Raw genomic sequence first — 57,829 nt, forward strand, 5'->3', positions numbered from 1 at the left:
GCTGACGACCGCTGTATCAGACAGCACACGGACGTCACAGGCTGTAGTGAGTGATTCGTATAAGGCATAGCACCAGAATCAGCCCCCGACACATGAGTGCACGTAATTGGCATAACCTTAGCTACAAGACAGTTTGGAAATGTCCTTTGGAGTTTTCCAAACTCTTCAAATCAATGTTGGAGAGAAATGGAAGTTGATAAAACTAGTATGTGAATCCAATACATTCTGTTGATCATTTTTAAGAAGCAGCTATAGCTTTTATAGTAAAATCAAACAAACATAATACAAGAAAGAAAAATTACTGAATATCATTGCAAAAATCCTAAACAAAAATACTAGTCAATGAAATCCAGTAATACATTAAAAAAAACATTGTACTACATTCAAGTTGGGTTTATCTCAGGAATATATGATGTGTTTAATATTTAAAATGCCATAAAATCATTTGTAAGTTGACATTTATTCATGATAAAAATTCTCAGCAACGTGGGAATAGACAGGAACTTCCTTAATCTGAAGAAGCACATGAAGAAAAAAGCAAACGTCCTCTGCAGTGGTGGCTGCATTCACTGTAACATGAGCAGGACCAGGTGCCTCCAGCACCACTTCCCTTCAGTGCAATGCTAGAAGGCAGGAGTATAGACGGTGGATAGAAAGAAACAAGCTGTCTTTATTTCGCAGATGGTACGATTCTTTACGTAGGAAAGTCAAGTGAGTCTACAAATAAAACAATAGAATTTAACAAGATCACTGAATACAACCTCAATGTGTCAAAATTAAGATCTACTTGGAAAAGTAATTCCATATAAAAAGACTTTATAAAAGTGACCGATAATGTAATATGCCAATTACTAAATCTTACAAAAACCCTGAATAGGGAAAATTATTTATTTTTGTTGAAAGATGAAAGAAAATTTAAATATATAAGATATATGCTGTTCTTGAATGGAAAGATCCAATATCCTAAAGATGTCACAGTTCCCCAACTCATATAATTCTGATAAAAATCCTAACAGGGCTTTTTATAGGACTTGACTTCCTTAAAATTATATAGAATAACAGAGAGCCAAAAATAGTTAGGACCTTTTTAAAAAACACCAAGATGGGAGTGTAAGGAGAAGTCTGACTGTACTTTTTGATGTTTCACTGCTGAGACCTTTCAACCTCACCCCTTCTTGTGCCCCACATCTGGATGAGAAGATAAGAAACCCTGGATGCTCTCTCCTTTTGATGTTTCTGGATCTTCAAACCATGCATGTCCCTTCCCAAACACCCTAGCCCCAGCTCCTCACCACAGTAAAATCCAGGCCAGCCTCCTTTCCCTGCTTTCTCACCATTTTGAACCTGCTTGGGAGGCCTGACCTGCTCTCCCCCAAAGCCCAGGAGTGTGAGGTTGCTGCGAGCTATAGGCTGACGCCAGGGCACTCTGGCCAGGTGACAGAGGAGACTCTGTCTGAAAGAGGGAGGGAGGGAGGGAGGGAGGGAGGAAGGGAGGGAGGGAGGGAGGAAGGGAGGAAGGAAGGAAGGAAGGGAGGGAGGGAGGAAGGGAGGGAGGGAGGGAGGGAGGGAGGGAGGGAGGAAGGGAGGGAGGGAGGGAGGGAGGGAGGGAGGGAGGGAGGGAGGGAGGGAGGAAGGGAGGGAGGGAGGGAGGAAGGGAGGAAGGAAGGGAGGGAGGGAGGAAGGGAGGGAGGGAGGGAGGAAGGAAGGAAGGAAGGGAGGGAGGGAGGAAGGGAGGAAGGAAGGAAGGAAGGGAGGGAGGGAGGAAGGAAGGAAGGAAGGGAGGGAGGGAGGAAGGGAGGGAGGGAGGGAGGGAGGGAGGAAGGAAGGAAGGAAGGGAGGGAGGAAGGAAGGGAGGGAGGGAGGAAGGAAGGGAGGGAGGGAGGGAGGAAGGGAGGGAGGGAGGGAGGGAGGGAGGGAGGAAGGGAGGGAGGGAGGAGTGGGGAAGAAAACCATGGTTCCTGGCAGTATGCAACATTATGGCCCTGGGTAAGGCGGGGAGACAGGGACCAGGTTACACAGAGCTTTGTAAGTCAAGGTATGGAGTTTGGATTTCATTCCCAGAATAATGGAAAGCCACTGGGGAGTTTTAAGCAGGGAAGAAACATGACCTGATTTTATCCTTTCAAAGAAAACAGTTATGGACTGAACTGTGTCCTCTCATTCATTGTTGAAGCCCTCGCCTCCTGTGTGACTGTGTTTGGAGACAGGGTCTTCAGGGAGGTAATTAAGGTTAAGTGAGGTCATAATGGTGGGACCCTAACCCAATAGGACCGTGTCCTTTGCCATGGGATAGCACAGCAAGAAGGCCCTCACCAGACGCTGACACCATGCGCCTGGACTTGCCAGACTCTAGAACTATGGATACGGATCTCTTTTCTTTATAAATCACCTAGTCTGCGGTATTCTGTTATGGCCACCAGAGCAGGCTGCTACACTATCTGCTACTAAGTATGAAAGGAAGGGGAAATCAGTAGAGGGGGCGAGGGCAGTGCAAAGCTTGGCAGCCCCTTGGCAGGGCATGAGTGGAGGAGACGGAGGGAAGCAGGCAAGTGGGGCCGTGCTCTGCAGAAGGGCTCACGGGACATGCTGCTGGACTGGGCCGGAGGGGAAAGAAGGAAAGGAAGCAAACTCTAGATGTACACGTAGACACACAAATCAGGCCCCATTTCCATTTTTAGTTTGGACTTCAAGAAAAAACTCACTTGGCTAAAAAATAGAAATAAGCTAAAAGAAGAATCAGAAGCTATTTTCAGACAGAAAGCAGTGTGTTTGGATAGATAGTAGTTTCCATTTTATAGTATTTTTTTTTTTTTACAATATAATAGGGCCTTACAATCTCAGAGTGCATTGAGGCAACAGCACCTCAAAGAGACATAAGCAACTTCCTAACTCCTCCAAGTAAGGCATCGTCTGTGTTTTCTCCACAGTAACCAATGACTTATTCCCTGAGTGAGAAAGATGCACACTATGACACAGGTCTTATTGCTCTTAGATCACTTGGGCACACATGAGAATCATTGACATTTTACTGAGCTTTAAAAATCTCTGTGAAACCACTATTTTGGTGCCCAATTCAGCCCTAATTTTACCTTTGCATTTCAGAGAAGCCCAGCCCTTCTAAGAATGAGATTTCCAGGCCACAGCAGCAGCGCCACCTGCTTCAGCAGCAGGAGAAAAATAAGTAATGAGTTTTTATACAATTTTTTCTTATTACCAAATGCTGCTTTTGTTTGGGTCGTATTTAATAGCTTGTGTGATGTAGACACTATGCAACTGACTCTGCAGCTGCCGTCTTAGCCGACCAGCCTTTTCTGCACAGAACAATAGTGTTGCTCTTGTGGGTTTAATTCTCTTTCTCAGGCCTGGGAGGGATGAAACTGACACAGATGAGTCTCCAGGCTGGGGAAGGGATGTCCCAGGATACTCATAAATGAAGAAAACCGCCATTCTTTCACTACATGCCTGATTTGGCTCTAAATTTATTCACGTACTCATTCACCATTGTAAAATCACCCAATCAAAATTGGAAAAAATCGCTCCAATTATTATAACAGACATCATACTTGTGGCCTATTGACCAACATGCAGACAGAATCTCTGCCATAATGGCAAGCTATCAAAAGCATGAAATACCATGGCTGTGCTGCACCAAGATGCTACAGTGCAACTCTCATTAGCAAATATAACTATTAAATTTGTTCTAAAATTTTTCTATCCAAGACCAATAATGTAAGTTGTTTTCTTAATCACAACCAAAAACTCCTTGTAGATTACTATTTATACCCAGAAATACACTTCATCATATGATATCATATAATGCCAAAAATGAATTATGGCTTATCAATGCATTTCTGGACAAAATATTAAGATTCATAATGTCTGAAGCATTACTTTTTCTGGTGATACACCTAGAGTGCACAGAATGTTGTTAATCATCCTAACTTCACCCTGTACTGGCAAAATCAAAGGAATATCCACCACTGTTTTTGTATTCTTTTTTTTATATCAATGTAAGTAAGCCATCAAATTTCTAATTTTCCATCACTTAAGGCCAAGGCCTTCTTTTATTTGAATGAGCAAGGTGTCTTAATTTAAAGCAGCTCTTGAAACAAGAAAGCAAGCACAGACATAGACACACAAAATTATTTTCATTAAACCTAAAAAAAATTATTTCCAAATGCAGAGGTTTCCTGCTACCTAAACTAATGTTTAAGATCAAAGGCTTTATATTTTAAAGAAAATTTATAATCATACTTCCAGTTATTATGTTTTCAGATCACTTCTGTCCAAATTTTCTTTCTTTACCACTGTAACTACTATAATTAATAAAGTCCATAATTACCTGGTACACACAATAATTATTTTCATGAGATATGAAAAATAACTTACTAGTAATGGACACTTATCAACACATTCAAAGTTATTTATTGTACTCTTACCTTTAAGGGAGAAAAGATAAAAGCTGACAGTTTTATTTAATAGTATAAGCAGTTTTATTTAATAGTATGCTAAAAAATACCTAGAATGCCTTTTTTAATTAATATATTTACCATCATTAAAATTATTTTTTAAATGTCAAAGAAAGACTTTTTTTGTACAATTATATGGTTATCGATATCAGTTTAGTTTATAGAGTAATTGGGAAAAACTAGCATTTACTATTAAAATCCAAATTTAATAGGTTAAAAAATTATGACCCTAAGCTATTATATGACTTTTGCAGATAAAAATTTTTAATCAGGCTGGGTGTGGTGGCTCACGCCTGTAATCCTAGCACTCTGGGAGGCCGAGGCGGGCAGATTGCTCAAGGTCCGGAGTTTGAAACCAGCCTGAGCAAGAGCAAGACCCTGTCTCCACTGTAAATAGAAAGAAATTAATTGGCCAACTAATATATATAGAAAAATTAGCCAGGCATGGTGGCACATGCCTGTAGTCCCAGCTACTCAGGAGGCTGAGGCAGCAGGATTGCTTGAGCCCAGGAGTTTGAGGTTGCTGTGAGCTAGGCTGATGCCATGGCACTCACTCTAGCCTGGGCAACAAAGTGAGACTCTGTCTCAAAAAAAAATTTTTTTCAATCAGTAATTAAATTTTTAATCAGAAGCTCCTGCTTCTGGCCAAGATAAAGTAACAAGAACTGGATTTATCTTCCCCCTTGAAACAACTAAAATACCAGAAAAACTAAATGGGGAAAAAAGTTTTCATAAATTTGAACATAAAGGAAAAAAGTAAACCCTGAGAGATAAGAAAGAAATGAAGTGAGCCCTGTGTTTTTCCCAGCTTACTCCTTTGAGAGTTTCCAGATCATATTTCTGAGAGTGGGACTCCAGGCAGAGCCGGGAGGACTTCCGGAATCACAAAGACACAGACCAAGGCTCTATATTTGCAATGTAGAGTATGGAGGGTAGAGAGATCCACAGACAGGAAGAACGCTGGAGATCTTCAGTGGGTTTCTCTCAAATAGTCAACAGGGTACTGATCAGCAGATACGTTTCAAGAACCTATCCTAGGTTGGGATAGAACCTCCTAAAAGTATTAGAGGAAATAGTACCTGGCACGCACACAAAGCACAGTGCCTTTTCCCACAAGTCAGAAAGGAACACTCCATGATTCACAAAGCATTGGCTAGAGCAGTCAGAAAGGTCACACCTTAGTAGTTTGCATAAACTACCCCTAGATCAAACGCTGGTCTCGTTCTGCCTAACAATGTAATAAGTAAGATCCAAAAGAATCAAAATGATTTGGAGTGACTTCACTGAGTATCAGAAAAAAAATCCAGAATATTTATAGAAACACAAAAATACCCACCACTTGACAAAATGTAATTTACAATGATTAGCATCTAATCAGAAATTACCAAACATACAAACAGAAAAGTATGACCCATATGAGGAGAAATGTTAACTAATTGAAACCAATCCAGAATTGACACAGATGTTAGAATTAGCAAACAAAAGCATTTCAAAAGGTATTATAACTGTATTCCATATGTTCAAAAGGCTAAAGGAATAATTTAACACATTAAATGAAGACATAGAAGACATTAAAAGACCCAAACTGAACTTATATATATTAATTATAATTTCTGAGAGGAAAAAATGTACTGAATAGAAATAGTGGTAAATTAGACAATGCAGAAGAAAAGACTAGTGAATTTGAGATAGAGCAATAGAAATATTATAGAAACTATTTCATCCAAAATGAAATATACAGTAAAAAAACAACAATTTTTTCATGAACAGAATATCAGTGGCTGTGAGGCAACTTCAAAAGTCCTAATTACATATAATTAAAGGCATAGAGGGAGAAGATACAAAAGAGGGGAAAGAAAATATATTGGAAGAAATAATGGCTGAAGATTTTCCAAATTTGACAAACACTATAAATGAACAGACCCAAGAATTTCAGTGAACCCCAAACACAAGAAATAAGGAGGAAATGACACCAACTCAGATCAAATTTCCCAAACCAATGATGAAGAGAAAATCTTTAAAACACCAAGAGGGAAAAAAGATGCATATGTGCAGGGGGGACGACTAAAGGATGACAGCTTATTTCTGGTAAGAAACACGAAGACAGTTGTTCCAGTTTGGATGTCTGTCTCTCCAAATCTCGTGTTGAAGTTTGATCCCCAATATCGGATGTGGAACCTAGTGGGAGGTGTTTGGGTTTGGGGGTGGACCCCTCATGAATAGATGCCTGCCATCTGAGGGGTGAGTGAGCTCTCATTCTGTTAGTTCCCACGAGAGCTGGTGTTGAAAGAGCCTGACCTGACCCCCTTGCTTCCCCTCTCTGCATGTGATCGCTGCACCTGCCAGCCCTGCTGTGCCAGCCTGAACCCCTCATCGGAAGCAGATGCCGACACCACGCTCCTCATATGACCCTCAGGACATGGGCCAAATAAATCTCCTTTCTTTATATATTACTCAGCCTCTGGTATTCCTTTCTAGCAACACTAAATAAACTAAGACAGAAAACAGAGCAATACTTTGTAGTGGAGTGACAATAGCTGAAAACAAAAACTATCAACATATAATCTTATACCCAGCAAAAATATCTGTCAAACAATGAAGGCAAAAATACTTTTTCAGACATACAAAAGATTGAAACAATTTATTACCAGAAATGTAAAAGGAAGTCCTTCAGAAAAAAGGAGTATGATACCAAATGGAGATATGAAATTACACAAAGGAATTAACACCAGACCTAGTTACTACAAGGGCAAATGTAGAAGATATTTTTCTTATTATTTAAATATTTTAAAAGGATAATTAACTATTTAAATAAAACTAATAATTAATAATATATTATGAAATTTATACTTTATAAGTAAAATCCATGGTCATAGTAGTAGAAAGGCTGGGAGGGAAGAAATAGAGTATAATATTGTATGGCTTATATACTACAGAAGTAGTATAATATTATTGGAAATTAGACTAAATTTAAAATGTTATTTTAGTTTTCTAGAGCTGTCATAACAAATCACCACAAACTTGGTGTGAAAACAACAGAAATTTATTCTTTCAGAGTTCTGGAGGCCAAAAGTCTGAAAATAGTATCACTGGGTAAATGAAGGTACTGACAGGCCATTCTTGCTCTGGAGGCTTTAGAGGAAAATCCATTCCCTGCCTCTTCCACCTTCCACTGCTGCTGGCATTTCTTGCCTTGTGACTGCATCACTTGCATCTTTGAGGCCACCATTTTCAAACATCTTTTTTCTCCATCATCAAGTCATCTATTTATCCCTGTGTGTCAAATATCCCTCTCCTCCTCTTATAAGGATACATGTAATTGCACTTAGGGCCCACTCAGATATTCCAAGATAATCTCCTAATTTCAAGATCTTGAACTTAATAACATCTGCAAAAGTCCTTTTCCTAAATAAGATAACACTTACAGTTTCCAGTTTTGATGTTTGTTCCTTCAAAATCTCATGTTGAGATTTGATCCCAAATGTTGGAGGTGAGGCCTAATAGGAGGTTTACTAGATATCTTTGGGGGCTTTTACTCAACCTACTATAAATGTATACTATAAACCCTAAAGCAACTTTTAAAATAAAAAAGACAACAAAGTGAATAAAATGAAGCCATAAAAATATTCAATTAATCCAAAGAAACATAAAAAAGAGAAAAAAGAATAAAAAGACATATGATACAGAGAAAACAAATAAGAGAAAAAAGATAGACTTAAACCTAAACATATTAATTATCACATTAAATGTAAATGGTCTAAATCCCTTAATTAAAAGGCATAGATTGCCTAACTGGATAAAATGTTAAGACCCAACTTTATGCTATCTACCAGAAAGGTACTTAAGCTATCATGACACAAACAGGTCAAAACAAAAAGTATAGTTAAAGACATGCTCTGTTAACACTAATCAAAACAAAGTTGGAGTAGCTATATTAATATTACACAAAGAAAATTTTAGAGTAAAGAATATCACCAGGGATAAAGAAGATTATTACCTAATGATTAAAAAAAGCAATTAATCTAGAGGACATACAACCTAAACATTTCTGCACTTATTAAACAGAGCTTCAAAACACATGAAGCAAAAACAAATAAAACTGAAAGAAGGAATAGATAGATCCACAATTATGGTTGGAGAGGCCAATACACTACTTGCAATAATTAACATAAAAAGAATATAGAAAATAAATGATAATATAGAAAATTAGGACTCTATGAACCAGTTTGACCTAGTTGACATTTATACAATGCTCCACCCATGAGTAGCAGAATATGCACATTTTCAAGAGCATATGGAATATTCATTGATCAAGATAGAACATATCCAAGAGTGACATCAGCAAAATGGTTGAATAGGAGTTCTCTGGCTTCACTGAACGCCACAAAAATCCAACTAGCAACTATTCACAGACAAAAATATCATATCATATTCCATAACTCAAGGGTAAGGTTAAAACACCCTCTTGGACCACAAAACCAAGGATAGCCACAATCAGATGGTAAGAGCAATGGTGCTCTTTGACCATGGCATTGCTCCCCAAAGCTGGCACGGTTCCATACACAGACAGTTTCCCTAAGCCCACGGTGAGAAAAGTTGAGTTAAAGTTGGACATTCAGTTTCCCTACCATTCTGAGACCCTTCACAGGAGGCTCACTCCCTTCTCTGTCCCAGAGAAAATGTTGAAGTAAAGGCAGGTCTAGACCACATGAGTCAGTAAGAACAGTGGTCCCCAAACTTTTTGGCATTGGTTTCATAGAAGACAATTCTTCCATGGACCGGGTTGTGGGGGCGGTTTTGGAGTGATTCAAGCACATTAAATTTATTACATCTGCAGCTGCTCCCCAGTGCTAGCATCACTGCCCCAGCTCCACCCCAGATCATCAGGCGTTAGACTCTCATAAGGAGCCGCAACCTAGATCCCTCACACACGCAGTTTACAGTAGGGATCGTGCTCCTATGAGAATCTAATGCCACCACTGATCTGACAGGAGGCGGAGCTCAGCCAGTGATGTGAGCAATGGAGAGCAGCTATAAATACAAATGAAGCTTCCCTTGCTCACCCACTGCCCACCTCCTGCTGGGTGGCCCGGTTCCTAACAGGCCACAGACCGTTACCAGTCCACAACCTGGAGGTTGGGGACCCCAGGTACAAGGAATTCTAGTGGTGATGCACACTCTTAGCTTTTGATGTCTGGAAAAGTTTTTATTTCTCTTTCATTTCTGAAATATAGCTTTGCTGGATAAAGTATTTTTGGTTGAGTCCACTCTCTCCTGGCCTACAGGGTTTCTGCTAAGAAATCTACTGATAGTCATATTGACATACATTTGTATGTAATGTGTTTCTTATCTCATTGCTCTCTGAATTTTTTTGTCTTTGATATTTGATACTTTGAGTATTATATGCCTTGCTGTACTCCTCTTTGGTAGGAATTTGATAGGAGATCTCTGTGCTTCTTGTACTTGGGTGTTGGCCCTTATCTCCAGATGAGTTTTCAGTTATAAATTTCATGTTTTCTGGCCCTTTTTCTATTTCTTCTCCTTCTGCAACTCCTATTAGGCAAAAGTTTTGTCTCTTGATGATGTCCCATAATTGCTGTTTCTTTATTCTTTTTCATTCTTTTATCTTTTTGTTTTTCTGACTGGATAATTTCTAATGTGATGTCATTCAGCTTACCAATTCTTTTTTTTTTCCTTTTACTTGATTCAATCAGCTGTTGAAATTTTCTATTGAATTTTTCAACTCAGTCATTGTATTCTTCATTTCTAAGATTTCTATCTTTTTTATTGTTTCTATTTCTTAGCTTCTTGCTTTTTGTTTTATAAATTTTAGTAAATATTTTAGTCCACATACTTTTGTAGTCTACTGAACTTCTTTATGAGTATTTTTTTTTTTTTTGAGACAGAGTCTCGCTTGTTGCCCAGGCTAGAGTGAGTGCCGTGGCGTCAGCCTAGCTCACAGCAACCTCAAACTCCTGGGCTCAAGCAATCCTGCTGCCTCAGCCTCCCGAGTAGCTGGGACTACAGGCATGCGCCACCATGCCCGGCTAATTTATATATATATATTAGTTGGCCAATTAATTTCTTTCTATTTAAAGTAGAGACGGGGTCTTGCTCTTGCTCAGGCTGGTTTCGAACTCCTGACCTTGAGCAATCCGCCCGCCTCAGCCTCCCAAAGTGCTAGGATTACAGGCGTGAGCCACCGCGCCCGGCTTCTTTATGAGTATTGATCTGTATTTTTTGTCATTTTATAGATCTCATTTTCCTTGGGGTTCAGCCTGGGATTCTGGAAGGGCCTGCTGGTGACAACCTCAGGCAGGCAGAGCTTGTGTTGAGCTCTCTTATTGGTTGGGCTGTTGCCTTTGCTAAGATGTTGGATAGGACCACTGGCTGGGCTTCACTGCCCAGTGAGACCATTGGCTGGACTCTGCTATCAGGCAGAGATACTGGCTGGATACTGTGATGGCTTCCAGTCAGGCCAGTTGCAAGATGCATTCCTTGGCCAGGGAATTTCACTGTTTGGGATCTGCAGTTGAATGTAGTTACAGGCTGAGAGCTTTGAGGGTGGGCAGAGTCAGTGCTATGAACAGGAGGGACCAGAGGCTATGCTTCTTAGAAATGTAAGATTGAATCTTAAAACCCACCAAGGTGGGATTCTCCCTCTCTGGGAGTGGTCACTGGGTGAGATTTTTGGCTGAGTGGATCTGCTGCTTGTCTTCCTGGGTCAAGCCTGTCTAGCCTCTTTGCTTCTTTAAAATAGGGCCTAGGGAAGACTTGATGAGAGCACCCAGGTTATGTAGGGAATCTAGCTACAGATTCAGGCCTGGAAGATCTGCGAATTGTGTTTCTGGCAGCACGGTGTGCTGATGGCTAATTTCTCTGGTGTGATGCCTCCATTGACTGAAAGGCAAAGCAATTCATCCTGGCTGCTGTGCAGGTTGCTATGAGCTCCATCCTTATTCTTTGACTCTAGCCCTGCAGCCCCAGTCCCCAGTCCCCAGACCAGTGCTAGTCCTCGGCCTGTTAAGGACCAGGCTCTAGAGCTCCACCACCCACCACCCACACCCCGTCTGTGGAAAAATTGTCTTCCATGAAACTTAGGAACCTGGGGTCCACACAGCAGGACATGACAGAGGACAGGTGAGCAGGTGTATTTACAGCTGCTCTACATTGCTTGAATCACTGCCTGAGTTCTGCCTCCTGCTGCCCCCCATACTCACGGAAAAATTGTCTCCCATGAAAACCTGTCCCTGGTGCCAAAAAGGTTGGGGACCACTGCCAGGGAAACCACAAACCATTAAATGGCTATAACTAAAGAGCCTGGCTATATTAAATATTGGTGATGATGAGGAAATGGAACTATTAGTGCACATAGAATGTAAAATTGTAAAACCACTTTGGAAAAGAACTTGACAATTTCTTTAAAAACCAAATTGATAATTACCGTGTGATGCAGCAAGTCTGCTTTTAGGTATCTGCCCAAGAGAAAAGAAAGCCTATTTTTGTTAAAAGATCTGTATATGAATGTTCATAGCAACTTTATTTACAACAGCCAAAAACTGGAAACAACTCAAATTATTCATAAAATGGAATACTATTCAGCAATAAAAAGGATTGAAATAACAATGTATGTAAAAATATGAATGAAACTCAAATTGTGTAGATTAAAAGAAATTAGAGCACATACTATGTCTTCCCCTTTATGTCATTTTAGAATATGTAAATATCTATAGTTATAGAGAGTAGATAAGTGGTTGCCTGGCTTGGGAATGAAGCAGAGACAGGCAGAAACAGGAGGGAGAGCTGACAAAGATGCATGATGAAGTTTTTGGAGGTGATACATGTATTACATTTTTCCAGTCTGCTAAGGAGTCATATTATATAAAATTATCTCAGGAATGATTATACCAGCACCTTTGCCATTTAATGCAACCACATCAAGGGAGGGACTATTACATCATATTCACAGATTGCACTCACACTCAAGGACAGACTTTATAAGTGTACACTCCAGGAGACCCAGAATCCTGGACGCCATCACAGGATTCTGCCTACAACACCATGCATTAATTTGAATCCTTATTTTTAGAAAAAGAAACTTGCAGATTCAGAATGGAAGTTAAGCTCTTTAATTTTTCTTGGTACTGTTTTCTCAATACCTTTACAATCCATGGCTAAGAATGAAGATCTTTATTGATTCCAAATACGTGCCAGGGATTGTGCTAGGTCCTTTACTTTCAGTTTATTCCATAGTAGAGAAAAAAATTACATTTGAACCAAAGAGGTAAAAGAAACATGTAACCAAATCAGTGTTACTTTTAAGTAGGTATCAGAGTACTTTTAAGTACAGATAAGAAAATTAGACAATTAACAACAGTCAAGTGGAAAGGCTAAATCTAATATTTCAAAAATTTCCTAAATGTGTGATGGGATATGCTTTTGATGGTCTTGGGGGAAAAAAACCACTCTACATTTTCCAGTGAAATTTGAACATTTTTTCTTTTTAAAGCAAAACAGATTTTAGTTGCACAGAATTTAAAACAGACTGTAGCTTACGTAACTAAATTTAATGGCCTAAAATATTTTCTCCAAAATCATGTTGCACATATTTTATTAATTTATGAATAAAATTTATTTCAAGATGGTACTGCACATATTTAATCACAGTGAAATCTTTCTTCATCTAGAAGATCAAATATAGCTAATATTACTTTGAAAATAGGAACTACAAAAGGCTTTAGCATCAAGAAACATTTTAAACCACATTTAGATTCAAATATCATTTAAACCAACTTTCATCCTGAAGCATCACAAAGTTTGAAGCACTTTGTTCAGAGTAATCAAGACAAATACATCAAATTTCAGTTTTTACATGATTTTATTAAATATCTAAAGACTTGAATTAAGGCTTCTGACAATACAGTAATGCTAGAATCTATCAGCAAATCATAAGTGCAAGTTGAAAATTAACTCAAAATCAATAACAGCAATTTGTTGCTTCTGTTACCTACACAAATGCAGGCTGATGACATAGCTGAGAACTATTAAACAGCCATACATTATAGAAATAACTCATGGAAACACCTAAAGTATTTCACCTGTGCAAAAAATGCACTAAAATTTTTTATTCATGGAGAGGATATCCTAATAATAACAGATGTTTAAAGTCCAACAGAAATTTCCTACACTCTTATAAATCATAAAATTTTCAAGAAGCACTTTGGCCTAACATATTTCATTCTTTGTCTCAGCCCAGACAAATATTTTAGAAAACTAGAAGAAAAATTGTATTTCATAGTTGTTTGAGGTGTCTCAATATGGTTGGGAAAGGAAGATATCCTTCTCATTTGGGCATTTGGCACATATATTCACACATGGCATAAATTTAAACTTTAAATTGGCATGTATAAAATCCTCTATGAGAGAATCACAGTCCAGATACAAAAGCTGGCAATTTTTTTATTTCTGAAGCACAGCACAGAACATCCGCAGTATCCGGCCTTCCATAGTGATGAACTAGGCATTCATTCCAGCCAGATTGTGTACTGTTATCCAAACCCCACTGAATAGGCACTGGCAAGTGAGACATCATTTGAAAGCTCCTTACAAGGAAGCAAACTAAATAGATAGTGCACATTCCTGTCAGATTAAATATATACAAGGATCAGAAGCTAGAGTCAAAAACGCAACACTTTCTAGCAATGGCACACTAGGTAATACACAACTGAAAAGCTGGGCAAAACAAAAAACAGCTGCTTGAAAGCATCTGAGTGCCAGCAAGGCAGAGAAAAATCACAGAATAATGGAGAGGTAAGCTTGCCCAGGCGAGCGGAGCACTGACCTTGCTTTTCCCCGAGGAATGTCCAATGAGGTAGTTCAGAGCTGAGTGGAGGTTTCAAAAGACTCAGGGTTAGGAGACAAAAATGAGTTTAGGGCCTGCCAAGAAAAAGAGGCCCGCAGAATTGGGACCTCCCTACCACAACGTTGCTCTATGGGCAGAAAGATAAACCAGAACCTGGAACTGAATCCGACTTCAAAATTTCAAGCCCTTTCTGAAAGTGATCCAGGATCATAACTACCCTTAGCCACCTTCCAGAGGCAAAAATAAATCCTTTCTAAAGGAAGATAACATCATCCTCTCTCAAAGTAATTCCTACCGTTTTTCACATACAATGACAACAGACAAAATCACCACCACCACCACTACCAGGTATTCTAGGAAAGAAATCAACATAATGAAAAGCAGAAACAGACCCACAGGGGAACCACATAATTCAATTCTTACGCAAGCTTTAAAATAACTGTGTAATATTAGAAAATTAAAGACCTACGTGAGAATTTTCACAGAAAATTGGAAAATTTTTGAAAAGTATCAAATGGAAATTGTAGAACTAAAAAAAAAAAACTGCTAAAATTAAGAATCCAATAAATGGGTTTTAAAAATTAGACACAGGTGAAGAAAAAATTGGTAAGTTGTAACAAAGAGCAGAAGTAAATTCCCAGAATGAAGAGAGACAAAGAACAGAAGATGTAGGAAGCATGGAAGAGATAGAGGGAGTCATGCAAAAAGGTCTGACAAAGGTTAACTGAAAACCTAGAGGAATGAAGGTGAATGCAGCCAAAGCGATATTTGAAAAGAAAATAATTGTTTTCTAAAACCAATAAAAAATATTTTTAAGTCACTAAGTATGTTGAACTCTACAGCATATAATCAATCATATGTGCTGCTATAACCTGCACAACCCATGTTGTAGGAAACTCCATAAAATAAACCACCCCATGTCTTCAAGAAATTACAAGGGGAAAACAAAAACCAGATGAAGCAGAAACCAAAAGAGTCAAAGAGGTAAGAGACAGCAATCACAGTATGTGGATTGTAATTGGATACCCATTCAAAGCACCAGGGAAAAAACAACTGTGACATCCACAAGACAATTGGGAATTTGAATAGTAATCAAATATGAAGAATTAATATATTTGTTTGTTCCATGTGGTTATGACACTTTTTGTGACTGCCTTAGAACAAAGTTCTTATCTTTTAGAGATAACAGACATATTTATGGATGAAGTATGAATGAGTGGAATTTGCTTAAAATAACACAGAAGTTAATGGGGTTAAAATGACAATTTTCCATGAATCAATTGTTGAAACAGATGATAGATTTGTGAAAGTTCATTATATTTTTCAGTTTACTTTTGCTCATGTTCAAAATTCTCCATAATAAAGTTTATATAATTATTGGTAAACTCACTTCCTTCGCTATATTTATAATTCATCTTTTACCATGAGTTTTTAAGACAGTGTAAACTAGCAAGAAATAATCTCTCGCTCCACTTTCCAAGCCCAGGTGTAATAAACTCATCAAGGGTTAATCAAAAACCTAATCATTAACTTGCATTACTCAAAGCCAAGTACCAGTAACTTTATAACAAGAAAAGCTTCAGAATTTTAAGACTTTCATTGTACCTAAGAAGTTTAACATGTTGAAGAATTTTGGTGACATGGAATGTAATGTATACTCAATTATAATTTTTTATAAAGTTGCTCAATTTTATTTGATGGCATCCCATTATAGTAAATTTTCCATGTATCATATTTCAAAATAAACCCAGACAAAAATAACAACCTACAATTATACTTTTCATTAATTTCGACTTGGCCTATTCCAAATTAGTTATTTTACCATAGCATGTATTCATCACAGTATGATATTACAGCTTCAAGTTATATCTTTCTAATGCTCTCTTTAAAATATGTCTCAGTACTTCAAGCATTGAGTTCAACTTGAAGAAAGAAAAGAAAAATAAAATAAAATAGAAAACAAAATATGTCTCAGTACCACATTCTAGAAGCTTAGAAACTTTGATGTGGAAGAAATTTTTTAATGTATTTATCTAAGAGTAAACAGAAAAAACGAATAATGCCTTTAATCTAACTTTGACTCCACTGAGTACTTAGAGGTGGGTGGATATACATGCATACCTAGATAACATATGATCAATTACATTTAAAATATGAAGTACATTTTTTAAATAATTTGCGACTTTACAGACCCTGTGTCATAGATGCTACAGATTAAAGATTCTATCTACAACGGACATTTTCTGGGAGTTGCTCCATGGGAATTCCAGAGGAACGTTGTAATGTTTATATTCTTTGGAATCTGCATCCACAAGTAATTGAATTCAGTGTGGATACCAAAATAAGCCTTTCAAGTATTTAAAATAAATTTTCCAACCTCATACCATGGCGAAAAGTGATTTCTTGTCATGTTTTCATTCCTTTCCAAGTATATGTTGCAAGAAATTTATCAAGAAGGCCTTACGTAAAATTACATATAAGTTATGACCTGCTATTTCTTGTTGATAGCTTTAAACTACTTAAGCTTTACTTTCTTATACATACTAATGAGAAAGACCCTTCTGAGATACATGAGTCAGTCGGCTTCTGGATGTAAAAAATTTAAATTGGGGAAGCCTTAACAGCCAAATTTAATGATGGAGCTGTATACTCAAACTTGCTATTACAAAAAGGAACAGTGGAGAGAGAAAAAGGAGGAGTAAAGGTAACCCCCTGGACTCCTGCTTCCAGAAAAAAAGACACAGATCTTGGTCTCCTACACACAAGTGGATCTCCCCCGCCCCCCACAAGAACAGCATCATGAATCAGCAGAGGTTCAGCACAGGACTCTCAAAAATGGAAAAAACAAGGTAATTGGGAGATAAAGTCGCATTCTCTGGAGAGTGCAAAACAAACAATAGGGCATAGGGTGTGGGAGGGCGCCGGCCCGCCAGGCCAGGGGGTGAAGAGGGATGAGACCCACGGGAGAACTCCTTGCTTCCCCACTCACCTCCACACTCACCCAGCCAGGGACCTGTCTGAAGTTGGTGTGAACTCGCCACAGGAGAAGTGTGCTGTTGAGGGCCGTCATTAGTGGAAAGCACCGTGAACTCTCCCGGAGCTCCATGCTAGGATGGCACCAAGAGGGGAGGAAACCAGACTGAGCTGATAGGGAAGACAGTTAGATGTCTAGCCTCTGGTAACTAGCAGGGCCAGTCCTACACAGCTGTTCACTAAGTCGGGGGCTCTAAGCTGGAACTGCCTCAGGCGAATAAGACTGCACAGGGCGGTCAGTAAGAGCGAGGGCTGTGGCTGAACCGGCCGTCGGGAAGGCGGCGTAGAGGAGGCAACGGGGCGTCCTGATGACCCAGACCTCCAACCTCGCACCTGCCACCTCCTAAACAGCCACCCCCAGTGCTGGTGCCCTGCGAGTGGGCAAGTGGTTGCCACTGAGGGGGTCCACAGCCGAGTCGCCGTGGTGCGATACAGTGGGGCAGGCGGGTCCCCTCCCCCAGCCTAGAGACTCTCCGGACAAATTCCACCCTTACACAACCTGCTATCAGCTGGCCAGGCCTGGCTCCATCAACGACCAACTAAGGAGAGTAACACCAAGGGGAGTTGCAGCCACTGGGGCACTGGGGTGCAGGGCAGACTGGGGGGCTACCTCCTCCCCCTAGCCAGCAACTCTCCTGCAGAAAGTGGTAGGCTCCACCCCTGAAAACGGGATGAGATAATAAAACCCACTCTCCCCCTGATCTAGGGTGAATCCACCGGGCCTGTGCACAGATCTAAAGTAGGCAACCAAATGACTTTGCTTTCCAGAACAGCTTAGGTCACCCAGTTGATCAAAACGCTGGGGCTAGATCTCCTCTCCCGGTCAGTGGCGAACAGTCAGGGCTGTGGTCAAGGAACAAATCCCCTGCAACTGGCCACAACAGGCTCCACAAGTAACCCCTCCCATCAGGGGTAGCCGACCAAGTGTGGTAGAAGAGCTCCCTCCAGTGGCAGATCAAGAAACCATAGAAGAGAGGACCCCTGTGTACCATACAAAAAACATCAGCTGATCCAGATGGGGAGGGCTCAGCGAAAGAATTTGGGAGCTATGAAAAATCAAACCGAAGACACTCCCCCAGAGACACACCAGTTCTCAAGAAATGAATACTAACCAAACCCAAAACATTAAAATGACAGAAGAATTCCAAAATTGAATTGTAGGAAAGCTCAATGATATGCAAGAAAAAAATGGATAACCAACACAAAGAAACCACAAAGAAAATTCAGGACTTGGAACAAAAATTCACTAAGGAAATCGAGATCTTAAAGAAAAATCAATCCAATCTCCTGGAAATGAAGAATTTATTCAGGGAAATACAAAACACAGTGGAAAGCCTCAAAAATAGGGTGGACCAAACAGAAGAATCTCAGAGATTGAAGATAACACTTTCAAATCAAATAAGTTAATCACAGAGGTGGAGCAGAAAAATAAGAGACATGAGCAAAGCTTACAAGCATTGTTAGATTACACCTAGAAAAATAACCTGCAGCTCCTCTGGATTCCAGAGAAGGAGGAAGAAAAAAAAAACGTAAGGATTGGATAAGATATAATTTGAAGATATAATTGAGGAAAATTTCCCAGGTCTGGCCAATAACTTAGAATTACAAATCCAAGAGGCACAAAGGACCTCTGCGAGATACAATGCAAATAGGAAAACACCACAACACGTAGTCATCAGACTGACCAAAAAATCAACAAAATAGATCCTCCTACAAGCTATAAGGCAAAAGAAGCAAGTTACATACAAAGGAAAACCAATCTGAATAATGCCAGACTTCTCAACTGAAACATTACAAGTAAGAAGAGACTGGGGCCCCATTCTCACTATTTTGAAACAAAATAATGCCCAGCCTAGAATCTTGTACCCTGCAAAACTAGGCTTTATATATGAAGGAGAAATTAAGACATTCTCAGATAAGCAAAGACTGAGGGAATTCACCAAGACAAGACCAGTCCTACAAGAAGTACTCAAAACAGTGTTACACACGGATCAGCATAATAAATACTCATGAACGTAAAAACAACCAAAATCTAAAGATTAAAGGCCAGATATCACAATGACTCAAGAGAGAAAACAAAGCAACAATGTCCAACCCAACAGAATGAACAGTAATCTGCCTCACCTATTAGTTCTCTCAATAAATGTGAATGGCTTAAACTCCCCACTGAAGAGACATAGGCTGGCTGAATGGATAAAAAAAAAACAAGCCAAGTATATGCTGTCTTCAACACACCTAACCTGCAAGAATGCATATAGACTAAAGTAAAGGAATGGATATCAGTCTTTCAAGCAAGCAGAAGCCAAAAGAAGGCTGGTATGGCAGTTGTGATATCAGATGATTTAGTTTTAAACCAACAAAAGTAGTGAAAGACAAAGATGGTCATTATATAATGGTGAAGGGTACAGTTCAACAAGAAGGCATAACGATTTTAAATATATATGCACCCAACTCAGGTACACCCAGATTGATAAAGCAAACCTTACTGGATCTAAGCAAATTGATTAACAGCAACACCATAATAACCAGAGATTTCAACACCTCACTGATTGCACAGGACAGATCCTCCAAATGGAAAATTAATAAAGAAATAATGGACTTAAACAAAACTATAGAACAATTGGGGCTGACTGACATCTACAGGACATTCTACTCAAAATCCACTGAATATACGTTCTTCTCATCAGCTCACGGGACATTCTCTAAGATTGGCATATCCTAGGACACAAAGCAAGTCTCAAAAAACGTAAAAAAAAGAAAATAGAAATCATACCATGTGTATTCTCAGATCACAGTGGAATAAAAGTAGAAACCAACCCTAACAGAAACTCACATTTCTACACAAAAATGTGAAAATTAAACAACCTTCTACTAAACGATTACTTCACAAATGAAGAAATCAAGATGGAAATCAAAAAATTCTTTGAACTTAATGTCAATGGAGAGACAAGTTATCAAATCCTCTGGGACACAGCTAAAGCAGTACTGAGAGGAAAGTTTATTTCCATAAATGCCTATAACCAGAAGTCAAAAGATCACAAATAGACAATCTAATGAAACGACTCAAATAGTTGGAAAAAGAAGAACAGACCAACTCCAAATCCAGCAGAATAAGTGAAATTAACAAGATCAAATCAGAACTAAATGAAATTGAAAACAGAGAAGCTATTCAGGAGATTAACAAAACAAAAAGTTGGTTCGTCAAAAAAATAAAATTGACACGCCTTTGTCTAGACTAACGAAAAGCAGAAAAGAGAAATCTCTAATAAGCTCCATTAGGAACAAAAAAGGAGACATCACAACCAATCCCAAGGAGATACAAGATATAATTTACAAATACTACAAAAATCTTTATGCACACAAACTGGAAAATGAGGAGGAAATGGACAAATTTCTAGAAACACACAGACTCCCTAGGTTCAACCAGGAAGAAATAGAATTCCTGAACAGACCAATATCAAGAGCTGAAATACAAAAAGCAATTAAAAATCTTCCTAAAAAGAAAAGTCTTGGCCCAGATGGTTTCACACCCAAATTTTACCACACTTACAAAGAAGAACTGGTGCCTATCTTTCAGAAATTATTCCACAACATTGAGAACAATGGAATCCTCCCCAACACCTTTTATGAAGTTCACTTATACATAACCCTGATACCAAAACCAGGAAAGGATGCAACAAAAAAAGAAAACTACAGACGAATATCCCTTATGAATATAGATGTAAAAATTTTCAACAAAATCCTAGCTAACCGAATCCAGATGCTTATCAAGAAAATAATCCGGCCGGGCGCGGTGGCTCACGCCTGTAATCCTAGCACTCTGGGAGGCAGGTGGATTGCTCAAGGTCGGGAGTTCGAAACCAGCCTGAGCAAGACCCAATCTCTACTAAAAATAGAAAGAAATTAATTGACCAACTAAAAATATATATAGAAAAAATTAGCCGAGCATGGTGGCGCATGCCTGTAGTCCCAGCTACTCGGGAGGCTGAGGCAGTAGGATTGCTTTATCCCAGGAGATTGAGGTTGCTGTGAGCTAGGCTGACGCCATAGCACCCACTCTAGCCTGGGCAACAAAGTGAGACTCTGTCTCAAAAAAAAAAAAAGAAAAAAAAAAGAGAAAATAATGCATCACGATCAGGTGGGCTTCATCCCAGAGATGCAGGGATGGTTCAACATACGTAAATCTATAAATGTAATTCACCACATAAACAGAAGCAAAAACAAAGACCACATGATTCTTTCAATAGATGCAGAAAAAGCTTTTGACAAAATTCAACACCCTTTCATGATACGAAAACTTAATAAAATAGGCATAGAAGAGACATACCTAAAAATGATACAAGCCATGTACGATAGACCCATAGCCAACATCATACTGAATGGGGAAAAATGGAAAGCATTCCCACTTAGAAGTGGAACAAGGCAAGGCTTCTCACTATCTCCACTTCTATTCAACATAGTACTGGAAGTCCTGGCTATAGCAATCAGACATGAAAGCGGAATTAAAGGTATCTGAATTGGGACAGAAGAGATCAAACTTTCACTGTTTGCTGATGATATGATATTATATTTAGAAAACCCCAAGGATTTAACCAAGAAACTCCTAGAATTGATAAATGAATTTAGTAAAGTCTCAGGATACAAAATCAATACACAGAAATCAGAGGCATTCATATACGCCAACAACAATCAAATTGAGAACCAAATCAAAGACTCAATACCCTTCACAATAGCAACAAAGAAATTAAAGTACCTAGGAGTATACTTAACCAAGGAGGTAAAAGACCTCTACAGGGAGAACTATGAAACACTGAGGAAGGAAATAGCAGAGGATGTAAACAGATGGAAATCCATACCATGCTCATGGGTTGGCAGACTCAACATCGTTAAAATGTCTATACTACCCAAACTGATCTACAGATTCAATGCAATACCTATTACAATTCCAATATCATTCTTCACAGATATGGAAAAATAATTTTACGCTTCGTTTGGAACCAAAGACCCTGCATAGCAAAAGCAATTCTAGGCAATAAAACAAAATGGGAGGTATTAATATGCCAGATATCAAACTATACTATAAATCAGTAGTAATTAAATCAATCTGGTATTGGCACAAAAATAGGAATATTAACAGATCTGAGAACTCTGATACAAAACCATCTCATATAGCCATCTAATCTTAAAGTAGACAAAGCCATCTAATCTTAAAGTAGACAAAAACATACACTGGGGAAAAGAATCCCTTTTCAATAAATGGTGCTTGGAAACTAGATAGCCACTTGTAGAAGGCTGAAGCAGGATCCACACCTTTCACTTCTCATAAAAATCAACTCACGCTGGATGACAGACTTAAACCTAAGATATGAAACTATTAGAATTCTAGAGGAAAATGTTGGAAACACTCTCCTAGACATCGGCCTAGGCAAAGAATTTATGAAGAAGGCCCCGAAGGCAATTGCAGCAGCAACAAAAATAAATAAATGAGACATGAACAAACTAAAAAGCTTCTGCACAGCCAAAGAAACAGTCATGAAAGTAAACAGACAACCTACAGAATGGGAGAAAATTTTTGCATCCTATACATCTGATAAGGGGCTGATAACTAGAATCTATTTAGAACTCACAAAAATCAACAGGAAAAAAGCAAACAACCCTATCAAAAAGCGGGCAAAGGACATGAACAGAAACTTTTCTAAAGAAGACAGAATAATGGCTAACAAACATGAAAAAATGCTCAACATCTCTAATCATCAGGAAAATAAAAACCAAAACTACAATGAGATATCACTTATTTCCAGTAAGAATGGCCTTTATCAAAACGTCCCAAAATAGATGTTGGCGTGGATGCGGAGAGATAGGAACACTCCTACACTGCTGGTGGGACTGCAAACTAGTTCAACCTCTGTGGAAAGCAATATGGAGCTACCTTAAAGTGATACAAGTAGATCTACCATTTGATCCAGCAATTCCACTACTGGGCATCTACCCAAAAGATCAAAATACACTTTATAAAAAAAGACACCTGCACTCGAATGTTTATAGCAGCACAATTTATAATTGCAAAGCTGTGGAAACAATCGAAGTGCCCATCAATTCATGAGTGGATTAATAAAATGTGGTATATGTATACCATGGAGTACTATTCAGGTCTAAGAAACAACAGTGATCTAGCATCTCTTGTATTTTCCTGTATAGAGCTGGAACCCATACTACTAAGTGAAGTATCCCAAGAATGGAAAAACAAGCACCACATATACTCACCAGCAAATTGGTATTAATTGATTAGCACTTACGTGGACACATAGGAATTACATTAATAGGGTATTGGGCAGGTGGGAGGGGAGAGGGGGGGCGGGTATATACACACATAATGAGTGAGATGTGCACTGTCTGGGGGATGGTCACACTTGAAGTTCAGAATTGCGGGGGGACGGGCATTATTTGAAACCTTAAAATTTGTACCCCTATAATACGCTGAAATAATAATAAAAAAAAGGAACAGTAATTTAAAACTACTAGGTATCAACAGATTAATCATCTAAAATTACTAGTTTAATTTTTATTATTCCTTTGCACAAAAAACATCAATGGCTGACCAGTGAAACCACATTCAACCTCCTTAACTTGCAATTGGCAGTTTCGTGATTTCAGTGAACCTTAACTTCTGAGCTATTCTGAACTAAAAATTCGTCACATAATTAAATCTCAATATGAAAAGTAAAACAGACCCTACAGTATTAAGGTTGTCCCATAAATTACAAAAAAAAAAAAAAAGAAGAAAATGCTAACACATACACACACTTAAAGTGCTTGAATAACTATTCAAGACTTAACACCAACCTAAAATAGAAATGTCTGATCAAATATCTGTGAACAGAAAAAAAATTTCATTTAGAAATTCTTAAATAGTTATGCTTTTTAAATCAGTACAGATTTCTAGCCCAACAAACTTAAAGAACAAATGAAAAATAGCTTTTATTTTAATGACACTGCCTATACAAAAGAACAGGATTTATTCTGTAAAATTTGGATGCAGTCAAAGGTCGTACTCAAGGATCCAGAAGGCTACATGTAGTCTCGAGGCTATAGGTTCCCCACCCCACAGACACAAGGACACAGAACTTATTTGCTTCATAACAATACTATTACTGAGTTCCTTAAGACACTCCAAGCACCCCATTATAATTTCTGACCAAAAACTTAAATGGAAAAAATTTTAAAACCAATATAAACTCTAAATCTGAATTTTGAGTGTGTATGTATATGTATGTGTGTATGTATGTGTATATATATATATATATATATATATATATATATATATATATATATGCCACACTGAAAGGTAATACCTAAAGAGAAATAACATTTACCATTTGCCAGGCTTTTCACTGAGCATTTTCCTATCTCACTTATTCTTCCCAACATAACCTGGTGAAGTAGGCACTGTTATCTTCCTCATTTTACAGATGAAACACCAGGACCAGGGAGACTGAGTAACCTGCCATGGAGCCAGTCTGGCTCAGGTCTGTGTTTTTAAACATTATACTACTTGCTTCTTATACTGAAAGTTACTCCACAGAGAATGGAATAGAAATTACTTTTCAATATACAGTTGACCCTTAAACAACACGGGTTTGAACTGCACAGGTCCACTTATAAGTAAGTTTTTTCTCAGCCAAACTTGGACTGAAAATACAGTATTCACTGAACATGAAAGCCGCTTACACAGAGGGCAGAGTTTTCATGCAGGCAGGTCCCACAGGCTGGCTGTGGGACTCAGTGTGCACAGATCTGGGTAATTCACACAGTCCTGGAACCAATCCCCACATACACCAAGGGACAACTCTATGTCTATCTCCTACGAGAAGATGGTAGTTCTCAAAAGAAGGGAAGAAATATCAATATCACATTTTAGTTAGAAACAGGGTTTTATTTTTGAAAACAGAAAAATTAAACAATACTTAAAAATACAACATATCAATATTTTCATATATGGGCTTAGAATACCTAGAATGTAATAACTAAAGTATCTGTGCACACATTTTAAAAACATAAACACTTCTGGATATTGGTACCAGCCTGTTTTAATTTATATATATGTGAGTAAGAGTACTTTGGTTGAAAAATTAAAAAATACATATTAAAAAGTATTACCAAATTTTGAAGCTTTATTGTATTCATTGTCTACATATTGTACATAATTATAAATCCTTTTGTTTTTCAAAAAGGGACTGATGTGGATATCAACAATGGTTTGAATTTAAAACTGATTTTTACGATTTGCTTTGTACGATTTATTTAGTTAAAGCTCACTGCAATCTTCTTTCACCTATTCCTTGTGGCTTATTTTATTTTTTTCATTTACTTTTTTTTTTTAGAGTTAGGGTCTCACTATGTTGCCAGGCAAGATTCAAACTTCTGGGCTCAAGGGACCCTCCCACCTCAGCCTCCTGAGTAGCTGGGAACACAAGCACACACCACCATGCCTGGTGGCTGATGTTTCGTAGAAAGGAACATCAGATGAAAGTTGAGATCTGTGAAAGTTTCAAACCAGTTCTTCTAGGTAGTCCGCAACCATTTCATAGGATTAAATCAGTTCTTAAAGCAAAGTAGCAGCCATTATATCTGAGTACTAATTGTTCTTTTCCCATTGGTGTCTGTGGGATTTTCTGTTCTGTTACTTTTTATGGATTCTAACAAGTTTTTAATCCTTTCACTTGAAAACTTTTCCTTTTTATTCTTGGTAGGAGACTTACTCTTTGCTACAGATGGTAGCAGTAGGGTTGCCAGCCCCCAGGGCTGATTACTTGATGAGGAAGGCCGATCTTGATCTTCCTGTTGTAAAATCCAGGCACTTTCTCTAGCCAACTCTACAAATTTTTGCAGCTGGCTTTGACTTACATTTTTGCTTATGTTGAGGGAAGTTTCAAAAGGATTCTGAATGTGCAGAGGAGAAGAATCAGGTTTGTTTTGTTCTCTTCCCTATAGATTATTGCAGAGAAGAAAAAATGATGAGTATATGAAGGGCTTAACTCTAAGAATAGTTTGGTTAACATAATAAATTGTCAAAACACAAAACACCAATACTAACTTTACAGAGTAAAGTTACCGCTTAGGTTAAGAGGTACCTGGACTAAATTAACCAATAAAAGCACCTTTAAAACAATCTTTTACCTAATAAGCTAGAGCTTGAAAGAAAAAAAAAAGAAAAATGGATGAAAATAAGATGAAGATAAATTTATTTTTGAGACTTGCTAAAAACATATCTATTATGGTGGGAATAGAAACACCAAAATTAAAATCCTTAAATTAAATATAACAATTAATGTTTCCAAGTATGAAAAAAGAAAGGAAGAGAAAGAACAAAGGATTATTCATTATTCATTTAAAACACTAAAAAGTTTCTATTACATTTCTAAAGATCCAATAATAAGGTTCCACCATGTAAGACAATACCTCAGAGAAAAAAGAAAAGCTATGAATCAAATGAACAGCACTAAGTCATTAGACTGTGTACCATTTCTTCTTTCAAATAATACCACAAATATTACTCAAATATGACAAAGCCGAGGATCCAGAGTCTCCAGTGTGAGCAGCACTGCTCATTCCTAACTTCTTTCATGCCACTGCTCAGCAAGGGTCTTGCCTATCTGTCCTCTCTGAGCCCCAGAGTACAAATGGATAAAAGACCTTTGTATGTGTGATGACCTTTTCTTTTAGGTTGCACTGTAGAACTTTCTGTATTCTGTCTCCCCTCCCCACACTTTTAACAAAGTCTCCATGAACAGGATAAAAAGGAAGAATGAAAAAAGATAAGCTGAAGAAAAAATATCTGTGTCAGTGTTTATGAAGCCAATCCTGTGCAGTTTGTAACTAAGTAGCCAAATGCTTACAGAGCCATAACAAGTACCTCCCACTTGTAAACAAATTTTGGCTAGGTTTCTATCCTGACTGATTATATTTTCTTTAAAAAAGTCTATCATTCTAGCTATTCAGAAGGGGGGAAATCATAAATTCATTTGCTTTAAATAAATTAAATCCTAAGGGCTCAAATTGAGGGAATCACTAAAACACCTTTGGGACTATATATTAAATGTCTTCTATAGAAAACAAATCCAATTTAAAAACAACTATATGTAAAATTATGTTTTCCAGAAAACTTTTCAGAGTGTACGTCACACTCTAAGGGATACGGTGTCAGCACCAAGTGATGACAGAAGTCCCACGGCATGAGAAAGGGAGACGCTAGGGAGCAGCATTTGCCCTTCCAAATGAGATGACTTGAACCCCCCCTCTGGCACTGCCCTTCCTACTACTGCCTACTACTGTAGGCTTGAAATGACGTTGTTAGGGTGCTCTGAAAACTGCTAGTGCAGAAGAAGACCAGATACTTAATAATTACTTATTAAAACATTACTTGCCTGTCGAATATTTATGGAATTTTTATTGAAAGTGAAATTGCCAAAATATTCAAAAAATTCCTTCAGTAGTAAGTCTGCAAGAAAAAAAAAACAAGGAAAATCAGAGTTAGTCTGTTTCAATCCAAAAAGGAATAAAGAAAAAGAAAAACGCTTACCTAGTGTTTCTGTGTTTCCCGAAGGTTTAATTCTATTCAAGTCTCGAAGAAATGTACAGTTGTTGCCTTCTATTATACATTTATCTTCTGCATCTTAAACAATGAGAAAAGAAAACTATTTCATATTATATTTCAAAGATATTTCCTACCTTGGAAAAGAAATCTATGATTTAAATAAATCAAAGTTACAGTGTGTCCTATTATTAGTCAATGTTATAATATACTTACAGTTAAGAGGACTTAAAATTCCATTTGAAAAAAGAGTTGAGACTAACTATACTACAATGAAATTAACATTACATTAAATTTACCATACTAGAATTATTGTCTATGGACAACTCAAGGGTTCCTAATCAATCTTTTGAGGTAATCAGTTTTTTAGTAATAAATGAAAATGTAGAAAGTTCCCATCTTTGACCAACCCAAATTTTGGCAGACACTATCTTTAATCAGTAGTTAATTTAAATCTCCAATTCCATTATTGCCACCTTTTTATGCATTTATTTAATGATTCATATATGACACAACTAAACGCTCTTAAGGGTTTTTAACAACTGCAGGTAATTTCTAAAATGCAGTACTCCAGAGTGACTGGAATTCAGTAATTCAGTAAAAGAAGTTCAGTAACAGCACATCAGACTTGGGCATTGACGTTTTCTACTACTATTTTTATCTTTAGAGGTAATCATCTTTCTAATTATTAATATACAACCACCATGAAATTCCTGGCTCACTCTAATCTACCTTCCACTATACACTATATACTATACTCTTTTGAAGAGCAAACTCCCATTGTTGGGAAATCTCATCCAAACTGGTTCTCCATTCCTTGTGTTCCATCCTCTATTTGTACTCAGCTGACTGCATTCCGACTGTATGCGTGCTGTCCACTCCTCTGCCCCAGTTTGCAACTACAAAGGCCACTGGCCTGTTCATTATGCCCCCCCCCCACCCCAGTCTGCCCACAACAACAGTACCTAGCACAGAGCAGGCACACACAATCAGTAATCTGAATAATTGCTGATATTTGGTTTTAAATGTCTATAATCACCAGAGAGAAATTTGAAAGAGATAAATAAGGCTCCTTCAAACTTCTGTCTCCTTTTTATGGTTTTTGTTATTTTTTTGTTAAGACCTGGGTTACTGGCATAATTTCTCAAAAACCATTCTAGGTTCTAACATATCAATTTCAATAGCAAATTTTATGTGCTCCATGATACAACTAACGGTACACTAAAGAGCTTATACAGTTCTATTTAGACCTATTTTTATGGAGCCTGTGTACATGTTTTACTATTTTAAGAGATCGACAGATTATAATATGTGTGACACAGCGCCAGTCACATATATTGATGCTCTTTTAGTTGTTGTATCTTTTTTCAGGACTGTATCTCCAATTAAAGCATTACTAACTTAAAAAAACGAGATCCACGTTAAAATATTTCTAGAAATATACAGTGATAAAAAATTGAGACTGTCTCTGAGTGTTACTTTTCACTAAAAGGGTTTTTAACATAAAGTAACAAAACAAAGGAAAAAAATTATTCTCTGATTTAAGATAGGGGCATCTTTGTTTTTTCAAAACACCTAAGGCATTCCAGTCTAACAAACAGCTTGGTTGTCAAGTCTTTCCCTTCCTTTTCTCTTTCTCCTGTTTTTTTTGTTTTGTTTTTGTTTTGGATTTTTGCTGTAACTATCACCCACACAACACCTACACAGTCCAATACAACAGCCACCAGCCACCTGTGACTCTTAAATGTTCAAATTAAAATTTCAGTTCCTCAGTCACACTAACCGTATTTTAAGTGCCTAACAGGCACAGGAATACTGCACAGCATGGATACAGACCATTTCTATCATCACAGAAAGGTCTCTTGGATAGTGCTGCTTTAGCAAAGTGATTCTCAGCCTATTCAGACATATGAGACTATCACTGTAATTCCATGGCACTTTCTTCTTAAAAGTTTTGTATGAAACACTGGCAAAAATTCATAAGTAAATACAAACTCAATTGTGAGGAAAATAAACACATAAGCACCTTAATTAACTCATAATATTAATATAAACTTGATGACACTTCTTATAAAAGCAGAACATTATAATGGATTTTTTCAAAATTAAGGTTATATATTTACTAAACTTAATTTCCTTGCTTCCTTTGGAAATCTTAGGTCCTCATGGATTGGCAAGCAATTCCTGTTTTCAGCACAATAAACATGACAAATATAATTTACAGAGTAATGTTCTCATAGATATATCCAGATTGATAAACTTATCCCCATTTTCAGGGAACAAACACTACAGTACTACAATAATCCATAATTTATCAGAGAGATCCCTGCTGTAATATCTGGTAGATTACTAGGGGCTGCATATAATCATATCTATGGGATGTATAATCATTCATGTTTTTCTGGTCAAAAGAATGGAAATCAACATTGTTCCAGCCACAGGCATTTCTAATAAATAACTGGAAATCGATAGATACATGAATAAGAAATATAATAGGCATCAACTTCATGAGACTTATTTTTTTTCTTTTGAAAAAATCCTTTATAATGAAGAAGAGTTTACTAGAACTAAACTTGAATAGCTAAAAATGATATAAATATGTTCAGCTTCTATTAAAATGATTAACAGGTCTGAACCTTCCAAGATGCCAGTTGTAAATAAGAGGGAGGGGCCAACAGGCGATTATACTCTCTGCAGGCTAAATGTTTAATATTTGCAGGGGTGTGGGGGTGGCTATAACCTTAGGCTTATCAGATATCTGAGGAAAGCCTCTAATATGAAACTATGCAAAATTAAAATTTAAAACTATTTAGTTTTAGGCTAGGTAAAGAAAAAGACAACATTAATTGAATATTTGGTGCTTCTGACTGTTTTGAGAAAAGATTTAGACAACTAGAAGCAAGTCTGAGATTCGATTAATGTTAAGTATGTAAAAAACAAAAACAAAAAATAAGAAAATAAGTAGGGTTAGGGTTAACCCTAACCATTAACTCTAAAGAAGATAAAAAGTTGGGCAGGAAAGGAAATTAACTTTAATTTACCCCATGGATCAGATATAAATAGCATTTACATAGTCATAAGAATGTAAAGTGTGCACACCAAAATTATGATATAGCATATTCAGAACATGAGGGATGGAACGGATGTGTGTGTGCTAGGACTACAGGAGGAGAAGAGATAATTCCTCCTCTTCCATAAAGGGAAGTCGCAGATGGTATCTAAACCCAAAAATCAAGAAATAGCAATTCAAGCATTTTATTTAGAAATAAGGTTAAAAATTTGCATGAGCTAAAAGAGTCAGAAGTAGCTGCCCACGGAGAGAGGCAAAAGGAGCAGAAAGCACAGGCTGAGAAGGCACATTATTGTTATAAAGTTTATAGAATTATTTTACTGTTTAACCATGTGTGCCTGTAACTTTGATATAAATGAAACCTTAAAAAAAAATTACAGGTCGAGAATTGTGAAAAATGGCGGACTAGGGATGACCTCCTGGCTCTCTCCTCTTGGAGTGGGAGGTGAAGAAGGCGGCCTGAATCACTGGAGTGGGTAGTTCTCCCACAGGATCAGCTTCACGGAATTGCAGGGTAGCTTTAAGGGGCAGCAGTGCCGGGAAAAGGAGGAAAGTGACTCAGTGGACTTGCTGTGAAGTTCCGAAAATCCGAGTGGTACCGCGGGGATTGGACTGTAAGCTGGCCGTGCTCAGAGGCAGCCAAACGGGTGTGTGATCCATCCCACAGGGGGACGACTTCTCCTTCACCAACCTCCACGCCCACGCAAGCAGGGAAGTGCCTGAAGACAGTGTGAAGAGGTAACACGGACGGGCAGGCAGGTTGGAGAGGAGGCAGGAGCGGAAAGTAATTTGAAATCTCCAGGGCACGGTGTAAGGCTGCCTTGGCTGGGAGATGTATAAACACCAGCAGCTTATGCCTCGCTTGTGAAGGGACAGGAAAGTGAGACAGATTGCTCATTTGACTGAGTTGCCCGGTAGACTCGGCAGCGGCCCAAGTGCTAGGAGGGAGGGAGTGGAAGAAGGGGGTGAGAGCCATCCTCCAGGACCTTCCCGGGGTCTAAAGGGTCCCAAGCCCCGCCACCACCAAGGACGCGCAGATAGTTTTCGCCCCTCCTCGGAACTTGTCAGGTTCCCAGCTGCCTGAGCTCTGCCGGTGAAGGGACAGAAGGCGGGGTAAGAGGCATCCTCCGCAGACCCTCCCCAGAGGTCTCCAGCGGCCACAGCCCCACCGCCCGGGGGGGACGACGATAGTCCTCACTCCTTGGCGGAACTTGTCCGGTTCCCAGCCCCCTGAGCTCTGCTGGTGAAGGGACAGAAGGCGGGGTGAGAGCCATCCTCTGCGGACCCTCCCCAGGGGTCTCCAGCGTCCCACGCCCTGCTGCCATGGGGACTCGTGGATAGTTTTCACCCCTTGGCGGAACTTGTCCGCGGTTCCCAGCCGCTTGAGCTGTGCTAGTGAAGGGACAGAAGGCGGGGTGAGAGGCATCCTCTGCGGACCCTCCCCAGGGGTCTCCAGCATCCCACGCCCCAACGCTGCAGGGATGCGCAGATAGTTTTCACCCCTTGGCGGAACTTGTCCGAGGTTCCCAGTCGCTTGAACTCTCCTGGTAAGGGGACAGAAGGCGGGGTGAGAGGCATCCTCTGTGGACCCTCCCCAGAGGTCTCCAGATGCACAAGCCCCGCCGCTGGGGAAGGAGACGTGCGGATAATTTCCACCCCTCTGTGAAATTTGCCCACGGACCCCAACCGCTTGAGCTCTGCCAGTGAAGGGGCAGAAGGGGGGTGAGAACCATCCTCCATGGACCCTCCCCAAAGGTTTCCAGCAGCCCAAGACCCATCACAGGGGCGCAGAAAGTTTTCACCCCTCAGCAGAACTTGTCCGTGGACCCCAGCTGCTTGAGCTCTACCGGAGAAGGGGCGGAAGAGGGGTCTGCAGCAGCTAAAGCTCCACTGGTGACACGGAAAAGGGATAGTCTTCACCCCTCAGTGGAGATTCTCAGCGGTCCCTGGCAGCTCAAGCACTGCTGATTTTAGCTCATAATCCATTCCCTGCATCTCTGATCCTCAATAAAGCGTCCAGATGAGAAAGAACCAGCGAAAGTTTACAGGAAACATGAAGGACCAGAGAGAAAAGTCACCTCCAAAGCAAAATACTCTTGTTCCATCGTCTGACACCAACATGTCAACATGTCATCATTACATGATATGAGTAAACTGACAGAGGAAGATTTTTGAATATGGATTGCTACAAAACTAAATGGAATTGAAGAGAAAATAGAATCACAACATAGAGAAACCACAAGAACTATACAGGAAATGAATGAAAGATTCTCCAAAGAAATTGAGACTATCAAGAAAAACCAAACAGAAATTCTGGCAATGAAGGAAACAATTAAGGACCTCTATAATTCAGTGAAAAGCCTAAAGAACAGGATGGACCATGCAGAAGAAAGAATCTCAGAACTTGAAGATTATGTCTATGCTCTAAACAAATCAGAGGAAGAAAGGAAACACAGAAACAAGAAACAAGACCAAAATTTACAGGAAGTGTGGGATTATGTTAAAAAAACAAATATCAGATTGATTGGGATTCCAGAAGGGAAAGAGGAACATTCTCAAGGGCTGGAAAACTTATTTCACGGAATACTGGAGGAAAATATGCCAGACCTGATATGCCAGACCAGAAATCTTGATATGCAAATAAAAGAAGCACGCAGAACCCCTAGGAGACTCACTGTGAAAAGGCAATGACCTCGCCACGTGGTTTTTAGGCTGACCAAAGTAAACGTGAAAGAAACAATTCTCCGTGCAGCGAGACGAAAGCAGCAAATGACCTACAAAGGTAAGCCTATCAGACTAACAGCAGACTTCTCATCTGAAACCTTACAAGCCAGGAGGGACTGGGTGCCTATCCTTAATCTACTAAAACAGAACAAAGCCCAACCTAGAATTCTTTATCCAGCAAAATTAAGTTTCATCTATGAGGGAGAAATAAAGTCCTTCTCAGACAAACAATCACTGAAGGAATTTGCAAAGACCAGACCATCCCTACAGGAAGTTCTTAGACCCGCATTTCTAACCGAACAGGCCAGTAAGACACTCTTCAAAGTGAAATCATCAAAGAATTAAAGTTTAGATCTTGAACTAAATGACTCAAGGAGTAAAACAAAGCAACAAGACTCCACCCAACAATATGAATGGTAATCTTCCTCCAATTTCAATCCTTTCAATAAATGAAAATGGCTTAAATGGTCCTCTGAAGAGACATAGACTGGCAGAGTGGATAAAAATTCACAAGCCTAGCATCTGCTGTCTACAGGAAACACATCTAACCCACAAAGATGCCTTCTGGCTGAAGGTCAAGGGTTGGAAAACTATCATCCAGTCAAACAGAAGTCAAAAGAAAGCTGGAGTAGCTATACTATTTGCAGATAATATAAGCTTTAAAATAGCAAAAGTAAAAAAGGATAAAGATGGCCATTATATAATGGTGAAAGGGAAGATCCAACAAGAAAATTTAACAATTCTTAATATCTACCGCACCCAATACAGGAGCACCCAATTACTTAAAGCAAACCCCGTGTTACATAACACTACCATAGTAGCAGGGGACTTCAACACCCCATTGAATGATCTGGATAGATCCTCCAAACAGAAAATAAGCAAAGAAATAATGGACCTGAATAAAGCCCTTGATCAAAAAGGTCTGACAGATCTCTATAGAGCATTCTATCCAAACAAACTTGAATTTACATTCTTTTCAGCAGCCCATGGATCCTACTCCAAAATTGATCACATCCTAGGCCACAAATCAGATCTCAAAGAATTTAAGAAAATAGAAATTATACCTTGTATCTTCTCTGACCATAACGGTATAAAATTACAGTTCAATTCCTATAGAAACACTCAACCTCTCACAAAATCATGGAAACTAAACAATCTATTATTGAAAAATTATTGGGTAAAGAGGGAAATCAAGAATTTCTTCGAACAAAATGATAACGGTGATACCTCTTACCAAAACCTGTGGGATACAGCAAAAGCTTACCTGAGAGGAAAACGAATAGCAATTAACGCTCACATACAAAAAACAGAAAGCTTAGATACTGACAACTTAATGAATAAGCTCAAGGAATTGGAAAAAGAAGAGCAAACAATTTCCAATCCTAATAGAAGAAAAGAAATAACAAAGATCAAAGCAGAACTGAATGAAATGGAGAACAAGAGAACTATACTAAAAATCAACAAAACCAGGAGTTGGTTTTTTGAAAAGATAAACAAAATCGATGGCCCTCTTGCTAGATTGACAAGGACCCAAAGGGAAAGGACTGTAATAAACTCAATAAGAAATGAAAAAGGAGAGATCACAACAGATACCAAAGAAATACAAAACATTATATTTGACTATTATAAAAAAACTGACACAGTAAGACAAAACTCTCAAAAAATTCTAAAGGCCTTAGTCTCACAAATCATCTGCTCTCATAACTCCTGGTGGGCATTTAAAAATACAAAAAGCACTTAAATTTTAGATTCACAAGGCTTTAAAAACCAAGACAAATTATATGACTAATAAACAAATACACATGGCTTTGATAACATATGTTAATTATATTCATTCATAACACCACAAAGAGAAAATAGTGAATATTGCTTCTAGTCTTACCTGCTAAGGTTTTTAGCAAATCTAGTGTTGGAAGAATAGGGGGTGATCTTCTCTGGAGAAAAAAGATGACCATCATTGTAAGGGAGAAATTTGTAATCCATGCACCAGGAATACTACTCGTTAATGAATGTGCTCGAGCCCAACATCGTATACTAAACACTAAGGCTCTTACTCTTGAGTCCAGGGCACCATATATATAAAGGAGTTCAGAACTTTTCAAGGCAATCCTTCAAAAAGGAAGAAGAAAAAGAATTTTCAAACCCCCAAATTATGATCCAAGAGTAAAATAAAATATACGCCTGAAAACATATCTAAACATCTTACTATATCTGAATGTATTCAGAACACCATGATCAGATAATCAAAGTAGTATGTATTTGCAATATAAAATTTAAATTCCCATTAAAACATCCTTATTTTTCTTCTTTTTTTAATGAAGGGGGAGTGAGGTAGACTCAATTTCCTTTTTTTTATTGAGATAAAGTCTCACTCTGTCACCTGGGTAGAATGCAATGGTGTTATTGTAGCTCACTGCAAGCTCCAATTCTTGGGCTCAAGCGATTCTCCTGCCTTAGCCTCCCAAGTAGCTGGGACTACAGGTACGTGCCACCACACTTAGCTAATTTTTCTACTTTTTTCAGTAGACACAAGGTCTCACCCTTGTTCAAGCTGGTCTCAAACTTGGGGGCTCAAGCAATCCTCCTGCCTCAGTTTTCCAAAGTTCCAGGATTACAGGTGTAAGCCACCGTATCCAGCCTCAAAAACACAGAATTTTTAAATCAAAATTCCTAAACATGGTTTAAATAGTAAGTGAAACACACAGGGCTCTTGATAACTATCAATGAAGACATAGACACATTTATAAATGAGTTTCACACTCTGGTTTCACACTCTGGTTATCTAGTTCTTTGGCAGACAAGTTAGCCTAAACATAGAAGAAAACATCCTAATCATATTATCAAGAAAGTATTTAGTTTGAAAATTCTTACAGTACGTAAAGTACGCAAAATTACTTAACCCTAATATTTACAGAAACCATCCAAGTCCTGGCACCACCAAAAAAACAAACAAACAAAAAAAACCCCAAAACCAAAACCATGAAGATAACACGCCTGTTAAGAAATCTCAAAACCTATTTTCAGGAAGTTTCCTAATCCAAATGTTAAAATGCAAAGTTAAAAAAAAACAAAAAAACCACCAAAACCCATGAAGATAAAGTGCCTGTTAAGAAACTCAAAACCTACTTTCAGTAAGTTTCCTAATCAAAATGTTAAAATGCAAATTCAAAGTTCCTACTGATCAAAATATGTCCTGTAATTTCCTAAAGAACCAACAGAGGGCACAAAATCACTTGGTAGTATCAACTTAAAATTGTCTCTGAAACCAACAGGGCATTTGCATCCTGAGTTTAAAGAGATTAGAAGAAACAGCAAGTTAGAAGAAATTCAGTGATTAAATGCCTTATATATGTAAATGAAGCTAAATTAAGCTACAAGTAAATATCAAATAGTACAAGGTATCTGATATAAAGAAATACTGCAAGAGTAGCAAAACCTGAAGAGATCATGTTAAAACAACTTCTTAAAAACCTGTCCCAACAAGATAAAGAAAATAACATTATTATAAAGATAAATCTCATTTTATCCTATTTTATATACCATAAAGAAAATATAATAATGATGGAAACTGCGATATATATTTTTATTTTCATATTAAAATTTGGCAAGAAACCACAAAGACTTCACACCATGGGAGAAATCCAGAAGTAGTTAGGATTGTATCAATAAGCACTCAAGTTTAATCAAAATTGGCCTACACTGTACGTTTTCTGAATCTATTAATATTTTCAGTTGATTATTTATCTAACAGATAATATAGTGAAATGAAACTGTTACAATGAGAATACTACAGTTAAGAAATAACTCAGTTGAAAAACATTTTCCCATGGCCGGGCGCGGTGGCTCACGCCTGTAATCCTAGCTCTCTGGGAGGCCGAGGCGGGCGGATTGCTCGAGGTCAGGAGTTCGAAACCAGCCTGAGCAAGAGTGAGACCCTGTCTCTACTATAAATAGAAAGAAATTAATTGGCCAAATAATATATATAGAAAAAATTAGCCGGGCATGGTGGCGCATGCCTGTAGTCCCAGCCACTTGGGAGGCTGAGGCAGAAGGATCGCTTGAGCCCAGGAGTTTGAGGTTGCTGTGAGCTAGGCTGATGCCATGGCACTCATTCTAGCCTGGGCAACAAAGCGAGACTCTGTCTCAAAAAAAAAAGAAAAAAAAAAAAAAAGAAAAACATTTTCCCTACTGTGAACTCAACAAAAGTGATCAGAGTATAAAAGAACTTGTTATTCTCATCCCATATTTTTAAGCAAATAGGTTGCTAGGATAATACAATGCAAATATGGCTGAACCAAAACCGTCCAGTCTTGAGCTCATCAGACCACTTTCTGACCTAAGCAAAGATCACGTATTTGTTCGGTACACAAAGTTGACTATAACTGGAGGCAATTCAGAGGTCAAATTCAAGTTGCTATTTTACTTTCTAAGTATATTTAGACAACTTATATGACAAATAATGGGACTAAAGTATTCACATAATCTTATATGACAACTTATATGACAAATAGGTACTTTTCACACTATCAGGCTACACAAGTAAGAAGAATGAAATGTATCTCTTCCCAGAAGATGTTAGGTATATCAGTGTTTTAACATAATATCCTAACACTTTGTTTGGGAATACCAAATTATCAATAGGTATAATATAAGAAAGAATTTGGTAATTTTCAATCCAAATGTTTGAATTTTTAAAAAATTATTATTAAAGCATGTCTCAAAGAGTTCAAAGCCACTGTTTCTATACAGTAAAAACGAAGCTAATATCTTATTGCATTTGAAGCTAATACCTTATAACACTCACATTTAACACCACAAACTTAAGAGATCATACCTATTGTTAGTAGTCAAGTCACACTGAAATCCAGAGGGCTGGTGTGAGAACCTCACAAGTGGACACCGAGCATTTAATATTTTTTGTACACCTACACAACCAGGACCAAAGTGGTCAAGGCATTCTCCTATCACAGATAGGATCTTCTGAGTTGCAATTCTTTCCGAAGGAACATTTTTCACTTGAAATTCCATCAGAAAATTTCCTGCGGACTGAATAATAAAAACATTTATAAATACAAGCTTTTTGTAAAAAGCAAATTCTTAATAACCTTTTCTAAAAGGATGCTCTAAATCACTTTTGTCCAAAAATCCCCATAAAAGTTCTTCATGAAAGCAGTCAAAAGCAGACTTAAGAATCCCAGTTGCCTTTTATTTTTCCAGTATATGAAGTACTAACTTGAAAAATCATTGGCTTTTTATAATTAACTTATGTACCACAATATATATTATAAAATAATATTATGCCTAGAACTACTTACTCCAGAAACTCAGCGAACATATACACTTGCCCTTTACCAGTTAGTCATTACATTTTATTAGACACTATAAGCTCACAGTAGTAGGGAAGTACAGGCATAAGAATAGCAGATCAACAGAATAAAACAGAGAGTATAAATAAACTTATATATAGGAATTTAACATTTAATACTGCAAATTACTGGGGGGATATTTCTATTCAACAAATGAATCAAGTGGCCATTAGAAAAAATAAACTATATCCCTAGTTTAGTCTGGTTTTACACAGTAATTTCAACATGGATCAAAGACTTAAATGTAAAAAGTACATCAGCCAAGTAATAGAAGACAGTCTTAGAGTAGTGAAGGATTCTCTAAGTATGACACAAAGTACAGAAGACACAAAAGTAATACGATTGCACAAAAATGAAAACCATATTAAGGCAAAGCATACATTTACTACTAGATAAGACAAAACAAAATAGCACACATCACAAAAAGGGCTAATACATGAAGGGTGTATACAAATGAAAGGAGGGAATCCATCTAATTCTAAAAATGGGCAAAAAGACAAAAAATTAACAGAAGAAATAAAAGGCTAAGAAACATAATAAAAGATGCTCATGTTTTCTAGAAACTAAAATAGAAATTAAAACTGCATTGAGATTTTTCATTTTTCAGTCTGGCAAAGATAAACTGACAAATAGCATTAGTGGATATGGGGAAACATGTATGTACTGTCCGTGGGAATGTAAATGAGGACAGTCTCAAAACTCTTGAGCTCAAGCGATCTTCCTACCTTCGCCTCCCAGAGTGCTACGATTATAGGTGTGAGCCACCGCGCCTGGCCTAGACCTTATTCTTTAACCACAACATTGATGAAGTTTAGAAATCAGTAATTATAATTGTATTAAGTCCAAAGATTTCCCTCTTCTAATTTCTTAAGTTTAAATTATAGTAGTCTAAAGAAATATTACCTTGTGAGTGCTGCGTTTTCCAATTTCATCTAGATCCAAAAACATGTCCAAATCACATCCTAATTTCCCAAAAGTGTTCACTGAAGAGCCAAAGGGTCTGACTATACAGTCCGGAAAATATGCAGCTGCTATGTCTTCAATAAGAGAACAGGTGAGATATCGGAGCCTAGTGTTCTCCTCTGTTAGTTCGAATTCCTTCAGGAGAGTATTCAGCTGATCATCTACCTAGCTGGCCAAGACAAAAACAACAAAATATAGAAAATGTACAGGTCATATAAAATCATTGCCACTTTATTTCTAAAGATTTGATGGCTTTGGAAATCCACCTTTAAAATATGCAATTTTTTTTCTTCAGTTTTAAAAGTGGATTTAAAAAAAATACTCTTTACAAAGCACCAAGGAGTGACACTAGCAAAATAAAAGTTGGCTAGAATTAAACCTACCACTTTACATAAGCAATGAGTATAACATGCTGTTTCAGGAAAATGAAAGTAGTTAAGTGCTCCAGAAGAGGTCAAAACAACCACAAGCTGAACATTTTAAACACAGAAACAAGGGAGACCAATGTTAAAGGAGAAAAAACACTAGAAATAAGTAACAATTCAAGTAAAGAAGGCCCAAGATCTTAGTTTCTCAGAATAACAATCCTGTATATTCATTATAAGACTGGTGTTAAAAATGATCACATTTTAGCCAGACATGGTAGGTCATACTTGTAATCCCAGCACTTTGGGAGACCCAGGCAAGAGGATCACTTGAAGCCAGGAGTTCAAGATCACCCTGGGCAACACAATGAGACCCCAGCTCTACAAAATATTTAAAAATTAGGTAGGCATGGTGGTGTGTGCCTGTAGTCCCAGCTACACAAGAGACTGAGGCAGAGGATCACTTCAGCCTAGGAGTTTGAGGCTGCAGCCTGGGCAACAGAGAGAGACCCTGTTTCTTTAAAAAAATAAGAGATCACATTTTGAAACTTGCACTGAAGTTGAATATTTCCAGTAAAAATGCATAGTTTCAAATTCCCTACTCAAAAACAATATTGAAAATAACTGAACTAAGCATTCAACTCATGAATAAATAAATAAATAAATGTAAAGGAAATGTATTGGTTAGAAGCAAAAATTTAAAAAGTAGAAAATCAAACGGAAAAAAATAACATTTTGATAAATAAAACCATGAATTGATTATCTGAATGGATTACCTAAATGTTTGACAAATCTGAGGAAGAAACACCAAAACAAATACTAATAATACAGGACAAAGAAAAGAGAAAGCCAGAAATAAAATATTTTAAAATTTATGGAAAACCATGGACAATTTTATGTCATCGATGTTGGGAAAAAAAAAGAAAACCTAAATTGTCCAAAAACTTTGAAAGAATATGGCCCCTCTGAGGAGTACAAACGGGATGGGGATGAGGGGCTCAGGGAGTAGAGAAGGATTACTTTCACTTTTCACTCGATATAGCCTGTAGTTTGAATTTTTAAAAGCACTCCCATTTATTAATAGCTATTAAAACTGTAATCAAAATAGCAAAATAAATGTACTAATGTTTTTTTTTCAAATATACCTTGACTAAGTAAGGTTTATGTTGTGAATGCAAAAATGGCTTTACATGAGGAAATCTATAATTACTGGGTATCTACCCAACTAAAAGAAGTCATTTTATCAAAGACACCTGCACACAAATGTTTACTGCAACAATTCACAGTCACAAAGATGTGGAATCAACCCAAGTGCCCATCAATTCATGAGTGGATTAACAAAATGTGGTATATACACACCAGGGAGTACTACTCAGCCATAAAAAGGAATAAATTAATGTCTTTTGCAACTATTTGGATGGAACTGGAGACTATTATCCTAAGTGAAGTATCTCAGGAATGGAAAAACAAACACCACATGTGCTCTCTAATAACTGGGAACTAATCAATGGGCACAGGGAGATGTTAAAGTCATTGAGAATCAAGAAGGAGGGGGAGGGCTGGGCGTGGTGGCTCACGCCTGTAATCCTAGCACTTTGGGAGGCTGAGGCGGGCGGATTGCTCAAGGTCAGGAGTTCGAAACCAGCCTGAGCGAGACCCCGTCTCTACCAAAAATAGAAATAAATTAATTGACCAACTAAAAATATATATACAAAAAATTAGCTGGGCATGGTGGCGCATGCCTGTAGTCCCAGCTACTCGGGAGGCTGAGGCAGTAGGATCGCTGAGCCCCGAAGACTGAGGTTGCTGTGAGCCAGGCTAATGCCACGGCACTCACTCTAGCCTGGGCAACAAAGCGAGACTCTGTCTCAAAAAAAAAAAAAAAAAAGGAGGGGGAGAAGTGGGGGGTAAAAACTTATCAGGTACAATGAACACTATTTGGGGTGATATGCACAGCCCTGACTTTAGCATTATAAAAGCTATCCATGTAATAAAAACATTTGTACTTCCTTAATATTTTGAAATTTAAAAAAAAAGACAAAAGGAGAAAAACCATATGATACTCTCATATGCCAGTTATGACTTTTACAGACACCTCTAACCCGTGTCTCCCTGAAATGTCCTAAACCAAACTGTAACCCAACCACACGAAACCACTTGCTCGAGGCTTCTTGGGTTTGGCTCTGGGTCATGGTCCTCAAAATTGGCTCAGAATAAATCTCTTTAAAATAAAAAAAAAAAAAAAAGATAATCTCAAATGCCAAAACTCAACATCTACTCAATGTGTTGAACCAGATGAAATTCTAAGAAACCTAGAAGAAAACTTTTCTTCATAATGAATCCATCACCACTATCCATCCCCATAACTCTTTTCACTTTGTAAAACTGAAGATCTATGCCCATTAAACAATAATGTAGTTTGAATATTTTATAGCAACCTTTAAAATATCTAAAATAACATCATATGTATTTTTAAAAGTTGAAGTATACTGAAAAACTTACACTTTCTGCATAACAAAGTAATTCAAAAAGCTTCTTGCTTGAGGGAGATAACTGATGACTAGACTGCACACATGATTTTTCAGAAGTCTGGGTTGGTGAATTCTTTAATTTTAAATTGAAGAAACGTGACCTGAATGGAATTGCAGCTTCCATGCCCACGCTTGGAGTACGAGTTCCATTCTGCAGTGAACTTATACTTTCCTTCTGGCAAAATTCTACTACAGCATAGAGACCCTACACCAAAAACATAAGAAAAAACGATACATTTTTATGATACATTTAATATACTATTTTAATTCATATTTTAAAACAATTATTATAATGCTACAAAATATTACTTTTTAAAATTTATAAATGATTCTAAAATGGGCATTGGTTTTACTCATTATAAGCAGATTAAGAAAAGGAACAATATAAAGTGATAAGTCAAAAAAAAGCTGAAAAGAATGCTAAAATAGAAAATTAAAAGGCAAAACAAAGATTCCCCTCCCATTGGCCTTTATCCCCCAAATAATGGGACTAAAGTATTCACATAATGAAATCAGTCATAAATTACTTATAATTCTAAAATACTGCTATAAGGATTTCTTTTCTCATATCCAAAAAAACTTAAAAAAACCAAACTCATTAAAGAAATTTAGATAAGCACTCAAATGTTTATAGCAGCACAATTCACAACTGCAGAGACGTGAAAACAACTCAAGTGCCCATCAATACACAAGTGGATTAATAAAATGTGGTATATGTACACCAGGGAGTACCACTGAGTCATAAAAAAAAAATGGTGAACTAATACCTTTTGTATTAACCTGGATGGAACTGGAGATCATTCTTCCAAATGAAGTATCACAAAAAACGGTTTTACAAACACTACATATATTCACCATTAAACTGAAACCAATCAACCAACATTTATGTGCACATACAGAACTAACACTCATCAGAAACCAAGCAGGTGAGAAGGAAAAGGAGGGGATGAGTAAATTCATACCTAACCGGTACACTGCACATTATCTGGGTGATGGGCATACTTGCAACTTTGACTCAAATGGTACAGAAGCAATTTATGTAACCAAAATGTTTGTACCCCCATAATATTCTGAGATTAAAATTTTAAAAAAAGAAATTTAGATAAGGAAAGATGGAGGATATCAAGAAAATCTAACTTCACCATATTACAAAAGACAATAGCAAAAAAACAACGGAGACCTCTATCTTTTAAAAGCATAAACATTAAGTTAGATTGTTTTTCAAATACTTACAAAGCTTTCATAGAAGAAATGATTATTAATAGGTCCATGCTGGGATAAATATTTAAGAAACTTTTTTTCACTGAATTTATTTGGGCAATGTATCAAAATAGTCCGCTGTGCCTGTTCTCGTCTTTCTTTTTGCACCTCAAAGAATCTCTTTTTGGGAGTCTTATCTTCAGAGCCTATGAATGAAACAAAAATATTGCCAGCACACACACAAGTAAAATTTAAAACATATTTTGATAAGGTATACAAAGATTTTCTATAGGACTAAAAACAACTTCACCCTAATCTTGTATTTTTTTCTTCTCTCCCTTTATAAGGGTTAAGCTATACTATAGTAGTCTCCCTTTATCCAAAGGGGATACGTGCCAAGACCCCCAATGGATGTCTAAAATTGCAGACATTACCAAATTCTATACAGACTAAGTTTTTTCCTATACATACATACCTATGATAAAGTTTAATTTATAAATTAGGCACAGTAAGAGATTAACAACAGTAACAAAATAGAATAATTATAACAATATATTGTAATAAAAGTTATATGAATGTGGTCTTTCTCTATCTCTCATGATATATTATACTCACCTATTTTCAGACCACTGTTGACTGCTGGTAACTGGAACGGCAGAAAAGAGGGACTACTGTACTTCGAAAGTTCATTTGACTACTTTCCTGGAACTATCATTAAAATTGTCCACATTCTCTGTTTTGATTTACTATACTTGATACATAGTGCTGAAAACAGAGTTCTACAAAATTTTAAAAACAAAACCAGGGAAGTAAAACCGCTAATTTAACACTTCCACAAATATGCACATACAAAACCTGTGCGAACTATAACATTCCAAATCCTAAAAGAAATTATTACAAGCCTGAATGTAATGAGATAATAAGGTTAGAAATTCAATATAATGTAAGTTATTAAGTTTTTTTGATAAAGGGTCTTGATCTGGCTTAAACACCACCAAATTACCAACTATCATGTGCTCCATATCACAAGGAAATCAAAGAATTTAAAACCTAACTGCTGCCCATAAAGAGCTCATGATAGTTTTACTAAGGAAAGAGAGGGGCTAGGAGTTTCATAATCACAGAGAATGCAGAAAACAAGAGTTGTGATAGTCAAGAATTACATATTAACAACCCAGTGCCAAAATGGGAAGATCAACAAATGAACTAAATATAAAGAAAAAAATAATCACTCAAGTTCTAAGAGCATATTAAAGCCAAACAATAAATATTAATAACTCATTTTTCTCCCAAGATATTTAACTTCCAGTTGGGTAGCTTACAGTAGTTCTTTTCAAAGTCTGGGATGATAGATTCTAGAGTTTATAAACCACCAAGTCTCATATCAACTGCCTCAACAAAATTCCAAAGATTAAATAGCACAGAAAATGTGAATGATGTACAGAATCACCAGAAACTTTTAGCCTCATTTTATTACAGAAGGCTGTAAAACTGACAGATCAAGGAAATGCTCCAAACAAATACATCTTAATTTCAGCAAACTCCAAGACAACCTCATGGACAAGACAGAGAAATATGGGTTAATGACAGTAAGAGCTAGCTGACCCTAAACTGTGTTCCTTTGTATCATCCTCGGGGCAAGCCTCTAACAGCATACCAGAGAACTCTTGGCCTTGACCCGCTCAACATTTTTAACAAGTGATCAAACACATACTGAATATCTTTCCTATGCTTACTGTACTAGATGCTGAAAATACATCTCCTAAATATGTGCCCTCACCTCCATTCTCAATGCCAATTCTTTAACATCAATCTCATATTTTAGGCCCATATCATAATAACCAGACTCCTAAACTAGTCTCATTCATTCTAGTCTTGTCCTTCTCAAGCCATTCTCCACATTACTGCCACAGTGATCTTTATAAAATGATCTTCTTTAAAAAGTCTTATGGTGGGTACAGTGGCTCATGCTTGTAATCCTAGCCCTTTGGGAGGTCCAGGTGGGAGGACTGCTTGAGGGCAGGAATATGAGATCAGCCTGAGCAAGAAGGAGAGCAAGACCCCATCTCTACAAAAAAAAAAAAGAAAAATTAGCCAGGTATGGTGGTGCACGCCTGTAGTCCCAGCTACTCAGGAGGACTGCTTGAGCCCAGGAGCTTGAGGTTGCAGTGAGCTATGATGATACCACTGTACTCTAGCCCAGCAACAGAGTGAGACCCTGTCTCCAAGAGGAAAAAAAAGTCTTATTCTTTGAATTTCCTGCTTAATATCCTTTAATAGCTTTTGCACTGCCTTTAAGATGAACTCTAAACTCCATAGCATGGGTATAAAGGTTTTGGCACCATGTCACATGTCCCCTCTTCCATGTCAATTTCTACCATTTCTGCCCTTTCACATATGGTACTCTACACACAATATTCTCACAGACTATGAACTCTCTCTCTTCTTCCCTGTGGCTCGAATGCCCACCCTCTCATTTTCTGTCTGGTAAACTCCCATTCATCCTCCAAATCTTGCTCAGGTCTGTGAAGACTTCCGAATCTCCATGGTAGAATCTCTTCCACCTCTGTATTACTTTAACATCTGTGAAAGAATGTAATTCATAGTTTTGTTTATTTAACAACATGGAAGAATACCTTCTTCCACACTGAGGACAGGAATTATCCTTATTCAATTTGATCTAGTGTATTGACTGTCCTTTTTCCAATTGGCCCATATTTCCTTATCTTTTTATGCCATAGGCTCTGCCTGTATACCTCACCACTTTTTCAGTTGTAATTACCACCTACACATTCTTGTCTTTGATTTTCACTCTGAAACTAGACTAATGTCCAACTGCTTATTGTAAAAGTTGAACACTATAAAATTTTATAAAGTATAAATCATCCCTAGTCCTCTTACACTAATAGCCACCATTAAGTTTTATACTTATCTTTCCAGACATTTTCAAGGCATATGTAAACATATTTATTTGTATACATAGATAAACATCTTTGACACAATGGATATTATTGAAATCATACTATACATCCTATTCTGTAATATGCTTTAAAAAATGTAATACACTGGGGACATCTTCCCATGTCAGTAGATATATATTTACCTTATTTCTTTTAATAATTGTGTAAGTATTCTTGTATATATATTTACCATAGCTTAGCCAATCCTTTACGGGTAAATATTTAGGTGGTTTGTCAGTTTTCAGTCTCACAAACAATACTGCAATGTCATCTGTTAATGTCTTGGCACATTTATGTAAGTATATCCCTGCAGTTGGACTGCTAGGGAAGGGCAAGGACTGAGTTTTGAGACAGAGATAGAGAAATTTGATAAAAACGATGGAGCGATGTGCTTAAAAAAACGAGAGAAGTACAATTTAAAGCCTTGAACAACAGTAGGTAAGAATGATGTAGACATGACAAAGTTGTGAAGACGGGGACAAAAAGTTGAGGTACTTTAAATTTATTGCCTTACTAAAGGCTTATCAAATCTATAAACAACACAGTTGAAAGGAAGAACTAATAAGTGCTAATATCTTCTCACAGGCTCAAATTTGCAATGTTTTTGATAATATGGTAAGTATAAACTAACAAAAATTAACTGAATACTGTTCTGTATTTAGAATTAAAAACAAAATAAAGACACAAGCACATAATGGGGGGAAAAATTAACCTAGCAGTTCTTTAAAAGAGGCCCAGAAGTTTGATTTGATGAAACTCAAAATGTGTCAAAGGAATGACACTTCTGAGGTGAGGATAGGGAGAGAATGAATACATATATATAAAACTTAAGGATTTATTAAAACAAATGTTATTAAAAATCCAAATTCAAGGGATAATAACACTTCTTTGCCTTTAGTGGTCAGGCCATATATGGAGTGTATGTTCTGCTCTGGATATAACCGATAGGAGGATATTAATGAGCCAGAGAGCATCCAGAGAGTAGTAACAAGAAGTCTAGAAACTCTAACAGAGAATTACTACAGATAAAGTAGGGATTTACAGCCTGGAAAAAACTAATGAAGAGCTGAGAGTTGTCTTCGAATACGAGACAGCACCTTCTCTTTGAGCAGCACTTTATAGTTTTCCAAGCATTGTCATGTATATACTTGCTTCTGAATCTCACAATGACCTTTTAAGATAAATAGAGCAGGTATCATTACAGATGAGAAAACTGCACAAAGTCAAACGTCTAAAAAGCTGGGTAGGTTCCTGCAGAGTTTAGCTGGTGTTTGGTTGCCTGCAACCCATTCTCCCCTTGTTCTGGTAACAGCACGCCCCTGCTTATGAAAATCACTCTATGTGGCTGTGGTGGAACTGTCACACTTACCCCAGCTCCATTAGATGAGCCAGGATTATCAGACTATTTGGGTTACCTACTCTTGATCCAAAGGGTGGGCATGTGATCAAAGTTTTTTCTTGAAATTTTTCAAATTTGGGTAAAAGATTATTTTATTCTTTCCTTTGAGAAAGCTACAAGCAAGGGAATGTGGAGCTGCTAGCAGCCATCATGCCCATCATCAACACCCCCACATAGAAGAATCTGAGGTTATAAGGCCACTAAGCAATAACTTAAGGAAAGTAACAATATCTCACAATGACCACATCAGTCCAGTTGACCTTAAAACAGCTATGTGTGTTTCTTTCCAGAGTTTGTTACATGGATTGGTATATACCCCATTTCTGGCCAGGCGTGGTGGCTCACGCCTGTAATCCTAGCACTCTGGGAGGCCGAGGTGGATTGCTCAAGGTCAGGAGTTCAAAACCCCATTTCCAACTTAAGCTATTTTAAGTTTCTGTCACCTGCATCGAAAAGAATCCTGAATAATACACTATATACACTTAGTCTCTTTTACTACAGCTCTTTCCATTACGTACATGAAAGCTATGTCAAAACTAAGGCCAACATGGAAATGGGAAATTAGATTTTAACTCATTATAAACATTTTTCAACCTTAGAGCATGACCAAAAATAGAATTAGCTGATTTATGAGAAAGTGTGTTCCTTGTTACTAGAAAATATTGCTAGGAATGTTTTGGTTCTCACACAGAGTGAAAAACTGAATTGGATATTTCTCAAGTTCCTTCCAATTATAAAATTATATGCTTCTAAAGGCAGCTACCTTCTTCTCTTTTTAAAAATGGTAAAAAAAAAAAATGCAAGTGAGGATTTTGTTACTTGTTATGCCCCACAAGAGCCCCCGAATATTCAGTCAGTTATATTACCCTAATGATATACAATGAAACATTTCCTTAGAAAAGAAAAACAACAAAGCTATAGTAAATGAGGAGTACAGCCTTAGAATCAACCATGGGGTGTTTTATTCTTACTTTTGCCACTGCATAGCTATGCAAATATGAACTATTGAACTTATACTAGCCTGTTTCTTCATCTATAAAATGGAGTAATAATAATCCCTTCCATGACTACTCCACAGGGTTGTTTTAAGTCTCAAAGAGCACATGAAAACACTCTCAAACTTTAACGGTTATATAAATGTTACAACAACTGCTTTGGCAGAATCCTTACTCAAATTTTCAGAGTTACTTAGCAATTTTCAACAGAACCATCTTCTACTAAATGCAATCCAATCAATATTTCAATGAAATGTCATATAAAGCAATATTTCTCACTCCCTATCAATATAATCTTTCATACAGTCTGATGAAGACAGCAATTTATTTTAGGGAAAAATACCTATTTTTTTGTTTAAATCTGTTCTCAGAAACAACTTCATTTCTTAAAACTATAGCTTTAAGGAATGACAGAAATCAATACATTGATAGCTTGACTCAAGGTCTAAACTGAGCTAAGGTATTGTTGCACAAGTTATTTAGCTCTTTGAAACTCTTTCTATATCTGTACAACGGAAACAGTGATACATTTATTGCAAGATGGTTTTAAGAACTGTAAATGCCATACACACGCTCTTGGGTCACAAGGGGGGTTCAGTAATAGTGAACTACCTAACACACAAAGCAGCATAGAAATTTAGGACATCCGCGGGACTGCCTGTTCCAGTGGATTTAGATCTGTTACCAGACTGATTTTGCTCAAAATGGACAAAAGAAGTAAATTTCATAGGTAAAACCCTAGGTCTACGAGCTAGGAATCCCGGTTATTCATCAGGCTGGAGTTGGCCTCTAGCAGCATGCATCAAAATTAGAAATCTAATGTATCAAAATTATAAATGTGAAAAATGAAGCAACTGACTCGTGTAGCATTACTATTATTACTGGGGACACTATTTCGCCAAACTGTAAAATGCTAGCAAACTGTGCCCTTGACTCGAACTTCACAGAGATTTAACCAGTTTCTTTCTGTACACCGGAGTCGCCCGGAAGAAACGTCACAAACACCCCACTTTTACATCAGCAACGGCCGCGACCCCAAGCTCCCCTAGTGAGATCAAAGGACTGGACACGGCCTCACCCTCTTGCCAAAGGCTCCACGGCCGTTCCCACAAGCCACCCGTTCGCCCGCAGCCCCTGCCTCTTCCCCCTTCCCTCGCCCGCTGCGGGACACGGGCAACAGGGTAAACCGAGGCCACGGCGCCATCACCTGTCTCCGCGCTCCCCGAAAGCCGCTCTTCTCTCTGGAGGTCTTCGGCCACAGTTCCTGGGCAACCGAGAAGCCTGAAGCTAGGACGCTGGACTCGACTTCTCCTCTGGGCACACATTGGCAAGCGAGTCAGCAGCCCGAAGCCGCGCGCCGCCATTGTCAGAGCAGCAGACGCGCGGAGCCGAAAGGTCAGCGTGCTTCCGCGCATGCGCCCTGAGGTGAAAGGGATGGGAGCCCTTGAGAGTCAAACTAGACGAAAGACGTTCGTTTTATAGAACTAGAAAGTTGTGAAATTGTGGCCAGAATCCAGACGCTTGAGCTTTCGAATACGCTCACAGTTCTCTAAATGAAGAGCCCTGTCGGGCTCCTACTCTTTGAAATAGTGTCCAGAGAATTAAGCCAGAAAGCAAGGTCATGACGGAGGAGCACTGAATTGGGAGTCAGGAGTCTAGACACACAAAAATTACCTAACGTTAACACGAGAAAGCATTTAACGTGATCTGAATTTTAGCGTTTACACGTCTCATTCAAAACTCACCGCACTGTTTACTTGTGAGGTAAGTGGTGATATTCCCCTTTCACAGAGTTTAACTTACTCCTTACAGCTTATTCCCATTTTACAGAAGAGGAAACTGAATGAGCCGCCCAAGTCAGAGCCCCCACGTCCGACTTCAGTGCTATTGCTTTGTCCTCTGCAGAAGGCGGGTTTAAGTGTTACCATCCCTACAGGTTTGTGTGACTGTACAATGAGTTATATGACTGGCTCAGTTTTGCATTTGTCTCCCTTTCCCGATTCCCGAAAGTATATACAATTAAAACAATTATGTTTCAAAAAAGAAATGTAGAAGTCACTGATATTCTTAATAAGAGCAGTTTTAATGGAGAAATGGATACTGATTAGAGTAGTTTCAAGTGCAAATGAGAGGGAAGAAATTACACTAGAAAGGATGGTTTTACTATAAAGGTGAATAGAGAAATGGGGTGTGAAGAAACAGCACGTTTGTTATGTTGATCAGATTATTCAAGAGAGATGGAAAGTAGGTGTCAGGAGAAAGAAGAGAAAATTGCAGGGCTGTGCCCTTGAGTAGGTCTTGTAAGGAGATGGAGTCTAGTTCCCAAGTAGAGGAACTCAATCTAGGAGTAAGGGCTATATAGAGATGGAGTAGGTAGCTGGTATATTTGTTAAATGAATGACTGTCAGCCCATCACAACAGCAAAGTATTTGCCCCAGGAAATTCCATCTCATGACCTGGCACCATGGGACTTTTCCTGACCCCCTTTGTCAACAGAGTCCATTTTTGTATGGAGGATAGTCCACTGGGTTGTACTCTAGAACATTAAAGTCTGGGCTTACGTACTGACTTGTTATGATTCCCTGAAGACTGTTGCAACAATTATTTTACTTGGAACCATTTTTAATGTGATATATGAGGAAACTAACTCAAATTCATGTAAATTTAAAATGCATTTTGATGCATTTTATCCAACATTTTACTTCTAGGAATTTACCTTATGGGTACAGTTACACAAGTATGCAGTGTTATATGTAGAAAGATGTTCTCTTCAGCATTATTTGTTTTGTTTTGTTGTTGTTTTTGTTTTGATTTGAGACAGAGTCTTGCTCTATTGCCCCAGCTAGAGTGCAGTGGCATCATCATAGCTCACAGCAACCTCAAACTCCTGAGCTTAAGTAATTTTCCTACCTCAGCCTCCTGAGCAGCTGGAACTACATGCATGCATTACCATGCCCGGCTAATTTTTCCTATTTTTAATAGAGACGGGGTCTCACTCTTGCTCAGGCTGGTCTCCAACTCCTGACTTCAAGTGATCCGCCCACCTCGGCCTCCCAGAGTGCTAGGGTTATAGGCATGAGCCACCATGCCTAGCCCCTGCAGCATTATTTGTAATAGCAGAAAAATGGAAACAACTTAAACATAGGGGCTATGGTGATTGGCTACATGAACTGGGGTACAGACATGTTATGGAACTTTCTTCCCCTATTCCAAAGAGTGATGTACCTTGTCTAGGGGGTACCTCCAGCATGGGAAAACTTTAAATTTTTATTCCATATAATTCTGAATTATAAATATTTTTGAAAGCAAGCATGTATCAATATATTAATTTTGTCATTAAACATAAATATATTCAAAATAAATAAATTTTTTAAATTGTATGTAATTAAAAATACTTCAAGGATAATGGTAATGTTTTTAAAATTGTGTGGTAGGGCCACAGGTATTCATTGTATTAGAATTCTTCTTACTGTACACATATTTATAAATATTGTTTTGTATCTACTCAATATTTAATAAGAAGTTATTCCCATGATAGCTGATTATTTTCTTGTTAATGACCACTCTTTTGAAAAGGCTACTGCAAATAAAATTTCTTCAATGAATTGAGAATTCTGGTTAGCTGAGATCAGTTCATTCAGGTTTCTGTACATCTCTCAGTAATTGCTCATATAGATTTTCTTAAACATGAGAAGGCAGAACCAAATTCCAGGGATTGCTGAGTATTTGTTACATATGGTAGCCTTAATTTATCAGTTTACAAAGCTAACCTGTTGTTATGGACTGTAATGTGTCCCCCACCCCAAAAAAAGATATGTTTGAAGTTCTCACCTCCAGTACCTCAGAATGTGACCTTATTCCAAAATGACAAAGGTTGCCAGCAAGCCACCAGAAGGTGGGAGGAGACCCAGAAGGATTCCCCACAGGTTTCAGAGAGAACACGTCAGTGCCTTCATCTTAGACTTCTAGCCCCCAGAACAGTGAGATAATATATTTCTGTTGTTTTAAGCCATTCAGTTTGTGGTACTTTGTTACAACAGGCCTAGAAAACTAATACACTTATAGTTATAAATATTATTTTGACATCAGACCATAATTATCAATCAGAGTCATTATACTTCATACCACTAAGCCAATGTATTCACCCTCTGGGAGATCGTCTGAAATACAGCTCCATGAGTAACAGCTCACTATTTTTCTATGCATTGGAAATGTCTGGAAGGATCCTCTTTAAGCTGTCAGCGGTGGCTACCTTTGAGGAAGAAAATTAGGGGCTGAAGTGCATAAAAGTGAGGGACCTTTAACTCATTGACTTTTTTCAAAAAAACATTTTTTAATCATTAAAATTAATGATTGGAAAGTCAGTAGAAAAATAGTTAGCAAATTCTTGAATTGTGTTTACATTTCATTTGCTACCAAAAATTACTCTCATTTTAAGGTAAGCTAATCTTTCGATAAAATGGGAGCATGTGTGACTTACGGCTTGGGTGACCTTATATTCAGGTTGTGCCCATGTAATTACTAATAGCACCCTCTTTCACTCTCAAAATGTTTCAGTGTAGCTAGTAAATTATGTGGTCACCTAGCTAATTTTCAGGTCCTAGTTTCCTGTTTGAGTCATTAAGAAGGATTTTCATGTTCAAAGCCAAGTACATCGGCTGAGAGCAGCCGGCAGACAAATTTTACCAGTAGAGGAAACAAACATATACATAACCCCCAGGAGTTCTGAAAGGCATGAGCTATCACAATCTTGCAAATTCTGTGAAATTTTGTCTTTTATTTTTAAAGTCATAGAAATTTTGCATTCTCTACATCATTTATGTGTTTGTTGTGATATAAAAATAATATACCTCTTCCCCATACAGTTAAATTACTTTACTTTTCCCCTCAAATTGTCTTTGAGTAAAATTGACAGTCCTCAATTCTCATGCTTTCCCCAAGTCCTGACTACTGAAGATGCACACCTCTAACGCTGGGGACTTTTTGATCTTCTTTATCAAATGCCTGAGTGTTCAGTAAAAAGTTGAATTGTCATCTAATAAGAAGAGACTCCTGTGGGTAAATTGCCTTTAGTAACTGAGTTGACTTCTCACAGCCTTTTCATTCACACTAGCAGGGAATGCTCACAAACCCCTTTCACTGACTTTGGGCTAATGCTTGTACAAAGATTTACTTATGTATCAGGTAAGCAGAAATATATATTTATGTTAATTCCATTCATTCATTCATTCATTGCTTAAGTCCAAAGAACAAATCTCATAGCTCTGTTTCTTATGGCTTAGCCTCGCACCTTTCACAAGGACAATCCCTAAATATTAAGTGAAGGTTGGAACATCTTCAAGGGATAGTGTAAAAATACTGGCTTGGGAATCAGGAGATCCAGGTTCAAGTCTGCCTCTACCAAGAACCTACTATGTGTCATTAGAAAAGAAATTCAACATCTTGCTTTTGTCATTTCAGTCTGCTAAACTGCAGGAAGAGGAACAAAGATCCTCCCTTTCTTTATAACAACAACACTTGGAATTCAATTAAGACTTTTTTTTTTTTTTTTGAGACAGAGTCTTGCCCTGTGGCCTAGGCTGGAGTGCAGTGGTGTCATGATAGCTCACTGCAAACTCAAATTCCTGGGCTCAAGCGATCCTCCTGCCTCAGCCTCCTGAGTACCTGGGACTACAGGCGTGCACCATCACACCCGGCTAATTTTTTTCTATTTTGGTAGAGACAGAGTCTCCTTCTTGCTCAGGCTGGTCTCAAACTCCTGGCCTCAAGTGATCCTCCTACCTCAGCCTCCCAGAGTGCTTGGATTACAGGCATGAGCCACTGTGCCTGGCCAACACTATTTACTCTTGATATAATTCTTATATAACCTTATAGTTCCTGGCACATAATTTTAAAAGAATATGTTTTAGTCCTGGGTACTTTGGCTCACATCTGTAATCCTTGCACTCTGGGAGGCAGAGAGAGGAGGATTGCTTGAGGTCAGAAGTTTGAAACCAGCTTGAGCAAGAGTGAGACCTGATCTATAACAAACATAGAAAAAAATTAGCCAGATGTGGTGGCTCACACCTGTAGTCCCAGGTACTCAGGAGGCTGAGGCAGGAGGATCACTTGAGCCCCGGAGTTTGGGGTTGCTGTGAGCTAGGCTGACGCCACGGCACTATAACCCGGGCAACAGAGCAAGACTGTCTCAAAAAAAAAAAAAAAAAAAAAGAGCAAATAGTGTGTCTGCCCCTCAGAAGTTTGTCCTCTGCTGAGAACAGACTAGTCAATAAGTAAGTGCAGTCTAGTGGTAAATGTTAAAAGGGGAAAAGAAGTATAAAGCATATGTTCTTAAGAAAAGAGGTGGGTGTGCAGTATGTCAAGGACACTGGAAGGCACGATCCGCTATAACTGATCAGAGCAGGTAATCATACACCGCACACAGGCACACTCAATATTGTGAGCAATTTGATGTTAAGGACTGTGACTTAACCATCCCTGTTTCTCCAGCAGCAAAAACACAGGTTTACAACACATTGGATTATACACAAAAATCAAAAATACTTGTGCTGACATAGGGCATATATTCATAAGCTTGAAAGCAGTACTGCCTTAACCTATTACCTTTCATTTCAACTTGGTTTGATGGTCATGGTCTTCCATTAACTCCCGGAAAGTAAATGCTTTTTATTATAATTTTACATATTTTAAAACTTAAAGAATTTATTGATATTCTACCAATTTGGAATTGAGAGCATTTGGAAGAGATTAGACTATAGTTTACCTTTCCTTTATTTATGAAGCCAGGATTTGCAAAGAAAATGAAAATGTAAATTATGTTTGAGTTTCTTTGAACTACTTGCTGAACAATCTTCTAAAAATGTCCTTCGGTTTGGCAATAGTTATCAAATATACAAATTAGGAAATTACACTTAGAATAATTTATTCTGTAGACACAGTGGCTGATCTTGCAGCTGATTTCTTACAGAAAGAGATAAGAAACAACCTAAATGAATGAGGAGGCTCTTTATGTACCAATCTGGAGCAAAGGTCAAGATACGTTATCACAATTGCTAAATGATCCCAGGGGTAGGACACTGCACACACACATGCTTGAATGTGTACAAACTATCTCTGGAAGGATACATGAAACTGGCAGCCTTGGTTTACCTTGGAGATGGAACTGAATGGCTGGATCCAAGACAATGGTGGGAAGGAGATTTGTCTATACATTTTGTACCATTTGAATTTTTAAACATAACTCTAAATTTTATTTTAAAGACTAAAAATACTTTTTAATTAAAAATATAAAATGCTTTCAGGTCTATGGTTTGCTTCAGGGATGATAAATTGAGTATCTAATGATCAGAGGAGGCAAGGAAACTTACTTTCCACTGTCTACTTTTTGTATCTTTTAAATTTTGTACCATGTATGTACAAGGAGGAAAAAAGTTTCTAGCCAGCCATGGTAGTGCATGCCTGTAGTCCCAGCTACTTCCTGCAGTTCCAGCTACTCCAGAGGCTGAGGCTGGAGGATCGCTTGAGCCCAGGAGTTTGAGGCTGCAGTGAGCTATGATCACGCCACTGCATTTCAGCCTGGGTAACAGCCAGAATCCCATCTCTTAAAAAAAAATTAAAAACTAAAAATAATTTAAAAATTTTAATAGTTCCTTTAAACACTTTGTTAATGGAGTTAGTATATACATTTTTAAGAGTAGTCAAACTACATTTAAATTTATATAAAGCTTTGTAATTATATATTTCAAATTTATTATAATTCAAACCAACTATTCACATCCATATCTTTGGGTTTTTATGATTTTGCTACTGATAGTGATTTTTTAAATTGTTACTTGAAGCTCTATATTTCCCCTATTCATATACTAAAGAAGTAAAAGCTAATTTTAAAATCATATCTTCTTTTATTTAATCTTTATGAGTGGATTGTATTAGTAGAACTGTGGGATTAAGATTGACACAGTGTTCTCTGAAATAAAATTTATGAAATGTGTATATTCATCTGACAAGCCAGTTGTTTAATGTATGCAAAGTGCTCATTATGTAATCACTATGGTTGCATTTCTAAACTCTGGGCCTCCTCACTTCTCCAGCAGTTCAAACTAAGAGATCTTTCATAAGTAACATCTCAGATATTACATACAATCCCAATCATTCATTAAAATTCAGTATTAGAGTTTGCTATGACGTACAAATAAAATTGCAATTAAAAATTTCTCATGGTCATATTATGCAGAGATAAACTGTTCCTTAGAAATAATTACGAACTATTTTGCCAGTTCATATGTATATATATGTATATAC

General features: G+C 37.7%; 1 protein-coding gene and 2 long non-coding RNA genes across 4 annotated transcripts; 2 read left to right on the forward strand and 1 right to left on the reverse strand.

Moving 5' to 3' along the window:
* Positions 1–2,359: 2,359 nt before the first annotated feature.
* LOC105884786 (uncharacterized) lies at positions 2,360–6,900 on the forward strand. Of its 2 annotated transcripts, none has more exons than XR_012914887.1 (3): positions 2,360–2,448; positions 3,103–3,181; positions 6,816–6,900. It is a non-coding gene; the product is annotated as an uncharacterized LOC105884786 (long non-coding RNA). The 2 variants fall into 2 exon arrangements; XR_012914888.1 differs by lacking the exon at positions 6,816–6,900 and adding an exon at positions 6,240–6,319.
* An 18,376-nt stretch (positions 6,901–25,276) lies between these two features.
* On the reverse strand, positions 25,277–50,942 carry MTPAP (mitochondrial poly(A) polymerase). Its single transcript, XM_012789064.3, has 9 exons — positions 50,736–50,942; positions 44,208–44,380; positions 42,946–43,179; positions 40,019–40,243; positions 38,584–38,795; positions 35,632–35,858; positions 27,944–28,036; positions 27,789–27,862; positions 25,277–26,349 (listed from the first exon to the last, which is right to left on the reverse strand). The coding sequence occupies exons 1-9, from the start codon at positions 50,890–50,892 to the stop codon at positions 25,987–25,989; spliced, it is 1,758 nt and encodes a 585-aa protein (XP_012644518.3). The 5' UTR covers positions 50,893–50,942; the 3' UTR covers positions 25,277–25,986.
* Positions 50,834–51,465, forward strand: LOC105884789 (uncharacterized). The gene is made up of 2 exons (XR_001160377.3): positions 50,834–50,923; positions 51,341–51,465. It is a non-coding gene; the product is annotated as an uncharacterized LOC105884789 (long non-coding RNA).
* The last annotated feature ends 6,364 nt before the right edge of the window (positions 51,466–57,829 follow it).

Source organism: Microcebus murinus, chromosome 25, assembly GCF_040939455.1.
Source record: "Microcebus murinus isolate Inina chromosome 25, M.murinus_Inina_mat1.0, whole genome shotgun sequence".
Lineage (NCBI taxonomy): Eukaryota > Metazoa > Chordata > Mammalia > Primates > Cheirogaleidae > Microcebus > Microcebus murinus.

Excerpts from the sequence above, each read along its gene's own strand:
- MTPAP (XM_012789064.3), bottom strand. The coding sequence starts at position 50,892 with ATGGCGGCGCGCGGCTTCGGGCTGCTGACTCGCTTGCCAATGTGTGCC. Across the intron at positions 40,244-42,945 it reads TACTTTGTTATGCAGAAAGT|GTAGATGATCAGCTGAATAC; the intron begins GTAAGTTTTTCA and ends TTGGCCAGCTAG. Across the intron at positions 35,859-38,583 it reads GACTTGACTACTAACAATAG|GATTGCCTTGAAAAGTTCTG; the intron begins GTATGATCTCTT and ends TCCTTTTTGAAG.